Here is a 70,741-nt window from a genome sequence, read left to right as displayed (position 1 = left end):
CCTAGGGTTAGGGTTATGCTGAGGGCTAGGGTCAGAGAGACGGTTAGGGTTAGGATTAGACCTAGGGTTAGGGTTAGGTTGTGGGCTAGGGTTAGAGAGACCGTTAGGGTTAGGATTTGTCCTAGGGTTATGGTTATGTTGAGGGCTAGAGTTAGAGAGAGGGATAGGGTTAGGATTGGACCTAGGGTTAGGGTTATGTTGAGGGCTAGGGTTAGAGAGACAGTTAGGGTTAGGATTGGACCTAGGGTTAGGGTTATGTTGAGGGCTAGCGTTAGAGAGACGGTTAGGGTTAGGATTGGACCTAGGGTTAGGGATATGTTGAGGGCTAGGGTTAGAGAGACAGTTAGGGTTAGGATTGGACCTAGAGTTAGGGTTATGTTGAAGGCTAGGGTTGGAGAGACGGTTAGGGTGAGGATTGGACCTAGGGTTAGGGTTATGTTGAGGGCTAGGGTTAGAGAGACGGTTAGGGTTAGGATTGGACCTAGGGTTAGGGTTATGTTGAGGGCTAGGGTTAGACAGACAGTTAGGGTTAGGATTGGACCTAGGGTTAGGGTTATGCTGAGGGCTAGGGTCAGACAGACGGTTAGGGTTAGGATTGGACCTAGGGTTAGGGTTAGGTTGAGGGCTAGGGTTAGAGAGACGGTTAGGGTTAGGATTGGACTTAGGTTAGGGCTATGTTGAGGGCTAGGATTAGAGAGACGGTTAGGGTTAGGATTGGACATAGGGTTCGGGTTATGTTGAGGGCATGGGTTAGAGGGACGGTTAGGGTTAGGATTGGACCTAGGGTTGGGGTTATGTTGAGGGCTAGAGTTAGAGAGACGGTTAGGGTTAGAATTGGACCTAGGGTTAGGGTTAGGTTGAGGGCTAGGGTTAGAGAGATGGTTAGGGTTAGGATTGGACATAGGGTTAGGGTTAGGTTGAGGGCTAGGGTTAGAGGGACGGTTAGGGTTAGGATTGGACCTAGGGTTAGGGTTATGTTGAGGGCTAGGGTTAGAGAGACGGTTAGGGTTAGGATTGGACCTAGGGTTAGGGTTATGTTTAGGGCTAGGTTGAGAGAGACGTTTAGCGTTAGGATTGGACCTAGGGTTAGGGTTATGTTGAGGGCAAGGGTTCGCGAGATGGTTAGGGTTAGGATTGGACCTAGGGTTATGGTTATGTTGAGGCCTAGGGTTAGAGCGGCGGTTAGGGTTAGGATTGGACCTAGGGTTCGGGTTATGTTGAGGGCTAGGGTTAGAGACGGTTAGGGTTAGGATTGGACCTAGTGTTAGGGTTATGTTGAGGGCTAGGGTTAGAGAGACGGTTAGTGTTAGGATTGGACCTGGGGTTAGGGTTATGTTTAGGGCTAGGGTTGGAGAGACGGTTAGGGTGAGAATTGGACCTAGGGTTAGGGTTATGTTGAGGGCTAGGGTTAGAGACACGGTTAGGGTTAGGATTGGACCTAGGGTTAGGGCTACGCTGATGGCTAGGGTTAGAGAGACGGTTAGGGTTAGGATTGGACTTAGGTTAGGGCTATGTTGAGGGCTAGGGTTAGAGAGACGGTTAGGGTGAGGATTGGACCTAGGGTTAGGGTTATGTTGAGGGCTAGGGTTAGGGAGACGGTTAGGGTGAGCATTGGACCTAGGGTTAGGGTTATGTTGAGGGCTAGGATTAGAGAGAAGGTTAGTGTTAGGATTGGACCTAAGGTAAGGTTTATGTTGAGGGCTAGGGTTAGAGAGACGGTTAGGGTGAGGATTGGACCTAGGGTTAGGGTTATGTTGAGGGCTAGGGTTAGACTGACAGTTAGGGTTAGGATTGGACCTAGGGTTAGGGTTATGCTGAGGGCTAGGGTCAGAGAGACGGTTAGGGTTAGGATTGGACCTAGGGTTAGGGTTAGGTTGAGGGCGAGGGTTAGAGAGAAGGTTAGGGTTAGGATTGGTCCTAGGGTTATGGTTATGTTGATGGCTAGAGTTAGAGAGAGGGATAGGGTTAGGATTTGACCTAGGGTTTAGGGTTATATTAAGGGCTAGGGTTAGAGAGACGGTTAGTGTTAGGATTGGACCTAGGGTTATGGTTATGTTGAGGGCTAGGGTTAGAGAGACGGTTAGGGTTAGGATTGGACCTAGTGTTAGGGTTATGTTGAGGGCTAGGGTCAGAGAGACGGTTAGGGTTAGGATTGGACCTAGGGTTAGGGTTATGTTGAGGGCTAGGGTTAGAGCGACGGTTAGGGTTAGGATTGGTCCTAGGGTTAGGCTAATGTTGAGGGCTAGAGTTAGAGAGACGGATAGGGTTAGGATTGGACCTAGGGTTAGGCTTATGTTGAGGGCTAGGGTTAGAGAGACGGTTACTGTTAGGATTGGACCTAGGGTTAGGCTTATGTTGAGGGCTAGGGTTAGAGAGACGGTTAGGGTGAGGACTGGACCTAGGGTTAGGGTTATGTTGAGGTCTAGGGTTAGAGAGACGGTTAGGGTTAAGATTGGACCTAGGGTTAGGGATATGTTGAGGGCTAGGGTTAGAGAGACGGTTAGTGTTAGGATTGGACCTGGGGTTAGGGTTATGTTTAGGGCTAGGGTTGGAGAGACGGTTAGGGTGAGAATTGGACCTAGGGTTAGGGTTATGTTGAGGGCTAGGGTTAGAGACACGGTTAGGGTTAGGATTGGAACTAGGGTTAGGGCTACGTTGATGGCTAGGGTTAGAGAGACGGTTAGGGTTAGGATTGGACTTAGGTTAGGGCTATGTTGAGGGCTAGGGTTAGAGAGACGGTTAGGGTGAGGATTGGACCTAGGGTTAGGGTTATGTTGAGGGCTAGGGTTAGGGAGACGGTTAGGGTGAGGATTGGACCTAGGGTTAGGGTTATGTTGAGGGCTAGGGTTAGAGAGACGGTTAGGGTTAGGATTGGACCTAGGGTTAGGGTTATGTTTAGGGCTAGGGTTAGAGAGACGGTTAGGGTTAGGATTGGACCTAGGGCTACGCTTATGTTGAGGGCTAGGGTTAGGGAGACGGTTAGGGTTAGGATTGGACCTAGGGTTAGGGTTATGTTGAGGGCTAGGGTTAGAGACGAGGTTAGGGTTAGGATTGGACCTAGGTTTAGGGTTAATTTGAGGGCTAGGGTTAGAGAGACGGTTAGGGTTCGGATTGGTCCTAGGGTTAGGGTTATGTTGATGGCTAGAGTTAGAGAGACGTATAGGATTAGGATTGGACCTAGGGTTTGGGTTATGTTGAGGGCTAGGGTTAGAGAGACGGTTAGGGTTAGGATTGGACCTAGGGTTAGGGTTATGTTGAGGGCGAGGGTTAGACAGACCGTTATGGTTAGGATTGGACCTAGGGTTAGGGTTATGCTGAGGGCTAGGGTCAGAGAGACGGTTAGGGTTAGGATTGGACCTAGGGTTAGGGTTATGTTGAGGGCTAGGGTTAGAGCGACTGTTAGGGTTAGGATTGGTCCTAGGGTTAGGGTTATGTTGAGGGCTAGAGTTAGAGAGAAGGATAGGGTTAGGATTGGACCTAGGGTTATGGTTATGTTGAGGGCTAGAGTTAGAGAGAGGGATAGGGTTAGGATTTGACCTAGGGTTTAGGGTTATATTGAGGGCTAGGGTTAGAGAGACGGTTAGGGTTAGGATTGGACCTAGGGTTAGGGTTATGTTGAGGGCTAGGGTTAGAGAGACGGTTAGAGTTAGGATTGGACCTAGTGTTAGGGTTATGTTGAGGGCTAGGGTCAGAGAGACGGTTAGGGTTAGGATTGGACCTAGGGTTAGGGTTATGTTGAGGGCTAGGGTTAGAGCGACGGTTAGGGTTAGGATTGGTCCTAGGGTTAGGCTAATGTTGAGGGCTAGAGTTAGAGAGACGGATAGGGTTAGGATTGGACCTAGGGTTAGGCTTATGTTGAGGGCTAGGGTTAGAGAGACGGTTACTGTTAGGATTGGACCTAGGGTTAGGCTTATGTTGAGGGCTAGGGTTAGAGAGACGGTTAGGGTGAGGATTGGACCTAGGGTTAGGGTTATGTTGAGGTCTAGGGTTAGAGAGACGGTTGGGGTTAAGATTGGACCTAGGGTTAGGGATATGTTGAGGGCTAGGGTTAGAGAGACGGTTAGTGTTAGGATTGGACCTGGGGTTAGGGTTATGTTTAGGGCTAGGGTTGGAGAGACGGTTAGGGTGAGAATTGGACCTAGGGTTAGGGTTATGTTGAGGGCTAGGGTTAGAGAGATGGTTAGGGTTAGGATTCGACCTAGGGTTAGGGTTATGTTGAGGGCTAGGGTTAGACTGACAGTTAGGGTTAGGATTGGACCTAGGGTTAGGGTTATGCGGAGGGCTAGGGTCAGAGAGACGGTTAGGGTTAGGATTAGACCTAGGGTTAGGGTTAGGTTGTGGGCTAGGTTTAGAGAGACGGTTAGGGTTAGGATTTGTCCTAGGGTTATGGTTATGTTGAGGGCTAGAGTTAGAGAGAGGGATAGGGTAAGGTTTGGACCTAGGGTTAGGGTTATGTTGAGGGCTAGGTTTAGAGAGACAGTTAGGGTTAGGATTGGACCTGGGGTTAGGGTTATGTTGAGGGCTAGGATTAGAGAGACGGTTGGGGTTAGGATTGGACCTAGGCTTAGGCTTATGTTGAGGGCTAGGGTTAGAGAGACAGTTAGGGTTAGGATTGGACCTAGGGTTAGGGTTATGTTGAGGGTTAGGGTTAGAGAGACGATTAGGGTTAGGATTGGAGCTAGGGTTAGGGTTATGTTGAGGGCTAGGGTTAGGTAGATGATTAAGGTTAGGATTGGATCTAGGGTTAGGGTTATGTTGAGGGCTAGGGTTAGAGAGAAGGTTCGGGTTAGGAATGGACCTAGGGTTAGTGTCATGTTGAGGGCTAGGGTTAGAGAGACAGTTCGGGTTAGGATTGCACCGAGGGTTAGGGTTATGTTGAGAGCTAGGGTTAGGAAGACGGATTTGGTTTGGATTGGACCTAGGTAAGGTTATATTGAGGGCTAGGATTAGAGAGACGATAGGGTTAGGATTGGAGCCAAGGTTAGGGTTATGTTGAGGGCTAAGGTTAGAGGGACGATTAGGGTTAGGATTGGTGCTAGGGTTAGTTTTATGTTTAGGGCTAGGTTTAGATAGACGATTATTGTTATGATTGTACCTAAGGTTAGGGTTATGTTGAGGGATAGGGTTAGAGAGACGGTTCGTGTTAGGATTGGACCTATGTTTAGGGTTATGTTGAGGGCTATGGTTAGAGGGTCGATTAGGGTTACGATTGGACCTAGGGTTATGGTTGTGTTGAGGGCTAAGGTTAGGTAGACGATTAGGGTTAGGATTGGAGCTAGGGGTAGGGTTACTTTGAGGGCCAGGGTTAGATAGACGAGTAGGTTTAGGATTGGACCTAGGGTTAGGGTTATGTTGAGGGCTAGGGTTACGTCTACAATTAGGGTTAGGATTGGACCTAGGGTTAGGGTTATGTTGAGGGCTAAGGTTAGAGAGACGGTTCGGGTTAGGATTGTACCTAGGGTTAGTGTTATGTTTAGGGCTAGTTTTAGATAAACGATTAGGGATAGGATTGGACCTAGGTTTAGGGCCCTTCTTTTATGCTTTCTTGAATGTTCTCAATGCATTAGGTGAAACATAATCCGCGTTTTTCCACATTGTGTAAGAAAGAACATGAGGCTTGCAAGAGATTGAAACAATTCATCCCAAAATGTATTCCAGCAGTGAAAACACACGTTTCTACAAAGACTTTGAAGGAGCAAGCAAAAGAATAGTGGCTGAGTGTTGTTTCAGAGAGAAACACACGCATTTCTTCTTTGTGGAGTGAGTCTCCAGCCAGGAATTCATATGCATTTTGTACTGTGCGGAATGTAACTACCTGCTCGGGAGTTGTGTCATTGAAGCACCTTTCCTGCAGGGGCTTATTGCAACATTCATTGATTGGCTAAGTCCTTTAGGATTGGTTTTGGAAGGTCTTTCAACTTTGGCCAAATCCCGCTTCCTACGAAATTTTTTCACAGCGCTGCTTCCAAGTGTCCACAAAGAGCTGCTGCTTGAAACTGTCCACATGCACATCTCCCACACTGGCATGGTCATTTCACTACCTGGAATTTGGTTTCCTCTTCTTTCTTTGAAATGACAAGCCTTCATTCAGCATGCTACACACATCTTGTAGTAGTTTCTATTTTAAGCATGTTGGTGCTCTAAGAACGCTGTCTAACCTGTGTAGAGTGTGTCACTCTCCAGCACTGAATACACAACTTAGAGCTCCTTTCACCACAGACACGCAAACGCATGTTTTTGTGAAATTCCTACTTCAGGTCACTTGGAAATGTCAGGGTTTCATTGAGAACATGAAGTCAATCATGCTTTTGCACTCTGCAACCGAAATAAATGGCTTTTTGTACATACTAGTGTGAAATTCACTGCAAAAAGTCCTTCTTTTCTGCTTTCTTGAATGTTCTCAATGCATTAGGTGAAAGAGCGTGTTTGAGCAAGAGTGATGCAGGGTGCGTTTTCCTGGATTTCAAGTTATTTGGGAAACATAATCCGCGTTTTTCCACATTGTCTAAGAAACAACATGAGGCTTGCAAGAGACTGAAACAATGCATCCCACAACGTATTCCAACAGTGAAAACACACGTTTCTACAAAGACTTTGAAGGAGAAAGCAAAAGACTAGTGGCTGAGTGTTCTTTCAGAGAGAAACACATGCATTTCATTCTTCTGGAGTGAGTTTTCAGCCAGGAATTCATATGCATTTTGTACTGTGCAGAATGTAGCTACCTGCTCGGGGATTGTGTCATAGAAGCACCTTTCCTGCAGGAGCTTATTGCAAAATTCATTGATTGGCTAAGTTCTTTAGGGCTGGTTTTGGAAGATCTTTCAACTTTGGCCAAATCCCGCTTCGAACGAAATGTTTTTACATTGCTTTTTCCAAGTGTCCAGAAGGAGCTGCTGCTTGAAACTGTCCACATGCACATCTCCCATACTGGTGTGCTCGTTTCAGTACCTGGATTTTGGTTTCCTCTTCTTTCTTTGAAATGACAAGCCTTCTTTCTGCCTGCTACACACATCTTGTAGCAGTTTCAATTTTAAGCATCTTGGTGCTCTAAGAACGCTGTCTAACCTGTGTAGAGTGTGTCACTCCCCAGCACTGAATACACAACTTAGAGTTTCTTTCACCACTGACAAGCAAACACATGTTTTTGTGAAAGTCATACTTCAGGTCACTTGGAAATGTAAGGGTTTCATAGAGAACATGAAGTCAATCATGCTTTTGCACTCTGCAACCGAAATAAATGGCTTTTTGTACACAACAATCTGAAATTCACTGCAAAAGGCCCTTATTTTCTGCTTTCTTGAATGTTCTCAATGCATTAGGTGAAAGAGCGTGTTTGAGCAAGAGTGATGCAGGTTGCGATTTTCTGGATTTCAAGTGATTTGGCAAACATAATCCGCGTTTTTCCACGTTGTGTAAGAAAGAACATGAGGCCTGCAAGAGATTAAAACAATGCATCCCACAACGTATTCCAGCAGTGAAAACACACGTTTCTACAAAGACCTTAAAGGAGCAAGCAAAAGAATAGTGGCTGAGTGTTCTTTCAGAGAGAAACACACGCATTTCTTCCTTCTGGAGTGAGTTTTCAGCCTGGAATTCATATGCATTTTGTACTGTGCAGAATGTAGCTACCTGCTCTGGAGTTGTTTCATTGAAGCACCTTTCCTGCAGGAGCTTATTGCAACATTCATTGTTTTGCTAAGTCCGTTAGGTTTGGTTTTGGAAAGACTTTCAACTTTGGCCAAATCCCGCTTCGTACGAATTTTTTTCACAGCAATGTTTATATGTGTCCACAAAGAGCTGCTGCTGGAAACTGTCCACATGCACATCTCCCATACTGGTGGGCTCGTTTCACTTCCTGGAATTTGGTTTCCTCTTCTTTGTTTGAAATGAGAAGCCTTCATTCAGCATGCTACGCACATCTTGTAGCAGTTTCAATTTTAAGCATGTTGGTTCTCTAAGAACGTTTTTTAACCTATGTAGAGTGTGTCACTCTCCAGCATTGAATACACAACTTAGAGCTCCGTTGCCACAGACACGCAAACATCTTTTTGGGAAAGTCCTAATTGTGGTCACTTGGAAATGTAAGGCTTTCATCGAAAACATGAAGACCATCATGCATTTACACCCTGCAACTGAAAGAAATGGCCTTTTGTACATGCCAGTCTGAATTTCACTACCAAATGCTCTTCCTTTCTGCTTTCTTGAATGTTCTCAACACATTAGGAGAAAGAGCATGTTTAGGCAAGAGTGATGCAGTGTGTGTTTTTCTGGATTGCAAGTGATCTGGGAAACATACTCCTTGTTTTTCCACTTCGTCTAAGAAAGAACATGAGGCTTGCAAGAGATTGAAACAATGCATCCCAAAACGTATTCCACCAGTGAAAACACATGTTTCTACAAAGACTTTGAAGGAGCAAGCAAAAGCCTAGTGGCTGAGTGTTCTTTCAGAGAGAAACACACGCATTCCTTCCTTCTGGAGTGAGTTTCCAGCCAGGAATTCATATGCATTTTGTACTGTGCAGAATGTAGCTACCTGCTCGGGAGTTGTGTCATTGAAGCACCTTTCCTGCAGGAGCTTATTGCAACATTCATTGTTTGGCTAAGTCCTTTAGGGTTGCTTTTGGCAAGTCTTTCAACTTTGGCAAAACCCGCTTCGTACGAAATATTTTCACAGTGCTGTTTCCAAGTGTCCACAAAGAGCTGCTGCTGGAAACTGTCCACATGCACATTTCCCATACTGGTGTGCTCGTTTCACTACCTGGAATTTGGTTTCCTATTCTTTCTTTGAAATGACAAGCCTTCATTCAGCATGCTACACAAATCTTGTGGCAGTTTCTATTTTCAGCATGTTGGTGCTCTAAGGACGCTGTCTAACCTGTGTAGAGTGTGTCACTCTCCAGCACTCAATACACAACTTAGAGTTCCTTTCACCACAGACACGCAAACACATGTTTTTGTGAAATTCCTACTTCAGGTCACTTGGAAATGTAAGGGTTTCATAGAGAACATGAAGTCAATCATGCTTTTGCACTCTGTAACCGAAATAAATGGCTTTTGTACATACCAGTGTGAAATTCACTGCAAAAGGCCCTTCTTTTCTGCTTTCTTGAATGTTCTCAACGCATTAGGTGAAAGAGCGTGTTTGAGCAAGACTGATGCAGGGTGCGTTTTCCTGGATTTCAAGTGATTGGGGAAACATAATCCGCGTTTTTCCACATTGTCTAAGAAACAACATGAGGATTGGAAGAGATTGAAACAATGCATCCAAAAACGTATTCCACCAGTGAAAATACACGTTTCTACAAAGACTTTGAAGGAGCAAGCAAAAGAATAGTGGCTGAGTGTTCTTTCAGAGAGAAACACACGCATTTCTTCCTTCTGGAGTGAGTTTTCAGCCTGGAATTCATATGCATTTGTACTGTGCAGAATGTAGCTACCTGTTTGGGGTTTGTGTCATAGTAGCGCCTTTCCTACAGGAGCTTATTGCAACATTCATTGTTTGGCTAAGTTCTTTAGGGTTGGTGTTGGAAGGTCTTTCAACTTGGCCAAATCCCACTTCGAACGAAATGTTTATACATTGCAGTTTCCAAGTGTCCAGAAGGATGGGCTGCTTGAAACTGTCCACATGCACATCTCCCATACTGGTGTGCTCGTTTCAGTACCTGGATTTTGGTTTCCTCTTCTTTCTTTGAAAGGACAAGCCCTCTTTCTGCATGCTACACACACCTTGTAGCAGTTTCACCTTTGAGCATGTTGGTGCTCTTAAAACGCTGTTAAACCTATGTAGACTGTGTCACTCTCCAGCACTGAATACACAACTTAGAGCTCCTTTCGCTACAGACACTCAAACACAATTTTTGGGTAATGTCCTAATTGAGGTCACTTGGAAATGTAAGGGTTTCATCGAGAACATGAAGACCATCATGCTTTTACACCCTGCAACCGAAAGAAATGGCTTTTTGAACATGCCAGTCTGAATTTCACTGCAAAATGCTCTTCCCTTCTGCTTTCTTGAATGTTCTCAACTCATTAGGAGAAAGAGCATGTTTGGGCAAGAGTGATGCACTGTGCGTTTTTCTGGATTGCTAGTGATTTGGGAAACATACTCCTAGTTTTTCCACATCCTCTAAGAAAGAACATGAGGCTTGCAAGAGATTGAAACAATGCATCCCAAAACATATTCCAGCAGTGTAAACACACGTTTCTACAAAGACTTTGAAGGAGCAAGCAAAAGAATAGTGGCTGAGTGTTGTTTCAGAGAGAAACACACGCATTTCTTCCTTCTGGAGTGAGTTTTCAGCCTGGAGTTCATATGCATTTTGTACTGTGCAGAATGTAGCTACCTGCTCGGGGGTTGTGTCATAGAAGCACCTTTCCTGCAGGAGCTTATTGTAACATTCATTGTTTGGCTAAGTTCTTTAGGGTTGGTGTTGGAAGGTCTTTCAACTTTGGACAAATCCCGCTTCGAACGAAATGTTTTTACATTGCTGTTTCCAAGTGTCCAGAAGGAGCTGCTGCTTGAAACTGTCCACATGCACATCTCCCATACTGGTGTGCTCGTTTCACTACCTGGATTTTGGTTTCCTCTTCCTTCTTTGAAATGACAAGCCTTCTTCCTGCATGCTACGCACACCTTGTAGCAGTTTCAGTTTGAAACATGTTGCTGCTCTCAAAACGCTGTGTAAGCTACGTAGAGTGTGTCACTCTCCAGCACTTAATACTCAACTAAGAGCTACTTTCACCACAAACACGCAAAGACATCTTTTTGTGAAAGTCCTACTTCAGGTCACTTGGAAAAGTAAGGGTGTCATCGAGAACATGACGTCAATCGCGCTTTTGCACTCTGCTACCAATAGCAATGTCCTTTTGAACATACACGTCTGAATTTCAATGCAAAATGCCCTTCTTTTCTGGTTTCTTGAATGTTATCAACACATTAGGAGAAAGAGCGTGCTTTGGCAAGAGTGATGCAGTGTGCGTTTCTCTGGATTACAAGTGATTTGGGAAACATACTCTTTGTTTTTCCACATTGTCTAAGAAACAACATGAGGCTTGCAAGAGACTGAAACAATGCATCCCACAACGTATTCCAACAGTGAAAACACACGTTTCTACAAAGACTTTGAAGGAGAAAGCAAAAGACTAGTGGCTGAGTGTTCTTTCAGAGAGAAACACATGCATTTCATTCTTCTGGAGTGAGTTTTCAGCCAGGAATTCATATGCATTTTGTACTGTGCAGAATGTAGCTACCTGCTCGGGGACTGTGTCATAGAAGCACCTTTCCTGCAGGAGCTTATTGCAAAATTCATTGATTGGCTAAGTTCTTTAGGGCTGGTTTTGGAAGGTCTTTCAACTTTGGACAAATCCTGCTTCACACGAAATTTTTTCACAGCGCTGTTCCCAAGTGTCCACAAAGAGCTGCTGCTTGAAACTGTCCACATGCACATCTCCCATACTTTTGTGCTCGTTTTACTACCTGTATTTTGGTTTCCTCTTCTTTTTTTGAAATGACAAGCCTTCTTTCTGCATGCTACACACACCTTGTAGCAGTTTCAGTTTGAAGCATGTTGCTGCTCTTAAAACGCTGTTAAACCTATGTAGACTGTGTCACTCTCCAGCACTGAATAAACAACTTAGAGCTCCTTTCGCTACAGACACGCAAACACATCTTTTGGGGAATGTCCTAATTGAGGTCACTTGGAAATGTAAGGGTGTCATGGAGAACATGAAGTCAATCGTGCTTTTGCGCACTGCAACCAATAGAAATGTCCTTTTGAACATACCCGTCTGAATTTCACTGCAAAATGCCCTTCTTTTCTGGTTTCTTGAATGTTATCAACACATTAGGAGAAAGAGCGTGCTTTGGCAAGAGTGATGCAGTGTGCGTTTCTCTGGATTACAAGTGATTTGGGAAACATACTCTTTGTTTTTCCACATTGTCTAAGAAACAACATGAGGCTTGCAAGAGACTGAAACAATGCATCCCACAACGTATTCCAACAGTGAAAACACACGTTTCTACAAAGACTTTGAAGGAGAAAGCAAAAGACTAGTGGCTGAGTGTTCTTTCAGAGAGAAACACATGCATTTCATTCTTCTGGAGTGAGTTTTCAGCCAGGAATTCATATGCATTTTGTACTGTGCAGAATGTAGCTACCTGCTCGGGGATTGTGTCATAGAAGCACCTTTCCTGCAGGAGCTTATTGCAAAATTCATTGATTGGCTAAGTTCTTTAGGGCTGGTTTTGGAAGGTCTTTCAACTTTGGACAAATCCTGCTTCATACGAAATTTTTTCACAGCGCTGTTCCCAAGTGTCCACAAAGAGCTGCTGCTTGAAACTGTCCACATGCACATCTCCCATACTTTTGTGCTCGTTTAACTACCTGTATTTTGGTTTCCTCTTCTTTTTTTGAAATGACAAGCCTTCTTTCTGCATGCTACACACACCTTGTAGCAGTTTCAGTTTGAAGCATGTTGCTGCTCTTAAAACGCTGTTAAACATATGTAGACTATGTCACTCTCCAGCACTGAATACACAACTTAGAGCTCCTTTCGCTACAGACACGCAAACACATCTTTTGGGGAATGTCCTAATTGAGGTCACTTGGAAATGTAAGGGTGTCATGGAGAACATGAAGTCAATCGTGCTTTTGCGCACTGCAACCAATAGAAATGTCCTTTTGAACATAGCCGTCTGAATTTCACTGCAAAATGCCCTTCTTTTCTGGTTTCTTGAATGTTATCAACACATTAGGAGAAAGAGCGTGTGTGAGCAAGAGTGATGCAGTGTGCGTTTCTCTGGATTACAAGTGATTTGGGAAACATACTCCTTGTTTTTCCACATTGTCTAAGAAACAACATGAGGCTTGCAAGAGATTGAAACAATGCATCCCACAACGTATTCCAACAGTGAAAACACACGTTTGTACAAAGACTTTAAAGGAGAAAGCAAAAGCCTAGTGGCTAAGTGTTCTTTCAGAGAGAAACACATGCATTTCATTCTTCTGTGGAGAATTTTCAGCCTGGAATTCATTTGCATTTTGTACTGTGCAGAATGTAGCTACCTGCTCGGGGGTTGTGTCATAGAAGCACCTTTCCTGCAGAAGCTTATTGCAACATTCATTGATTGGCTAAGTTCTTTAGGGCTGGTTTTGGAAGGTCTTTCAACTTTGGACAAATCCTGCTTCATACGAAATTTTTTCACAGCGCTGTTCCCAAGTGTCCACAAAGAGCTGCTGCTTGAAACTGTCCACATGCACATCTCCCATACTTTTGTGCTCGTTTAACTACCTGGATTTTGGTTTTGTCTTCTTTCTTTGAAATGACAAGCCTTCTTTCTGCATGCTACACACATTGTAGCAGTTTCAGTTTGAAGCATGTTGTTGCTCTCAAAGTGCTGTGTAACCTACGTAGAGTGTGTCACTCTCCAGCACTGAATACACAACTTAGAGCTCCTTTAACCACAGACCCTCAAACACATCTTTTTGTGAAAGTCCTACTGCAGGTCAGTTGGAAATGTAAGGGTGTCATGGAGAACGTGAAGGCAATCGTGCTTTTGCACTCTGCAACCAATAGAAATGTCATTTTGAACATACCCGTCTGAATTTCACTGCAAAATGCACTTCTCTTCGGGTTTCTTGAATGTTCTCAAAACATTATGAGAAAGAGCGTGTTTCAGCAAGAGTGATGCAGTGTGCCTTTTTCTGGATTACAAGTGATTTGGGAAACATACTCTTTGTTTTTCCATATTCTCTAAAAACAACATGAGGCTTGCAAGAGATTGAAACAATGCATCCCAAAACTTATTCCAGCAGTGAAAACACACGTTGGGTTAGGATTGGTCCTAGGGTTAAGGTTATATTGAGGGCTAGGATTAGAGAGACGATTACGGTTCGGTTGTCGATTAGGGATAGCATTGGAGCTAGTGTTAGAGTTATGTTCAGGGCTAGGGTTAGATAGACGATTAGGGTTAGGATTGGACCTAGGGTTATGGTTATGTTTAGCGCTAGGGTTAGATACACTATTAGGGTTAGGACTGGACCCTAGGGTTAGGGTTTTGTTGAGGGCTAGGGTTAGGTGGACGATTAGGGTTAGGATTGGCCCTAGGGTTAAGTTTATGTTGAGGGTTATGGTTATGTTGAGGGCTAGGGTTAGAGAGAAGGTTCGGGTTAGGATTGGACCGAGGGTTAGGGTTATGTTGAGGGCTAGTGTTGGATACACGATTAGGGTTAGTACTGGACCTAGGGATAGGTTTATGTTGAGGGCTAGGGTTAGAGAGACGGTTCGGGTTAGGATTGGACCTAGTGTTATGGTTATGTTGAGGGCTAGGGTTAGAGAGACGATTAGGGTTAGGATTGGACCTAGGGTTAGGTTTAGGTTGAGGGCTAGGGTTAGAAAGACAGTTCGGGTAAGGATTGGACCTGGGGTTATGGTTATGTTGAGGGCTAGGGTTAGAGAGACGGTTAGGGTTAGGATTGGAGCTAGGGTTAGCGTTATGTTGAGGGCTAGGGCTAGGTAGACAATGAGGGTTTATGAATGGACCTAGGGTTATGGTTATGTTTAGGGCTAGGGTTAGAGAGAAGGTTCGGGTTAGGATTGGACCGAGGGTTAGGGTTATGCTGAGGGCTAGGGTTAGATAGACGATTAGAGTTAGGATTGGACCTAGGGTTAGGGTTATGTTGAGGGCTAGGGTCAGAGAGGAGATTAGGGTGATTATTGGACCTAGGGTTAAAGTTATGTTTAGGGCTAGGGTTAGATAAACGATTAGTGTTTGGATTGTACCTAGGGTTAGGGTTATGTGGAGGGCTAGGGTTAGAGAGACGGTTCTGGTTAGGATTGGACCTAGGGGTAGGGTTATGTTAAGGGTATGGTTAGATAGACGATTAGGGTAGGATTGGACCTAGGGTTAGGCTAATGTTGATGGCTAGGGTTACAGAGACGATTAGGGTTAGGTTTGGAGTTAGGGTTAGGGTTATGTGGAGGGCTAGGGTTAGGTAGACGATTAGGGTTAGGATTGGACGTAGGAATATGGTTATGTTGAGGGCTACGGTTAAAGAGAATGTTCTGGTTAAAATTGGACCTAGGGTTAGGGTTATGTTGAGGGCTAGGTTTAGAGAGACGGTTCAGGTTAGGATTGGACCTAGGGTTAGGGTTATGTTGAGGACTACGGTTAGAGATTCGATTAGGGTTATAATTGGACCTAGCGTTAGGGTACGTTGAGGGCTAGGGTTAGAGGGACAAATAGGTTAGGATTGGAGCTAGGGTTAGGGTTATGTTGAGGGCTAGTGTTAGAGAGACCTTTCGGATTAGGATTGGACGTAGGGTTAGGGTTATGATGAGGGCTAGGGTTAGATACACTATTAGGGTTAGGATTGGGCCTAGGGTTAGGATTATTTTTAGGGCTAGGGTTAGATAGACGATTAGGGTTTGGATTGGAACTAGGGTTAGGGTTATGTTTAGGGCTAGGGTTAGATAGACGATTAGGGTTAGGATTGGACCTAGGGTTAGGGTTATGTTGAGGGCTAGGGGTAGAGAGACGATTAGGGTTAGGATTGGAGCTAGGGTTAGGGTTATGTTGAGGGCTAGGGTTAGGTAGATGATTAAGGTTAGGATTGGATCTAGGGTTAGGGTTATGTTGAGGGCTTGGGTTAGAGAGAAGTTTCAGGTTAGGAATGGACCTAGGGTTACTGTCATGTTGAGGGCTAGGGTTAGAGAGACAGTTCGGGTTAGGATTGCACCGAGGGTTAGGGTTATGTTGAGAGCTAGGGTTAGAGAGACGGATTTGGTTTGGATTGGACCTAGGGTAAGGTTATATTGAGGGCTAGGATTAGAGAGACGATAGGGTTAATATTGGAGCCAAGGTTAGGGTTATGTTGAGGGCTAAGTTTAGAGGGACAATTAGGGTTAGGATTGGTGCTAGGGTTAGGGTTATGTTGAGGCCTAGGGTTAGGTAGACGGTTAGGGATAGGATTGGGCCTAGGGTTAGGGTTATGTTTAGGGCTAGGTTTAGATAGACGATTATTGTTAGGATTGTACCTATGGTTAGGGTTATGTTGAGGGCTAGGGTTAGAGAGATGATTAGGTTTAGGAGTGGACCTAGGCTTAGGGTTATGTTGAGGGCTAGGGTTAGAGAGACGGTTCGTGTTAGGATTGGACCTAGGTTTAGGGTTATGTTGAGGGCTACGGTTAGAGAGTCGATTAGGGTTACGATTGGACCTAGGGTTATGGTTGTGTTGAGGGCTAAGGTTAGGTAGACGATTAGGGTTAGGATTGGAGCTAGGGGTAGGGTTATGTTGAGGGCTTGGGTTACATAGACAATTAGGGTTAGGATTGGACCTAGGGTTAGGGTTATGTTTAGGGCTAGGGTTAGATAGACGAGTAGTTTTAGGATTGGACCTATTGTTAGGGTTATGTTGAGGGCTAGGGTTAGGTAGACGATTAGGCTTAGGATTGGAGCTAGGGTTAGGGTTATGTTGAGGGCTACGGATGGAGAGACGATTATGGTAGGTTTGGAGCTAGGGTTAGGGTTATGTTGACGGCTACGGTTAGGAACACGATTAGGCTTAGGATTGGACCGAGAGTTAGGGTAATGTTGAGGGCTAGGTTTAGGGAGACGGTTCGGTTTAGGATTGGACCAAGGGTTAGGGCCCTTCGTTTCTGCTTTCTTGAATGTTCTCAATGCATTAGGTGAAAGAGCGTGTTTGAGCAAGAGTGATGAAGGGTGCGTTTTCCTGGATTTCAAGTTATTTGGGAAACATACTCCTTGTTTTTCCACATTGTCTAAGAAACAACATGAGGCTTGCAAGAGATTGAAACAATGCATCCCAAAACGTATTCCAACAGTGAAAACACACGTTTCTACAATGACTTTGAAGGAGCAAGCAAAAGAATAGTGGCTGAGTGTTCTTTCAGAGAGAAACACACGCATTTCTCCTTCTGGAGTGAGTTTTCAGCCTGGAATTCGTATGCATTTTGTACTGTGCAGAATGTAGCTACCTGCTGGAGGGGGTTGTGTCATAGAAGTACGTTTCCTACAGGAGCTTATTGCAACATTCATTGTTTGGCTAAGTTCTTTAGGGTTGGTTTTGGAAGGTCGTTCAACTTTGGACAAATCCCGCTTCGAACGAAATGTTTTTACATTGCTGTTTCCAAGTGTCCAGAAGGAGCTGTTGCTGGAAACTGTCCACATGCACATTTCCCATACTGGTGTGCTCGTTTCACTACCTGGAATTTGGTTTCCTCTTCTTTCTTTGAAATGACAAGCCTTCATTCAGCATGCTACACAAATCTTGTAGCAGTTTCTATTTTAAGCATGTTGGTGCTCTAAGGACGCTGTCTAACCTGCGTAGAGTGTGTCACTCTCCAGCACTGAATACACAACTTAGAGTTCCTTTCACCACAGACACGCCAACACATGTTTTTGTGAAATTCCTACTTCAGGTCACTTGGAAATGTAAGGGTTTCATAGAGAACATGAAGTCAATCATGCTTTTGCACTCTGCAACCGAAATAAATGGCTTTTGTACATACCAGTGTGAAATTCACTGCAAAAGGCCCTTCTTTTCTGCTTTCTTGAATGTTCTCAATGCATTAGGTGAAAGAGCGTGTTTCAGCAAGACTGATGCAGGGTGCGTTTTCCTGGATTTCAAGTGATTTGGGAAACATAATCCGCGTTTTTCCACATTGTCTAAGAAACAACATGAGGATTGGAAGAGATTGAAACAATGCATCCCAAAACGTATTCCACCAGTGAAAACATGTTTCTACAAAGACTTTGAAAGAGCAAGCAAAAGAATAGTGGCTGAGTGTTCTTTCAGAGAGAAACACAAGCATTTCTTCCTTCTGGAGTGAGTTTTCAGCCTGGAATTCATATGCATTTGTACTGTGCAGAATGTAGCTACCTGTTTGGGGTTTGTGTCATAGAAACGCCTTTCCTACAGGAGCTTATTGCAACATTCATTGTTTGGCTAAGTTCTTTAGGGTTGGTGTTGGAAGGTCTTACAACTTTGGCCAAATCCCACTTCGAACGAAATGTTTTTACATTGCTGTTTCCAAGTGTCCAGAAGGATGGGCTGCTTGAAACTGTCCACATGCACATCGCCCATACTGGTGTGCTCGTTTCAGTACCTGGATTTTGGTTTCCTCTTCTTTCTTTGAAAGGACAAGCCTTCTTTCTGCATGCTACACACACCTTTAGCAGTTTCACCTTTGAGCATGTTGGTGCTCTTAAAGCGCTGTTAAACCTATGTAGACTGTGTCACTCTCCAGCACTGAATACACAACTTAGAGCTCCTTTCGCTACAGACACGCAAACACAATTTTTGGGGAATGTCCTAATTGAGGTCACTTGGAAATGTAAGGGTTTCATCGAGAACATGAAGACCATCATGCTTTTACACCCTGCAACCGAAAGAAATGGCTTTTTGTACATGCCAGTCTGAATTTCACTGCAAAATGCTCTTCCTTTCTGCTTTCTTGAATGTTCTCAACGCATTAGGAGAAAGAGCATGTTTGGGCAAGAGTGATGCACTGTGTGTTTTTCTGGATTGCTAGTGATTTGGGAAACATACACCTTGTTTTTCCACATCGTCTAAGAAAGAACATGAGGCTTGCAAGAGATTGAAACAATGCATCCCAAAACGTATTCCAGCAGTGTAAACACACGTATCTACAAAGACTTTGAAGGAGCAAGCAAAAGAATAGTGGCTGAGTGTTGTTTCAGAGAGAAACACACGCATTTCTTCCTTCTGGAGTGAGTTTTCAGCCTGGAATTCATATGAATTTTGTACTGTGCAGAATGTAGCTACCTGCTCGGGGGTTGTGTCATAGAAGCACCTTGCCTGCAGGAGCTTATTGCAACATTCATTGATTGGCTAAGTTCTTTAGGGCTGGTTTTGGAAGGTCTTTCAACTTTGGACAAATCTTGCTACGTACGAAATTTTTTCACAGCGCTGTTCCCAAGTGTCCACAAGAGCTGCTGCTTGAAACTGTCCACATGCACATCTCCCATACTTTTGTGCAAGCTTAACTACCTGGATTTTGGTTTCGTCTTCTTTCTTTGAAATGACAAGCCTTCTTTCTGCATGCTACACACATTGTAGCAGTTTCAGTTTGAAGCATGTTGCTGCTCTCAAAATGCTGTGTAACCTACGTAGAGTGTGTCACTCTCCAGCACTGAATACACAACTTAGAGCTCCTTTAACCACAGACCCTCAAACACATCTTTTTGTGAAAGTCCAACTGCAGGTCAGTTGGAAATGTAACGGTGTCATGGAGAACGTGAAGGCAATCGTGCTTTTGCACTCTGCAACCAATAGAAATGTCATTTTGAAAATACCCGTCTGAATTTCACTGCAAAATGCACTTCTCTTGGGGTTTCTTGAATGTTCTCAAAACATTATGAGAAAGAGCGTGTTTCAGGAAGAGTGATGCAGTGTGCCTTTTTCTGGATTACAAGTGATTTGGGAAACATACTCTTTGTTTTTCCATATTCTCTAAAAACAACATGAGGCTTGCAAGAGATTGAAACAATGCATTCCAAAACTTATTCCAGCAGTGAAAACACACGTTGGGTTAGGATTGGTCCTAGGGTTAAGGTTATATTGAGGGCTAGAATTAGAGAGACGATTAGGGTTCGGTTGTCGATTAGGGATAGCATTGGAGCTAGTGTTAGAGTTATGTTCAGGGCTAGGGTTAGATAGACGATTAGGGTTAGGATTGGACCTAGGGTTATGGTTATGTTTAGCGCTAGGGTTAGATACACTATTAGGGTTAGGACTGGACCATAGGGTTACGGTTTTGTTGAGGGCTAGGGTTAGGTGGACGATTAGGGTTAGGATTGGCCCTAGGGTTAAGTTTATGTTGAGGGTTATGGTTATGTTGAGGGCTAGGGTTAGAGAGAAGGTTCGGGTTAGGATTGGACCGAGGGATAGGGTTATGTTGAGGGCTAGTGTTGGATACACGATTAGGGTTAGGACTGGACCTAGGGATAGGTTTATGTTGAGGGCTAGGGTTAGAGAGACGGTTCAGGTTAGGATTGGACCTAGTGTTATGGTTATGTTGAGGGCTAGGGTTAGAGAGACGATTAGGGTTAGGATTGGACCTAGGGTTAGGTTTAGGTTGAGGGCTAGGGTTAGAAAGACAGTTCGGGTAAGGATTGGACCTGGGGTTAGGGTTATGTTGAGGGCTAGGGTTAGAGAGACGGTTAGGGTTAGGATTGGAACTAGGGTTAGGATAGGAACTAGCGTTATGTTGAGGGCTAGGGCTCGGTAGACAATTAGGGTTTATGAATGGACCTAGGGTTATGGTCATGTTTAGGGCTAGGGTTAGAGAGAAGGTTCGGGTTAGGATTGGACCGAGGGTTAGGGTTATGCTGAGGGCTAGGGTTAGATAGACGATTAGAGTTAGGATTGGACCTAGGGTTAGGGTTATGTTGAGGGCTAGGGTCAGAGAGACGATTAGGGTGATTATTGGACCTAGGGTTAAAGTTATGTTTAGGGCTAGGGTTAGATAAACGATTAGTGTTTGGATTGTACCTAGGGTTAGGGTTATGTGGAGGGCTAGGGTTAGAGAGACGGTTTGGGTTAGAATTGGATCTAGGGTTAGGGTTATGCTGAGGGCTATGGTTAGATAGTCGATTAGGGTTAGGATTGGACCTAGGGTTAGAGTTATGTAGAGGGCTACGGTTAGAGAGTGGATTAGGGTTAGGATTGGACCTAGGGGTAGGGTTATGTTAAGGGCTAGGGTTAGAGCGACGATTCGGGTTAGGATTCGACCTAGGGTTAGGCTTATGTTGAGGGCTACGTTAGAGAGTCGATTAGGGTTAGGATTGGACCTAGGGTTAGGGTTATGTTAAGGGCTAGGTTTAGAGCGACAATTAGGGTTAGTATTCAACCTAGGGTTAGGGTTATGTTGAAGGCTAGGTTTAGAGATACTGTTCGCGTTAGGATTGGATCTAGGGTTAGGGTTATGTTGAGGGCTATGTTTAGAGAGACAGATCGGTTTAGGATTGGACCTAGGGTTAGGGTTATGTTTAGGGTTAGGGTTAGATAGACGATTAGTGTTAACATTGTACCTAGGGCTAGGGTTATGTTGAGGGCTAGGATTAGGGAGACGATTAGGGTTAGGATTGGAGCTAGGGTTAGGGTTAATTTGAAGGCTAAGCTTAGGTAGACTATTAATGTTAGGATTGTACCTAGGGTTAGGGTTATGTTGAGGGGTAGGATTAGAGAGACGATTAGGCTTAAGATTGGAGCTAGGGTTAGGGTTATGTTGAGGGCTAGGATTAGAAACACGATTAGGGTTAGGATTGGAGCTAGGGTTAGGGTTATGTTTACGGCTAGGGTAGATAGACAAATAAGGTTAGGATTTTACCTAGGGTTAGGGTTATGTTGAGGGCTCGGGTTAGGTAGACGATTAGGGTTAGGATTGGAGCTAGGGCTAGGGTTATTTTGAGGGCTAGGGTTAGATAGACTATTAGGGTTAGGATGGGACCTAAGTTTAGGGTTATTTTTAGGGCTAAGGTTAAGTAGACGATTAGGGTTAGGTTTGGACCTAGGGTTAGTGTTGTGTTGAGGGTAGGGTTAGAGATACTATTAGGGTTAGGATTGGAGCTAGGGTTAGCATTATGTTGAGGGAAAGGGTTAGGTGTACATTAGGGTTAGCATTGGAGGTAGGGTTAGTGTTATGTTGAGGGCTAGGGTTAGATAGACGATTAGGGTTAGGATCAGGCCTAGGGTTAGGGTAATGGTGAGGGATAGGGTTAGATAGACGATTAGGGATAGGATCAGACCTAGGGTTAGGGTTATACTGAGGGCTAGGGTTAGAGAGATGATTAGGGTTAGGATTGGAGCTAGGGTTACGGTTAGGTTGAAGGCTAGGGTTAGGTAGACGATTAGGGTTAGGATTGGAGCTAGGGTTAGGGTTATGTTGAGGGCTAGGGTTAGAGAGACAGTTCGGGTTAGGAGTGAACCTAGGGTTAGGATTGCGTTGAGGGCCAGGGTTAGAGAGACTATTAGGGTTAGGATTGGATCTAGGGTTAGGGTTATGTTGAGGGCTAGGGTTAGGTAGACGATTAGGGTTAGGATTGGAGCTAGGGTTAGTGTTATGTTGAGGGGTAGGGTTAGGTAGACGATTAGGGTTAGGATTGCATGTAGGGTTAAGTTTATGTTGAGGGCTTGGATTAGCGAGACGGTTCAGGTTAGGATTGGAGCTAGGGTTAGGGTTATGTTGAGGGCTAGGGTTACAAAGACGTTTCGGGTTTGGATTGGACCTAGGGTTAGGGTTATGTTTAGGGCTAGGGTTAGAGAGACGGTTAGTGTTAGGATTGGACCTAAGGTAAGGTTTATGTTGAGGGCTAGGGTTAGAGAGACAGTTAGGGTGAGGATTGGACCTAGGGTTAGATTTTGTTGAGGGTTAGGGTTAGAGAGACGGTTAGGGTTAGGATTGGACCTAGGGTTAGAGTTATGTTGAGGGCTAGGGTTAGACTGACAGTTAGGGTTAGGATTGGACCTAGGGTTAGGGTTATGCTGAGGGCTAGGGTCAGAGAGACGGTTAGGGTTAGGATTGGACCTAGGGTTAGGGTTAGGTTGAGGGCTAGGGTTAGAGAGAGGGATAGGGTTAGGATTGGACCTAGGGTTTAGGGCTATATTGAGGGCTAGGGTTAGAGAGACGGTTAGGGTTAGGATTGGACCTAGTGTTAGGGTTATGTTGAGGGCTAGGGTCAGAGAGACGGTTAGGGTTAGGATTGGACCTAGGGTTAGGGTTATGTTGAGGGCTAGGGTTAGAGCGACGGTTAGGGTTAGGATTGGTCCTAGGGTTAGGCTTATGTTGAGGGCTAGAGTTAGAGAGACGGATAGGGTTAGGATTGGACCTAGGGTTAGGCTTATGTTGAGGGCTAGGGTTAGAGAGACGGTTACTGTTAGGATTGGACCTAGGGTTAGGCTTATGTTGAGGGCTAGGGTTAGAGAGACGGTTAGGGTGATTATTGGACCTAGGGTTAGGTTTATGTTGAGGTCTAAGGTTAGAGAGACGGTTAGGGTTAAGATTGGACCTAGGGTTAGGGATATGTTGAGGGCTAGGGTTAGAGAGACGGTTAGTGTTACGACTGGACCTGGGGTTAGGGTTATGTTTAGGGCTAGGGTTGGAGAGACGGTTAGGGTGAGAATTGGACCTAGGGTTAGGGTTATGTTGAGGGCTAGGGTTAGAGAGATGGTTAGGGTTAGGATTCGACCTAGGGTTAGGGTTATGTTGAGGGCTAGGGTTAGACTGACAGTTAGGGTTAGGATTGGACCTAGGGTTAGGGTTATGCTGAGGGCTAGGGTCAGAGAGACGGTTAGGGTTGGGATTGGACCTAGGGTTAGGGTTAGGTTGTGGGCTAGGTTTAGAGAGACGGTTAGGGTTAGGATTTGTCCTAGGGTTATGGTTATGTTGAGGGCTAGAGTTAGAGAGAGGGATAGGGTTAGGATTGGACCTAGGGTTAGGGTTATGTTGATTGCTAGGGTTAGAGAGACAGGGTTAGGATTGGACCTAGGGTTAGGGTTATGTTGAGGGCTAGGGTTAGAGAGACGGTTAGGGTTAGGATTGGACCTAGGGTTAGGGTTATGTTGAGGGCTAGGGTTAGACAGACAGTTAGGGTTAGGATTGGACCTAGGGTTAGGGTTATGCTGAGGGCTAGGGTCAGACAGACGGTTAGGGTTAGGATTGGACCTAGGGTTAGGTTTAGGTTGAGGGCTAGCGTTAGAGAGACGGTTAGGGTTAGGATTGGACCTAGGGTTAGGGCTACGTTGAAGGCTAGGTTTAGAGAGACGGTTAGGGTTAGGATTGGACTTAGGTTAGGGCTATGTTGAGGGCTAGGGTTAGAGAGACGGTTAGGGTGAGGATTAGACCTAGGGTTAGGGTTATGTTGAGGGCTAGGGTTAGGGAGACGGTTAGGGTGAGGATTGGACCTAGGGTTAGGGTTATGTTGAGGGCTAGGGTTAGACAGACGGTTAGGGCTAGGATTGGACCTAGGGTTAGGGTTATGTTGAGGGCTAGGGTTAGAGAGACGGTTAGTGTTAGGATTGGACCTAGGGTTAGGGTTATGTTGAGGGATATGGTTAGAGAGACGGTTAGGGTTAGGATTGGACCTAGGGTTAGGGTTATGTTGAGGGCTACGATTAGAGAGACGGTTAGGGTTAGGATTGGACATAGGGTTCGGGTTATGTTGAGGGCATGGGTTAGAGGGACGGTTAGGGTTAGGATTGGACCTAGGGTTGGGGTTATGTTGAGGGCTAGAGTTAGAGAGACGGTTAGGGTTAGAATTGGACCTAGGGTTAGGGTTAGGTTGAGGGCTAGGGTTAGAGAGATGGTTAGGGTTAGGATTGGACATAGGGTTAGGGTTAGGTTGAGGGCTAGGGTTAGAGGGACGGTTAGGGTTAGGATTGGACCTAGGGTTAGGGTTATGTTGAGGGCTAGGGTTAGAGAGACGGTTAGGGTTAGGATTGGACCTAGGCTTAGGGTTATGTTTAGGGCTAGGTTGAGAGAGACGTTTAGCGTTAGGATTGGACCTAGGGTTAGGGTTATGTTGAGGGCAAGGGTTAGAGAGATGGTTAGGGTTAGGATTGGACCTAGGGTTATGGTTATGTTGAGGGCTAGGGTTAGAGAGACGGTTAGGGTTAGGATTGGACCTAGGGTTAGGGTTATGTTGAGGGCTAGGGTTAGACAGACAGTTAGGGTTAGGATTGGACCTAGGGTTAGGGTTATGCTGAGGGCTAGGGTCAGACAGACGGTTAGGGTTAGGATTGGACCTAGGGTTAGGTTTAGGTTGAGGGCTAGCGTTAGAGAGACGGTTAGGGTTAGGATTGGACCTAGGGTTAGGGCTACGTTGAAGGCTAGGTTTAGAGAGACGGTTAGGGTTAGGATTGGACTTAGGTTAGGGCTATGTTGAGGGCTAGGGTTAGAGAGACGGTTAGGGTGAGGATTAGACCTAGGGTTAGGGTTTTGTTGAGGGCTAGGGTTAGGGAGACGGTTAGGGTGAGGATTGGACCTAGGGTTAGGGTTATGTTGAGGGCTAGGGTTAGACAGACGGTTAGGGCTAGGATTGGACCTAGGGTTAGGGTTATGTTGAGGGCTAGGGTTAGAGAGACGGTTAGTGTTAGGATTGGACCTAGGGTTAGGGTTATGTTGAGGGATATGGTTAGAGAGACGGTTAGGGTTAGGATTGGACCTAGGGTTAGGGTTATGTTGAGGGCTACGATTAGAGAGACGGTTAGGGTTAGGATTGGACATAGGGTTCGGGTTATGTTGAGGGCATGGGTTAGAGGGACGGTTAGGGTTAGGATTGGACCTAGGGTTGGGGTTATGTTGAGGGCTAGAGTTAGAGAGACGGTTAGGGTTAGAATTGGACCTAGGGTTAGGGTTAGGTTGAGGGCTAGGGTTAGAGAGATGGTTAGGGTTAGGATTGGACATAGGGTTAGGGTTAGGTTGAGGGCTAGGGTTAGAGGGACGGTTAGGGTTAGGATTGGACCTAGGGTTAGGGTTATGTTGAGGGCTAGGGTTAGAGAGACGGTTAGGGTTAGGATTGGACCTAGGCTTAGGGTTATGTTTAGGGCTAGGTTGAGAGAGACGTTTAGCGTTAGGATTGGACCTAGGGTTAGGGTTATGTTGAGGGCAAGGGTTAGAGAGATGGTTAGGGTTAGGATTGGACCTAGGGTTATGGTTATGTTGAGGGCTAGGGTTAGAGCGGCGGTTAGGGTTAGGATTGGACCTAGGGTTCGGGTTATGTTGAGGGCTAGGGTTAGAGAGACGGTTAGGGTTAGGATTGGACGTAGGGTTAGGGTTAGGTTGAGGGCTAGTTTAGAGAGACGGTTAGGGTTAGGACTGGACCTAGGGTAAGGGTGATGCTGACGGTTAGGGTTAGAGAGACGGTTAGGGTTAGGATTGGACCTATGGTTAGGGTTATGTTGAGGGCTAGGGTTAGAGACGGTTAGGGTTAGGATTGGACCTAGTGTTAGGGTTATGTTGAGGGCTAGGGTTAGAGAAACTGTTAGGGTTAGGATTGGAACTAGGGTTAGAGTTATGTTGAGGGCTAGGGTTAGAGAGACGGTTAGGGTTAGGACTGGAACTAGGGTTAGGGTTATGCTGAGTGCTAGGGTCAGAGAGAGGGTTAGAGTTAGGATTGGACCTAGGGTTAGGGTTATGTTGAGGGCTAGGGTTAGACAGACAGTTAGGGTTAGGATTGCACCTAGGGTTAGGGTTATGCTGAGGGCTAGGGTCAGAGAGACGGTTGGGGTTAGGATTGGACCTAGGGTTAGGGTTAGGTTGAGGGCTAGGGTTAGAGAGACGGTTAGGGTTAGGATTGGACCTAGGGTTAGGGTTAGGTTGAGGGCTAGGGTTAGAGAGACGGTTAGGGTTAGGATTGGACCTAGGGTTAGGGCTATGTTGAGGGCTAGGGTTAGAGAGACGGTTAGGGTGAGGATTGGACCTAGGGTTAGGGTTATGTTGAGGGCTAGGGTTAGAGAGACGGTTAGGGTGAGGATTGGACCTAGGGTTAGGGTTAGGTTGAGGGCTAGGGTTAGAGAGACGGTTAGGGTTAGGATTGGACCTAGGGTTAGGCTTATGTTGAGGGCTAGGGTTAGAGAGACAGTTAGGGTTAGGATTGGACCTAGGGTTAGGGTTATGTTGAGGGCTAAGTTTAGAGAGACGGTTAGGGTTAGGATTGGACCTAGGGTTAGGGATATGTTGAGGGCTAGGGTTAGAGAGACGGTTAGTGTTAGGATTGGACCTAGAGTTAGGGTTATGTTGAAGGCTAGGGTTGGAGAGGCGGTTAGGGTGAGGATTGGACCTAGCGTTAGGGTTATGTTGAGGGCTAGGGTTAGAGAGACGGTTAGGGTTAGGATTGGACCTAGGGTTAGGGTTATGTTGAGGGCTAGGGTTAGACAGACAGTTAGGGTTAGGTTTGGACCTAGGGTGAGGGTTATGCTGAGGGTTAGGTTCAGAGAGACGGTTAGGTTTAAGATTGGACCTAGGGTTAGGGTTAGGTTGAGGGCTAGCGTTAGAGAGACGGTTAGGGTTAGGATTGGACCTAGGGTTAGGGCTACGTTGAGGGCTAGGGTTAGAGAGACGGTTAGGGTTAGGATTGGACTTAGGTTAGGGCTATGTTGAGGGCTAGGGTTAGAGAGACGGTTAGGGTGAGGATTGGACCTAGGGTTAGGGTTAGGTTGAGGGCTAGGGTTAGGGAGACGGTTAGGGTGAGGATTGGACCTAGGGTTAGGGTTATGTTGAGGGCTAGGGTTAGAGAGACGGTTAGGGTTAGGATTGGACCTAGGGTTACGGTAATGTTTAGGGCTAGGGTTAGAGAGACGGTTAGGGTTAGGATTGGACCTAGGGTTACGCTTATGTTGAGGGCTAGGGTTAGAGAGATATTTAGGGTTAGGATTGGACCTAGGGTTAGGGTTATGTTGAGGGCTAGGGTTAGACAGACAGTTAGGGTTAGGATTGGACCTAGGGTTAGGCTTATGCTGAGGGCTAGGGTCAGAGAGACGGTTAGGGTTAGGATTGGACCTAGGGTTAGGCTTAGGTTGAGGGCTAGCGTTAGAGAGACGGTTAGGGTTAGGAATGGACCTAGGGTTAGGGCTACGTTGAGGGCTAGGGTTAGAGAGACGGTTAGGGTTAGGATTGGACTTAGGTTAGGGCTATGTTGAGGGCTAGGGTTAGAGAGACGGTTAGGGTGAGGATTGGACCTAGGGTTAGGGTTATGTTGAGGGCTAGGGTTAGAGAGACGGTTAGGGTTAGGATTGGACCTAGGGTTAGGGTTATGTTTAGGGCTAGGGTTAGAGAGACGGTTAGGGTTAGGATTGGACCTAGGGTTACGCTTATGTTGAGGGCTAGGGTTAGGGAGACGGTTAGGGTTAGGATTGGACCTAGGGTTAGGGTTATGTTGAGGGCTAGGGTTAGAGACACGGTTAGGGTTAGGATTGGACCTAAGGTTAGGGTTAAGTTGAGGGCTAGGGTTAGAGAGACGGTTAGGGTTAGGATTGGTCCTAGGGTTAGGGTTATGTTGATGGCTAGAGTTAGAGAGACGGATAGGATTAGGATTGGACCTAGGGTTAGGGTTATGTTGAGGGCTAGGGTTAGAGCGACGGTTAGGGTTAGGATTGGTCCTAGGGTTAGGGTTATGTTGAGGGCTAGAGTTAGAGAGACGGATAGGGTTAGGATTGGACCTAGGGTTAGGGTTATGTTGAGGGCTAGGGATAGAGAGACGGTTAGGGTGAGGATTGGACCTAGGATTAGGGTTATGTTGAGGGCTAGGGTTAGAGAGAAGGTTAGGGTTAGGATTGGACCTAGGGTTAGGGTTATGTTGAGGGCTAGGGTTAGAGAGACGGTTAGTGTTAGGATTGGACCTAAGGTAAGGTTTATGTTGAGGGCTATGGTTAGAGAGACGGTTAGGGTGAGGATTGGACCTAGGGTTAGGGTTATGTTGAGGGCTAGGGTTAGAGAGACGGTTAGGGTTAGGATTGGACCTAGGGTTAGGGTTATGTTGAGGGCTAGGGTTAGACTGACATTTAGGGTTAGGTTTGGACCTAGGGTTAGGGTTATGCTGAGGGCTAGGGTCAGAGAGACGGTTAGGGTTAGGATTGGACCTAGGGTTAGGGTTATGTTTAGGGCTAGGGTTAGAGAGACGGTTAGGGTTAGGATTGGACCTAGGGTTACGCTTATGTTGAGGGCTAGGGTTAGGGAGACGGTTAGGGTTAGGATTGGACCTAGGGTTAGGGTTATGTTGAGGGCTAGGGTTAGAGACACGGTTAGGGTTAGGATAGGACCTAGGGTTAGGGTTAAGTTGAGGGCTAGGGTTAGAGAGACGGTTAGGGTTAGGATTGGTCCTAGGGTTAGGGTTATGTTGATGGCTAGAGTTAGAGAGACGGATAGGATTAGGATTGGACCTAGGGTTAGGATTATGTTGAGGGCTAGGGTTAGAGCGACGGTTAGGGTTAGGATTGGTCCTAGGGTTAGGGTTATGTTGAGAGCTAGAGTTAGAGAGACGGATAGGGTTAGGATTGGACCTAGGGTTAGGGTTATGTTGAGGGCTAGGGATAGAGAGACGGTTAGGGTGAGGATTGGACCTAGGATTAGGGTTATGTTGAGGGCTAGGGTTAGAGAGACGGTTAGGGTTAGGATTGGACCTAGGGTTAGGGTTATGTTGAGGGCTAGGGTTAGAGAGACGGTTAGTGTTAGGATTGGACCTAAGGTAAGGTTTATGTTGAGGGCTAGGGTTAGAGAGACGGTTAGGGTGAGGATTGGACCTAGGGTTAGGGTTATGTTGAGGGCTAGGGTTAGAGAGACGGTTAGGGTTAGGATTGGACCTAGGGTTAGGGTTATGTTGAGGGCTAGGGTTAGACTGACATTTAGGGTTAGGATTGGACCTAGGGTTAGGGTTATGCTGAGGGCTAGGGTCAGAGAGACGGTTAGGGTTAGGATTGGACCTAGGGTTAGGGTTAGGTTGAGGGCTAGGGTTAGAGAGAAGGTTAGGGTTAGGATTGGTCCTAGGGTTATGGTTATGTTGAGGGCTAGAGTTAGAGAGAGGGATAGGGTTAGGATTGGACCTAGGGTTTAGGGTTATATTGAGGGCTAGGGTTAGAGAGACGGTTAGTGTTAGGATTGGACCTAGGGTTAGGGTTATGTTGAGGGCTAGGGTCAGAGAGACGGTTAGGGTTAGGATTGGACCTAGGGTTAGGGTTATGTTGAGGGCTACGGTTAGAGCGACGGTTAGGGTTAGGATTGGTCCTAGGGTTAGGCTAATGTTGAGGGCTAGAGTTAGAGAGACGGATAGGGTTAGGATTGGACCTAGGGTTAGGCTTATGTTGAGGGCTAGGGTTAGAGAGACGGTTACAGTTAGGATTGGACCTAGGGTTAGGCTTATGTTGAGGGCTAGGGTTAGAGAGACGGTTAGGGTGAGGATTGGACCTAGGGTTAGGGTTATGTTGAGGTCTAGGGTTAGAGAGACGGTTAGGGTTTAGATTGGACCTAGGGTTAGGGATATGTTGAGGGCTAGGGTTAGAGAGACGGTTAGTGTTAGGATTGGACCTGGGGTTAGGGTTATGTTTTGGGGCTAGGGTTGGAGAGACGGTTAGGGTGAGAATTGGACCTAGGGTTATTGTTATATTGAGGGCTAGGGTTACAGAGATGGTTAGGGTTACGATTCGACCTAGGGTTAGGGTTATGCTGAGGGCTAGGGTCAGAGAGACGGTTAGGGTTAGGATTGGACCTAGGGTTAGGGTTAGGTTGTGGGCTAGGGTTAGAGAGACGGTTAGGGTTAGGATTTGTCCTAGGGTTATGGTTATGTTGAGGGCTAGAGTTAGAGAGAAGGATAGGGTTAGGATTGGACCTAGGGTTAGGGTTATGTTGAGGGCTAGGGTTAGAGAGACAGTTAGGGTTAGGATTGGACCTGGGGTTAGGGTTATGTTGAGGGCTAGGGTTAGAGAGACGGTTAGGGTTAGGATTGGACCTAGGGTTAGGCTTATGTTGAGGGCTAGGGTTAGAGAGACAGTTAGGGTTAGGATTGGACCAAGTGTTAGGGTTATGTTGAGGGCTAGGGTTAGAGAGACGGTTAGGGTTAGGATTGGACCTAGGGTTAGGGATATGTTGAGGGCTAGGGTTAGAGAGACAGTTAGGGTTAGGATTGGACCTAGAGTTAATGTTATGTTGAAGGCTAGGGTTGGAGAGACGGTTAGGGTGAGGATTGGACCTAGGGTTAGGGTTATGTTGAGGGCTAGGGTTAGAGGGACGGTTAGGGTTAGGATTGGACCTAGGGTTAGGGTTATGTTGAGGGCTAGGGTTAGACAGACAGTTAGGGTTAGGATTGGACCTAGGGTTAGGGTTATGCTGAGGGCTAGGGTCAGACAGACGGTTAGGGTTAGGATTGGACCTAGGGTTAGGGTTAGGTTGAGGGCTAGCGTTAGAGAGACGGTTAGGGTTAGGATTGGACCTAGGGTTAGGGCTACGTTGAGGGCTAGGGTTAGAGAGACGGTTAGGGTTAGGATTGGACTTAGGTTAGGGCTATGTTGAGGGCTAGGGTTAGAGAGACGGTTAGGGTGAGGATTGGACCTAGGGTTAGGGTTATGTTGAGGGCTAGGGTTAGGGAGACGGTTAGGGTGAGGATTGGACCTAGGGTTAGGGTTATGTTGAGGGCTAGTGTTAGAGAGATGGTTAGGGATAGGATTGTACCTAGGGTTAGGGTTATGTTGAGGGCTAGGGTTAGAGAGACGGTTAGTGTTAGGATTGGACCTAGGGTTAGGTTTATGTTGAGGGCTAGGGTTAGAGAGACGGTTAGGGTGAGGATTGGACCTAGGGTTAGGGTTATGTTGAGGGCGAGGGTTAGAGAGACGGTTAAGGTTAGGGTTGGACTTAGGTTAGGGCTATGTTGAGGGCTAGGGTTAGAGAGACGGTTAGGGTGAGGATTGGACCTAGGGTTAGGGTTATGTTGAGGGCTAGGGTTAGAGAGACGGTTAGGGTGAGGATTGGACCTAGGGTTAGGGTTATGTTGAGGGCTAGGGTTAGGGAGACGGTTAGGGTGAGAATTGGACCTAGGGTTAGGGTTATGTTGAGGGCTAGGGTTAGAGAGACGGTTAGGGCTCGGATTGGACCTAGGGTTAGGGTTATGTTGAGGGCTAGGGTTAGAGAGACGGTTAGTGTTAGGATTGGACCTAGGGATAGGGTTATGTTGAGGGATATGGTTAGAGAGACGGTTAGGGTTAGGATTGGACCTAGGGTTAGGGTTATGTTGAGGGCTAGGATTAGAGAGACGGTTAGGGTTAGGATTGGACATAGGGTTCGGGTTATGTTGAGGGCATGGGTTAGAGCTACGGTTAGGGTTAGGATTAGACCTAGGGTTGGGGTTATGTTGAGGGCTAGAGTTAGAGAGACGGTTAGGGTTAGAATTGGACCTAGGGTTAGGGTTAGGTTGAGGGCTAGGGTTAGAGAGATGGTTAGGGTTAGGATTGGACATAGGGTTAGGGTTAGGTTGAGGGCTAGGGTTAGAGGGACGGTTAGGGTTAGGATTGGACCTAGGGTTAGGGTTATGTTGAGGGCTAGGGTTAGAGAGACGGTTAGGGTTAGGATTGGACCTAGGGTTAGGGTTATGTTTAGGGCTAGGTTGAGAGAGACGTTTAGCGTTAGGATTGTACCTAGGGTTAGGGTTATGTTGAGGGCAAGGGTTTGAGAGATGGTTAGGGTTAGGATTGGACCTAGGGTTATGGTTATGTTGAGGGCTAGGGTTAGAGCGGCGGTTAGGGTTAGGATTGGACCTAGGGTTCGGGTTATGTTGAGGGCTAGGGTTAGAGACGGTTAGGGTTAGGATTGGACCTAGTGTTAGGGTTATGTTGAGGGCTAGGGTTAGAGAAACTGTTAGGGTTAGGATTGGAACTAGGGTTAGAGTTATGTTGAGGGCTAGGGTTAGAGAGACGGTTAGGGTTAGGACTGGACCTAGGGTTAGGGTTATGTTGAGGGCTAGGGTTAGACAGACAGTTAGGGTTAGGATTGGACCTAGGGTTAGGGTTATGCTGAGGGCTAGGGTCAGAGAGACGGTTAGGGTTAGGATTGTACCTAGGGTTAGGTTTAGGTTGAGGGCTAGGGTTAGAGAGACGGTTAGGGTTAGGATTGGACCTAGGGTTAGGGTTAGGTTGAGGGCTAGGGTTAGAGAGACGGTTAGGGTGAGGATTGGACCTAGGGTTAGGGTTAGGTTGAGGGCTAGGGTTAGAGAGACGGTTAGGGTTAGGATTGGACCTAAGGTTAGGCTTATGTTGAGGGCTAGGGTTAGAGAGACAGTTAGGGTTAGTATTGGACCTAGGGTTAGGGTTATGTTGAGGGCTAGGGTTAGAGAGACGGTTAGGGTTAGGATTGGACCTAGGGTTAGGGATATGTTGAGGGCTAGGGTTAGAGAGACGGTTAGGGTTAGGATTGGACCTAGGGTTAGGCTTATGTTGAGGGCTAGGGTTAGAGAGATGGTTAGGGATAGGATTGTACCTAGGGTTAGGGTTATGTTGAGGGCTAGGGTTAGAGAGACGGTTAGTGTTAGGATTGGACCTAGGGTTAGGTTTATGTTGAGGGCTAGGGTTAGAGAGACGGTTAGGGTGAGGATTGGACCTAGGGTTAGGGTTATGTTGAGGGCTAGGGTTAGAGAGACGGTTAGGGTTAGGATTGGACTTAGGTTAGGGCTATGTTGAGGGCTAGGGTTAGAGAGACGGTTAGGGTGAGGATTGGACCTAGGGTTAGGGTTATGTTGAGGGCTAGGGTTAGGGAGACGGATAGGGTGAGAATTGGACCTAGGGTTAGGGTTATGTTGAGGGCTAGGGTTAGAGAGACGGTTAGGGCTAGGATTGGACCTAGGGTTAGGGTTATGTTGAGGGCTACGGTTAGAGAGACGGTTAGTGCTAGGATTGGACCTAGGGTTAGGGTTATGTTGAGGGATATGGTTAGAGAGACGGTTAGGGTTAGGATTGGACCTAGGGTTAGGGTTATGTTGAGGGCTAGGATTAGAGAGACGGTTAGGGTTAGGATTGGACATAGGGTTCGGGTTATGTTGAGGGCATGGGTTAGAGGGACGGTTAGGGTTAGGATTGGACCTAGGGTTGGGGTTATGTTGAGGGCTAGAGTTAGAGAGACGGTTAGGGTTAGAATTGGACCTAGGGTTAGGGTTAGGTTGAGGGCTAGGTTGAGAGAGACGTTTAGCGTTAGGATTGGACCTAGGGTTAGGGTTATGTTGAGGGCAAGGGTTTGAGAGATGGTTAGGGTTAGGATTGGACCTAGGGTTATGGTTATGTTGAGGGCTAGGGTTAGAGCGGCGGTTAGGGTTAGGATTGGACCTAGGGTTCGGGTTATGTTGAGGGCTAGGGTTAGAGACGGTTAGGGTTAGGATTGGACCTAGTGTTAGGGTTATGTTGAGGGCTAGGGTTAGAGAAACTGTTAGGGTTAGGACTGGACCTAGGGTTAGGGTTATGTTGAGGGCTAGGGTTAGACAGACAGTTAGGGTTAGGATTGGACCTAGGGTTAGGGTTATGCTGAGGGCTAGGGTCAGAGAGACGGTTAGGGTTAGGATTGTACCTAGGGTTAGGGTTAGGTTGAGGGCTAGGGTTAGAGAGACGGTCAGGGTTAGGATTGGACCTAGGGTTAGGGTTAGGTTGAGGGCAAGGGTTAGAGAGACGGTTAGGGTGAGGATTGGACCTAGGGTTAGGGTTAGGTTGAGGGCTAGGGTTAGAGAGACGGTTAGGGTTAGGATTGGACCTAGGGTTAGGCTTATGTTGAGGGCTAGGGTTAGATTGACAGTTAGGGTTAGGATTGGACCTAGGGTTAGGGTTATGTTGAGGGCTAGGGTTAGAGAGACGGTTAGGGTTAGGATTGGACCTAGGGTTAGGGATATGTTGAGGGCTAGGTTAGAGAGACGGTTAGTGTTAGGATTGGACCTAGAGTTAGGGTTATGTTGAAGGCTAGGGTTGGAGAGACGGTTAGGGTGAGGATTGGACCTAGGGTTAGGGTTATGTTGAGGGCTAGGGTTAGAGAGACGGTTAGGGTTAGGATTGGATCTAGGATTAGGGTTATGTTGAGGGCTAGGGTTAGACAGACAGTTAGGGTTAGGATTGGACCTAGGGTGAGGGTTATGCTGAGGGTTAGGTTCAGAGAGACGGTTAGGGTTAGGATTGGACCTAGGGTTAGGGTTAGGTTGAGGGCTAGCGTTAGAGAGACGGTTAGGGTTAGGATTGGACCTAGGGTTAGGGTTAGGTTGAGGGCTAGCGTTAGAGAGACGGTTAGGGTTAGGATTGGTCCTAGGGTTAGGGCTACGTTGAGGGCTAGGGTTAGAGAGACGGTTAGGGTTAGGATTGGACTTAGGTTAGGGCTATGTTGAGGGCTAGGGTTAGAGAGACGGTTAGGGTGAGGATTGGACCTAGGGTTAGGGTTATGTTGAGGGCTAGGGTTAGAGAGACGGTTAGGGTTAGGATTGGTCCTAGGGTTAGGGTTATGTTGATGGCTAGAGTTAGAGAGACGGATAGGATTAGGATTGGACCTAGGGTTAGGGTTATGTTGAGGGCTAGGGTTAGAGAGACGGTTAGGATTAGGATTGGACCTAGGGTTATGGTTATGTTGAGGGTGAGGGTTAGACAGACCGTTAGGGTTAGGATTGGACCTAGGGTTAGGGTTATGCTGAGGGCTAGGGTCAGAGAGCAGGTTAGCGTTAGGATTGGACCTAGGGTTAGGGTTATGTTGAGGGCTAGGGTTAGAGCGACGGTTAGGGTTAGGATTGGTCCTAGGGTTAGGGTTATGTTGAGGGCTAGAGTTAGAGAGAGGGATAGGGTTACGATTGGACCTAGGGTTAGGGTTATGTTGAGGGCTAGGGTTAGAGAGACAGTTAGGGTTAGGATTGGACCTGGGGTTAGGGTTATGTTGAGGGCTAGGGTTAGAGAGACGGTTAGGGTTAGGTTTGGACCTAGGGTTAGGGCTATGTTGAGGGCTAGGGTTAGAGAGACGGTTAGAGTGAGGATTGGACCTAAGGTTAGGGTTATGTTGAGGGCTAGGGTTAGAGAGACGGTTAGGGTGAGTATTGGACCTAGGGTTAGGGTTATGTTGAGGGCTAGGGTTAGAGAGACGGTTAGTGTTAGGATTGGACCTAGAGTTAGGGTTATGTTGAAGGCTAGGGTTGGAGAGACGGTTACGGTGAGGATTGGACCTAGGGTTAGGGTTATGTTGAGGGCTAGGGTTAGAGAGACGGTTAGGGTTAGGATTGGACCTAGGGTTAGGGTTATGTTCAGGGCTAGGGTTAGACAGACAGTTAGGGTTAGGATTGGACCTAGGGTGAGGGTTATGCTGAGGGTTAGGTTCAGAGAGACGGTTAGGGTTAGGATTGGACCTAGGGTTAGGGTTAGGTTGAGGGCTAGCGTTAGAGAGACGGTTAGGGTTAGGATTGGACCTAGGGTTAGGGTTACGTTGAGGGCTAGGGTTAGAGAGACGGTTAGGGTTAGGATTGGACTTAGGTTAGGGCTATGTTGAGGGCTAGGGTTAGAGAGACGGTTAGGGTAAGGATTGGACCTAGGGTTAGGGTTAGGTTGAGGGCTAGGGTTAGGGAGACGGTTAGGGTGAGGATTGGACCTAGGGTTAGGGTTATATTGAGGGCTAGGGTTAGAGAGACGGTTAGGGTTAGGATTGGACCTAGGGTTAGGGTTATGCTGAGGGCTACGGTCAGAGAGACGGTTAGGGTTAGGATTGGACCTAGGGTTACGCTTATGTTGAGGGCTAGGGTTAGAGAGATAGTTAGGGTTAGGATTGGACCTAGGGTTAGGGTTATGTTGAGGGCTAGGGTTAGAGAGACGGTTAGGGTTAGGATTGGACCTAGGGTTAGGGTTATGTTGAGGGCTAGGGTTAGACAGACAGTTAGGGTTAGGATTGGACCTAGGGTTAGGGTTAGGTTGAGGGCTAGCGTTAGAGAGACGGTTAGGGTTAGGATTGGACCTAGGGTTAGGGCTACGTTGAGGGCTAGGGTTAGAGAGACGGTTAGGGTTAGGATTGGACTTAGGTTAGGGCTATGTTGAGGGCTAGGGTTAGAGAGACGGTTAGGGTGAGGATTGGACCTAGGGTTAGGGTTATGTTGAGGGCTAGGGTTAGGGAGACGGTTAGGGTGAGGATTGGACCTAGGGTTAGGGTTATGTTGAGGGCTAGGGTTAGAGAGACGGTTAGGGTTAGGATTGGACCTAGGGTTAGGGTTATGTTTAGGACTAGGGTTAGAGAGACGGTTAGGGTTAGGATTGGACCTAGGGTTACGCTTATGTTCAGGGCTAGGGTTAGGGAGACGGTTAGGGTTAGGATTGGACCTAGGGTTAGGGTTATGTTGAGGGCTAGGGTTAGAGACACGGTTAGGGTTAGGATTGGACCTAGGGTTAGGGTTAATTTGAGGGCTAGGGAGAGAGACGGTTAGGGTTACGATTGGTCCTAGGGTTAGGGTTATGTTGATGGCTAGAGTTAGAGAGACGGATAGGATTAGGATTGGACCTAGGGTTAGGGTTATGTTGAGGGCTAGGGTTAGAGAGACGGTTAGGGTTAGGATTGGACCTAGGGTTAGGGTTATGTTGAGGGCGAAGGTTAGACAGACCGTTAGGGTTAGGATTGGACCTAGGGTTAGGGTTATGCTGAGGGCTAGGGTCAGAGAGACGGTTAGGGTTAGGATTGGACCTAGGGTTAGGGTTATGTTGAGGCCTAGGGTTAGTGCGACGGTTAGGGTTAGGATTGGTCTTAGGGTTAGGGTTATGTTGAGGGCTAGAGTTAGAGAGACGGATAGGGTTAGGATTGGACCTAGGGTTAGGGTTATGTTGAGGGCTAGGGATAGAGAGACGGTTAGGGTGAGGATTGGACCCAGGATTAGGGTTATGTTGAGGGCTAGGGTTAGAGAGACGGTTAGGGTTAGGATTGGACCTAGGGTTACGCTTATGTTGAGGGCTAGGGTTAGAGAGATAGTTAGGGTTAAGATTGGACCTAGGGTTAGGGTTATGTTGAGGGCTAGGGTTAGAGAGACGGTTAGGGTTAGGATTGGACCTAGGGTTAGGGTTATGTTGAGGGCTAGGGTTAGACAGACGGTTAGGGTTAGGATTGGACCTAGGGTTAGGCTTATGCTGAGGGCTAGGGTCAGAGTGACGGTTAGGGTTAGGATTGGACCTAGGGTTAGGGTTAGGTTGAGGGCTAGCGTTAGAGAGACGGTTAGGGTTAGGATTGGACCTAGGGTTAGGGCTACGTTGAGGGCTAGGGTTAGAGAGACGGTTAGGGTTAGGATTGGACTTAGGTTAGGGCTATGTTGAGGGCTAGGGTTAGGGAGACGGTTAGGGTGAGGATTGGACCTAGGGTTAGGGTTATGTTGAGGGCTAGGGTTAGGGAGACGGTTAGGGTGAGGATTGGACCTAGGGTTATGGTTATGTTGAGGGCTAGGGTTAGAGAGACGGTTAGGGTTAGGATTGGACCTAGGGTTAGGGTTATGTTTAGGACTAGGGTTAGAGAGACGGTTAGGGTTAGTATTGGACCTAGGGTTACGCTTATGTTGAGGGCTAGGGTTAGGGAGACGGTTAGGGTTAGGATTGGACCTAGGGTTAGGGTTATGTTGAGGGCTAGGGTTAGAGACACGGTTAGGGTTAGGATTGGACCTAGGGTTAGGGTTAATTTGAGGGCTAGGGAGAGAGACGGTTAGGGTTACGATTGGTCCTAGGGTTAGGGTTATGTTGATGGCTAGAGTTAGAGAGACGGATAGGATTAGGATTGGACCTAGGGTTAGGGTTATGTTGAGGGCTAGGGTTAGAGAGACGGTTAGGGTTAGGATTGGACCTAGGGTTAGGCTTATGTTGAGGGCTAGGGTTAGATTGACAGTTAGGGTTAGGATTGGACCTAGGGTTAGGGTTATGTTGAGGGCTAGGGTTAGAGAGACGGTTAGGGTTAGGATTGGACCTAGGGTTAGGGATATGTTGAGGGCTAGGTTAGAGAGACGGTTAGTGTTAGGATTGGACCTAGAGTTAGGGTTATGTTGAAGGCTAGGGTTGGAGAGACGGTTAGGGTGAGGATTGGACCTAGGGTTAGGGTTATGTTGAGGGCTAGGGTTAGAGAGACGGTTAGGGTTAGGATTGGATCTAGGATTAGGGTTATGTTGAGGGCTAGGGTTAGACAGACAGTTAGGGTTAGGATTGGACCTAGGGTGAGGGTTATGCTGAGGGTTAGGTTCAGAGAGACGGTTAGGGTTAGGATTGGACCTAGGGTTAGGGTTAGGTTGAGGGCTAGCGTTAGAGAGACGGTTAGGGTTAGGATTGGACCTAGGGTTAGGGTTAGGTTGAGGGCTAGCGTTAGAGAGACGGTTAGGGTTAGGATTGGACCTAGGGTTAGGGCTACGTTGAGGGCTAGGGTTAGAGAGACGGTTAGGGTTAGGATTGGACTTAGGTTAGGGCTATGTTGAGGGCTAGGGTTAGAGAGACGGTTAGGGTGAGGATTGGACCTAGGGTTAGGGTTATGTTGAGGGCTAGGGTTAGAGAGACGGTTAGGGTTAGGATTGGTCCTAGGGTTAGGGTTATGTTGATGGCTAGAGTTAGAGAGACGGATAGGATTAGGATTGGACCTAGGGTTAGGGTTATGTTGAGGGCTAGGGTTAGAGAGACGGTTAGGATTAGGATTGGACCTAGGGTTATGGTTATGTTGAGGGTGAGGGTTAGACAGACCGTTAGGGTTAGGATTGGACCTAGGGTTAGGGTTATGCTGAGGGCTAGGGTCAGAGAGCAGGTTAGCGTTAGGATTGGACCTAGGGTTAGGGTTATGTTGAGGGCTAGGGTTAGAGCGACGGTTAGGGTTAGGATTGGTCCTAGGGTTAGGGTTATGTTGAGGGCTAGAGTTAGAGAGAGGGATAGGGTTACGATTGGACCTAGGGTTAGGGTTATGTTGAGGGCTAGGGTTAGAGAGACAGTTAGGGTTAGGATTGGACCTGGGGTTAGGGTTATGTTGAGGGCTAGGGTTAGAGAGACGGTTAGGGTTAGGATTGGACCTAGGGTTAGGGCTATGTTGAGGGCTAGGGTTAGAGAGACGGTTAGAGTGAGGATTGGACCTAAGGTTAGGGTTATGTTGAGGGCTAGGGTTAGAGAGACGGTTAGGGTGAGTATTGGACCTAGGGTTAGGGTTATGTTGAGGGCTAGGGTTAGAGAGACGGTTAGTGTTAGGATTGGACCTAGAGTTAGGGTTATGTTGAAGGCTAGGGTTGGAGAGACGGTTACGGTGAGGATTGGACCTAGGGTTAGGGTTATGTTGAGGGCTAGGGTTAGAGAGACGGTTAGGGTTAGGATTGGACCTAGGGTTAGGGTTATGTTCAGGGCTAGGGTTAGACAGACAGTTAGGGTTAGGATTGGACCTAGGGTGAGGGTTATGCTGAGGGTTAGGTTCAGAGAGACGGTTAGGGTTAGGATTGGACCTAGGGTTAGGGTTAGGTTGAGGGCTAGCGTTAGAGAGACGGTTAGGGTTAGGATTGGACCTAGGGTTAGGGTTACGTTGAGGGCTAGGGTTAGAGAGACGGTTAGGGTTAGGATTGGACTTAGGTTAGGGCTATGTTGAGGGCTAGGGTTAGAGAGACGGTTAGGGTAAGGATTGGACCTAGGGTTAGGGTTAGGTTGAGGGCTAGGGTTAGGGAGACGGTTAGGGTGAGGATTGGACCTAGGGTTAGGGTTATATTGAGGGCTAGGGTTAGAGAGACGGTTAGGGTTAGGATTGGACCTAGGGTTAGGGTTATGCTGAGGGCTACGGTCAGAGAGACGGTTAGGGTTAGGATTGGACCTAGGGTTACGCTTATGTTGAGGGCTAGGGTTAGAGAGATAGTTAGGGTTAGGATTGGACCTAGGGTTAGGGTTATGTTGAGGGCTAGGGTTAGAGAGACGGTTAGGGTTAGGATTGGACCTAGGGTTAGGGTTATGTTGAGGGCTAGGGTTAGACAGACAGTTAGGGTTAGGATTGGACCTAGGGTTAGGCTTATGCTGAGGGCTAGGGTCAGAGTGACTGTTAGGGTTAGGATTGGACCTAGGGTTAGGGTTAGGTTGAGGGCTAGCGTTAGAGAGACGGTTAGGGTTAGGATTGGACCTAGGGTTAGGGCTACGTTGAGGGCTAGGGTTAGAGAGACGGTTAGGGTTAGGATTGGACTTAGGTTAGGGCTATGTTGAGGGCTAGGGTTAGAGAGACGGTTAGGGTGAGGATTGGACCTAGGGTTAGGGTTATGTTGAGGGCTAGGGTTAGGGAGACGGTTAGGGTGAGGATTGGACCTAGGGTTAGGGTTATGTTGAGGGCTAGGGTTAGAGAGACGGTTAGGGTTAGGATTGGACCTAGGGTTAGGGTTATGTTTAGGACTAGGGTTAGAGAGACGGTTAGGGTTAGGATTGGACCTAGGGTTACGCTTATGTTCAGGGCTAGGGTTAGGGAGACGGTTAGGGTTAGGATTGGACCTAGGGTTAGGGTTATGTTGAGGGCTAGGGTTAGAGACACGGTTAGGGTTAGGATTGGACCTAGGGTTAGGGTTAATTTGAGGGCTAGGGAGAGAGACGGTTAGGGTTACGATTGGTCCTAGGGTTAGGGTTATGTTGATGGCTAGAGTTAGAGAGACGGATAGGATTAGGATTGGACCTAGGGTTAGGGTTATGTTGAGGGCTAGGGTTAGAGAGACGGTTAGGGTTAGGATTGGACCTAGGGTTAGGGTTATGTTGAGGGCGAAGGTTAGACAGACCGTTAGGGTTAGGATTGGACCTAGGGTTAGGGTTATGCTGAGGGCTAGGGTCAGAGAGACGGTTAGGGTTAGGATTGGACCTAGGGTTAGGGTTATGTTGAGGCCTAGGGTTAGTGCGACGGTTAGGGTTAGGATTGGTCTTAGGGTTAGGGTTATGTTGAGGGCTAGAGTTAGAGAGACGGATAGGGTTAGGATTGGACCTAGGGTTAGGGTTATGTTGAGGGCTAGGGATAGAGAGACGGTTAGGGTGAGGATTGGACCCAGGATTAGGGTTATGTTGAGGGCTAGGGTTAGAGAGACGGTTAGGGTTAGGATTGGACCTAGGGTTACGCTTATGTTGAGGGCTAGGGTTAGAGAGATAGTTAGGGTTAAGATTGGACCTAGGGTTAGGGTTATGTTGAGGGCTAGGGTTAGAGAGACGGTTAGGGTTAGGATTGGACCTAGGGTTAGGGTTATGTTGAGGGCTAGGGTTAGACAGACGGTTAGGGTTAGGATTGGACCTAGGGTTAGGCTTATGCTGAGGGCTAGGGTCAGAGTGACGGTTAGGGTTAGGATTGGACCTAGGGTTAGGGTTAGGTTGAGGGCTAGCGTTAGAGAGACGGTTAGGGTTAGGATTGGACCTAGGGTTAGGGCTACGTTGAGGGCTAGGGTTAGAGAGACGGTTAGGGTTAGGATTGGACTTAGGTTAGGGCTATGTTGAGGGCTAGGGTTAGGGAGACGGTTAGGGTGAGGATTGGACCTAGGGTTAGGGTTATGTTGAGGGCTAGGGTTAGGGAGACGGTTAGGGTGAGGATTGGACCTAGGGTTATGGTTATGTTGAGGGCTAGGGTTAGAGAGACGGTTAGGGTTAGGATTGGACCTAGGGTTAGGGTTATGTTTAGGACTAGGGTTAGAGAGACGGTTAGGGTTAGTATTGGACCTAGGGTTACGCTTATGTTGAGGGCTAGGGTTAGGGAGACGGTTAGGGTTAGGATTGGACCTAGGGTTAGGGTTATGTTGAGGGCTAGGGTTAGAGACACGGTTAGGGTTAGGATTGGACCTAGGGTTAGGGTTAATTTGAGGGCTAGGGAGAGAGACGGTTAGGGTTACGATTGGTCCTAGGGTTAGGGTTATGTTGATGGCTAGAGTTAGAGAGACGGATAGGATTAGGATTGGACCTAGGGTTAGGGTTATGTTGAGGGCTAGGGTTAGAGAGACGGTTAGGGTTAGGATTGGACCTAGGGTTAGGGTTATGTTGAGGGCGAAGGTTAGACAGACCGTTAGGGTTAGGATTGGACCTAGGGTTAGGGTTATGCTGAGGGCTAGGGTCAGAGAGACGGTTAGGGTTAGGATTGGACCTAGGGTTAGGGTTATGTTGAGGCCTAGGGTTAGTGCGACGGTTAGGGTTAGGATTGGTCTTAGGGTTAGGGTTATGTTGAGGGCTAGAGTTAGAGAGACGGATAGGGTTAGGATTGGACCTAGGGTTAGGGTTATGTTGAGGGCTAGGGTTAGAGAGACGGTTAGTGTTAGGATTGGACCTAAGGTAAGGTTTATGTTGAGGGCTAGGGTTAGAGAGACGGTTAGGGTGAGGATTGGACCTAGGGTTAGGGTTAGGTTGAGGGCTAGGGTTAGACAGACAGTTAGGGTTAGGATTGGACCTAGGGTTATGCTTATGCTGAGGGCTAGGGTCAGAGTGACGGTTAGGGTTAGGATTGAAACTAGGGTTAGGGTTAGGTTTAGGGCTAGCGTTAGAGAGACGGTTAGGGTTAGGATTGGACCTCGGGTTAGGGCTACGTTGAGGGCTAGGGTTAGAGAGACGGTTAGGGTTAGGATTGGACTTAGGTTAGGGCTATGTTGAGGGCTAGGGTTAGGGAGACGGTTAGGGTGAGGATTGGACCTAGGGTTAGGGTTATGTTGAGGGCTAGGGTTAGAGAGACGGTTAGGGTTAGGATTGGACCTAGGGTTAGGGTTATGTTTAGGACTAGGGTTAGAGAGACGGTTAGGGTTAGGATTGGACCTAGGGTTACGCTTATGTTGAGGGCTAGGGTTAGGGAGACGGTTAGGGTTAGGATTGGACCTAGGGTTAGGGTTATGTTGAGGGCTAGGTTTAGAGACACGGTTAGGGTTAGGATTGGACCTAGGGTTAGGGTTAATTTGAGGGCTAGGGAGAGAGACGGTTAGGGTTACGATTGGTCCTAGGGTTAGGGTTATGTTGATGGCTAGAGTTAGAGAGACGGATAGGATTAGGATTGGACCTAGGGTTAGGGTTATGTTGAGGGCTAGGGTTAGAGAGACGGTTAGGGTTAGGATTGGACCTAGGGTTAGGGTTATGTTGAGGGCGAAGGTTAGACAGACCGTTAGGGTTAGGATTGGACCTAGGGTTAGGGTTATGCTGAGGGCTAGGGTCAGAGAGACGGTTAGGGTTAGGATTGGACCTAGGGTTAGGGTTATGTTGAGGCCTAGGGTTAGTGCGATGGTTAGGGTTAGGATTGGTCTTAGGGTTAGGGTTATGTTGAGGGCTAGAGTTAGAGAGACGGATAGGGTTAGGATTGGACCTAGGGTTAGGGTTATGTTGAGGGCTAGGGATAGAGAGACGGTTAGGGTGAGGATTGGACCTAGGATTAGGGTTATGTTGAGGGCTAGGGTTAGAGAGACGGTTAGGGTTAGGATTGGACCTAGGGTTAGGGTTATGTTGAGGGCTAGGGTTAGAGAGACGGTTAGTGTTAGGATTGGACCTAAGGTAAGGTTTATGTTGAGGGCTAGGGTTAGAGAGAGGGTTAGGGTGAGGATTGGACCTAGGGTTAGGGTTATGTTGAGGGCTAGGGTTAGAGAGACGGTTAGGGTTAGGATTGGACCTAGGGTTAGGGTTATGTTGAGGGCTAGGGTTAGACTGACAGTTAGGGTTAGGATTGGACCTAGGGTTAGGGTTATGCTGAGGGCTAGGGTCAGAGAGACGGTTAGGGTTAGGATTGGACCTCGGGTTAGGGTTAGTTTGAGGGCTAGGGTTAGAGAGAAGGTTAGGGTTAGGATTGGTCCTAGGGTTATGGTTATGTTGAGGGCTAGAGTTAGAGAGAGGGATAGGGTTAGGATTGGACCTAGGGTTAGGCTTATGTTGAGGGCTAGGGTTAGAGAGACGGTTAGGGTTAGGATTGGACCTAGTGTTAGGGTTATGTTGAGGGCTAGGGTTAGAGCGACGGTTAGGGTTAGGATTGGTCCTAGGGTTAGGCTAATGTTGAGGGCTAGAGTTAGAGAGACGGATAGGGTTAGGATTGGACCTAGGGTTAGGCTTATGTTGAGGGCTAGGGTTAGAGAGACGGTTACTGTTAGGATTGGACCTAGGGTTAGGCTTATGTTGAGGGCTAGGGTTAGAGAGACGGTTAGGGTTAAGATTGGACCTAGGGTTAGGGATATGTTGAGGGCTAGGGTTAGAGAGACGGATAGGGTTAGGATTGGACCTAGGGTTTAGGGTTATATTGAGGGCTAGGGTTAGAGAGACGGTTAGTGTTAGGATTGGACCTAGGGTTAGGGTTATGTTGAGGGCTAGGGTTAGAGAGACGGTTAGGGTTAGGATTGGACCTAGTGTTAGGGTTATGTTGAGGGCTAGGGTCAGAGAGACGGTTAGGGTTAGGATTGGAACTAGGGTTAGGGTTATGTTGAGGGCTAGGGTTAGAGAGACGGTTAGGGTTAGGATTGGTCCTAGGGTTAGGCTAATGTTGAGGGCTAGAGTTAGAGAGACGGATAGGGTTAGGATTGGACCTAGGGTTAGGCTTATGTTGAGGGCTAGGGTTAGAGAGACGGTTACTGTTAGGATTGGACCTAGGGTTAGGCTTATGTTGAGGGCTAGGGTTAGAGAGACGGTTAGGGTGAGGATTGGACCTACGGTTAGGGTTATGTTGAGGTCTAGGGTTAGAGAGACGGTTAGGGTTAAGATTGGACCTAGGGTTAGGGATATGTTGAGGGCTAGGGTTAGAGAGACGGTTAGTATTAGGATTGGACCTGGGGTTAGGGTTATGTTTAGGGCTAGGGTTGGAGAGACGGTTAGGGTGAGAATTGGACCTAGGGTTAGGGTTATGTTGAGGGATAGGGTTAGAGAGATGGTTAGAGTTAGGATTCGACCTAGGGTTAGGGTTATGTTGAGGGCTAGGGTTAGACTGACAGTTAGGGTCAGGATAGGACCTAGGGTTAGGGTTATGCTGAGGGCTATTGTCAGAGAGACGGTTAGGGTTAGGATTGGACCTAGGGTTAGGGTTAGGTTGTGGGCTAGGGTTAGAGAGACGGTTAGGGTTAGGATTTGTCCTAGGGTTATGGTTATGTTGAGGGCTAGAGTTAGAGAGAAGGATAGGGTTAGGATTAGACCTAGGGTTAGGGTTATGTTGAGGGCTAGGGTTAGAGAGACAGTTAGGGTTAGGATTGGACCTGGGGTTAGGGTTATGTTGAGGGCTAGGGTTAGAGAAACGGTTAGGGTTAGGATTGGACCTAGGGTTAGGCTTATGTTGAGGGCTAGGGTGAGAGAGACAGTTAGGGTTAGGATTGGACCTAGGGTTAGGGTTATGTTGAGGGCTAGCGTTAGAGAGACGGTTAGGGTTAGGATTGGACCTAGGGTTAGGGATATGTTGAGGGCTAGGGTTAGAGAGACAGTTAGGGTTAGGATTGGACCTAGAGTTAGGGTTATGTTGAAGGCTAGGGTTGGAGAGACGGTTAGGGTGAGGATTGGACCTAGGGTTAGGGTTATGTTGAGGGCTAGGGTTAGAGAGACGGTTAGGGTTAGGATTGGACCTAGGGTTAGGGTTATGTTGAGGGCTAGGGTTAGACAGACAGTTAGGGTTAGGATTGGACCTAGGGTTAGGGTTATGCTGAGGGCTAGGGTCAGACAGACGGTTAGGGTTAGGATTGGACCTAGGGTTAGGGTTAGGTTGAGGGCTAGGGTTAGAGAGACGGTTAGGGTTAGGATTGGACTTAGGTTAGGGCTATGTTGAGGGCTAGGATTAGAGAGACGGTTAGGGTTAGGATTGGACATAGGGTTCGGGTTATGTTGAGGGCATGGGTTAGAGGGACGGTTAGGGTTAGGATTGGACCTAGGGTTGGGGTTATGTTGAGGGCTAGAGTTAGAGAGACGGTTAGGGTTAGAATTGGACCTAGGGTTAGGGTTAGGTTGAGGGCTAGGGTTAGAGAGATGGTTAGGGTTAGGATTGGACATAGGGTTAGGGTTAGGTTGAGGGCTAGGGTTAGAGGGACGGTTAGGGTTAGGATTGGACCTAGGGTTAGGGTTATGTTGAGGGCTAGGGTTAGAGAGACGGTTAGGGTTAGGATTGGACCTAGGGTTAGGGTTATGTTTAGGGCTAGGTTGAGAGAGACGTTTAGCGTTAGGATTGGACCTAGGGTTAGGGTTATGTTGAGGGCAAGGGTTCGCGAGATGGTTAGGGTTAGGATTGGACCTAGGGTTATGGTTATGTTGAGGCCTAGGGTTAGAGCGGCGGTTAGGGTTAGGATTGGACCTAGGGTTCGGGTTATGTTGAGGGCTAGGGTTAGAGACGGTTAGGGTTAGGATTGGACCTAGTGTTAGGGTTATGTTGAGGGCTAGGGTTAGAGAGACGGTTAGTGTTAGGATTGGACCTGGGGTTAGGGTTATGTTTAGGGCTAGGGTTGGAGAGACGGTTAGGGTGAGAATTGGACCTAGGGTTAGGGTTATGTTGAGGGCTAGGGTTAGAGACACGGTTAGGGTTAGGATTGGACCTAGGGTTAGGGCTACGCTGATGGCTAGGGTTAGAGAGACGGTTAGGGTTAGGATTGGACTTAGGTTAGGGCTATGTTGAGGGCTAGGGTTAGAGAGACGGTTAGGGTGAGGATTGGACCTAGGGTTAGGGTTATGTTGAGGGCTAGGGTTAGGGAGACGGTTAGGGTGAGCATTGGACCTAGGGTTAGGGTTATGTTGAGGGCTAGGGTTAGAGAGACGGTTAGGGTTAGGATTGGACCTAGGGTTAGGGTTATGTTTAGGGCTAGGGTTAGAGAGACGGTTAGGGTTAGGATTGGACCTAGGGTTACGCTTATGTTGAGGGCTAGGGTTAGGGAGACGGTTAGGGTTAGGATTGGACCTAGGGTTAGGGTTATGTTGAGGGCTAGGGTTAGAGACACGGTTAGGGTTAGGATTGGACCTAGGGTTAGGGTTAATTTGAGGGCTAGGATTAGAGAGACGGTTAGGGTTCGGATTGGTCCTAGGGTTAGGGTTATGTTGATGGCTAGAGTTAGAGAGACGTATAGGATTAGGATTGGACCTAGGGTTAGGGTTATGTTGAGGGCTAGGGTTAGAGAGACGGTTAGGGTTAGGATTGGACCTAGGGTTAGGGTTATGTTGAGGGCGAGGGTTAGACAGACCGTTAGGGTTAGGATTGGACCTAGGGTTAGGGTTATGCTGAGGGCTAGGGTCAGAGAGACGGTTAGGGTTAGGATTGGACCTAGGGTTAGGGTTATGTTGAGGGCTAGGGTTAGAGCGACTGTTAGGGTTAGGATTGGTCCTAGGGTTAGGGTTATGTTGAGGGCTAGAGTTAGAGAGAAGGATAGCGTTAGGATTGGACCTAGGGTTAGGGTTATGTTGAGGGTTAGGGATAGAGAGACGGTTAGGGTGAGGATTGGACCTAGGATTAGGGTTATGTTGAGGGCTAGGGTTAGAGAGACGGTTAGGGTTAGGATTGGACCTAGGGTTAGGGTTATGGTGAGGGCTAGGGTTAGAGAGACGGTTAGTGTTAGGATTGGACCTAAGGTAAGGTTTATGTTGAGGGCTAGGATTAGGGAGACGGTTAGGGTGAGGATTGGACCTAGGGTTAGGGTTATGTTGAGGGCTAGGGTTAGAGAGACGGTTAGGGTTAGGATTGGACCTAGGGTTAGGGTTATGTTGAGGGCTAGGGTTAGAGAGACGGTTAGTGTTAGGATTGGACCTGGGGTTAGGGTTATGTATAGGGCTAGGGTTGGAGAGACGGTTAGGGTGAGAATTGGACCTAGGGTTAGGGTTATGTTGAGGGCTAGGGTTAGAGAGATGGTTAGGGTTAGGATTCGACCTAGGGTTAGGGTTATGTTGAGGGCTAGGGTTAGACTGACAGTTAGGGTTAGGATTGGACCTAGGGTTAGGGTTATGCTGAGGGCTAGGGTCAGAGAGACGGTTAGGGTTAGGATTAGACCTAGGGTTACGGTTATGTTGAGGGCTAGGGTTAGACTGACAGTTAGGGTTAGGATTGGACCTAGGGTTAGGGTTATGCTGAGGGCTAGGGTCAGAGAGACGGTTAGGGTTAGGATTAGACCTAGGGTTAGGGTTAGGTTGTGGGCTAGGGTTAGAGAGACCGTTAGGGTTAGGATTTGTCCTAGGGTTATGGTTATGTTGAGGGCTAGAGTTAGAGAGAGGGATAGGGTTAGGATTGGACCTAGGGTTAGGGTTATGTTGAGGGCTAGGGTTAGAGAGACAGTTAGGGTTAGGATTGGACCTAGGGTTAGGGTTATGTTGAGGGCTAGCGTTAGAGAGACGGTTAGGGTTAGGATTGGACCTAGGGTTAGGGATATGTTGAGGGCTAGGGTTAGAGAGACAGTTAGGGTTAGGATTGGACCTAGAGTTAGGGTTATGTTGAAGGCTAGGGTTGGAGAGACGGTTAGGGTGAGGATTGGACCTAGGGTTAGGGTTATGTTGAGGGCTAGGGTTAGAGAGACGGTTAGGGTTAGGATTGGACCTAGGGTTAGGGTTATGTTGAGGGCTAGGGTTAGACAGACAGTTAGGGTTAGGATTGGACCTAGGGTTAGGGTTATGCTGAGGGCTAGGGTCAGACAGACGGTTAGGGTTAGGATTGGACCTAGGGTTAGGGTTAGGTTGAGGGCTAGGGTTAGAGAGACGGTTAGGGTTAGGATTGGACTTAGGTTAGGGCTATGTTGAGGGCTAGGATTAGAGAGACGGTTAGGGTTAGGATTGGACATAGGGTTCGGGTTATGTTGAGGGCATGGGTTAGAGGGACGGTTAGGGTTAGGATTGGACCTAGGGTTGGGGTTATGTTGAGGGCTAGAGTTAGAGAGACGGTTAGGGTTAGAATTGGACCTAGGGTTAGGGTTAGGTTGAGGGCTAGGGTTAGAGAGATGGTTAGGGTTAGGATTGGACATAGGGTTAGGGTTAGGTTGAGGGCTAGGGTTAGAGGGACGGTTAGGGTTAGGATTGGACCTAGGGTTAGGGTTATGTTGAGGGCTAGGGTTAGAGAGACGGTTAGGGTTAGGATTGGACCTAGGGTTAGGGTTATGTTTAGGGCTAGGTTGAGAGAGACGTTTAGCGTTAGGATTGGACCTAGGGTTAGGGTTATGTTGAGGGCAAGGGTTCGCGAGATGGTTAGGGTTAGGATTGGACCTAGGGTTATGGTTATGTTGAGGCCTAGGGTTAGAGCGGCGGTTAGGGTTAGGATTGGACCTAGGGTTCGGGTTATGTTGAGGGCTAGGGTTAGAGACGGTTAGGGTTAGGATTGGACCTAGTGTTAGGGTTATGTTGAGGGCTAGGGTTAGAGAGACGGTTAGTGTTAGGATTGGACCTGGGGTTAGGGTTATGTTTAGGGCTAGGGTTGGAGAGACGGTTAGGGTGAGAATTGGACCTAGGGTTAGGGTTATGTTGAGGGCTAGGGTTAGAGACACGGTTAGGGTTAGGATTGGACCTAGGGTTAGGGCTACGCTGATGGCTAGGGTTAGAGAGACGGTTAGGGTTAGGATTGGACTTAGGTTAGGGCTATGTTGAGGGCTAGGGTTAGAGAGACGGTTAGGGTGAGGATTGGACCTAGGGTTAGGGTTATGTTGAGGGCTAGGGTTAGGGAGACGGTTAGGGTGAGCATTGGACCTAGGGTTAGGGTTATGTTGAGGGCTAGGATTAGAGAGAAGGTTAGTGTTAGGATTGGACCTAAGGTAAGGTTTATGTTGAGGGCTAGGGTTAGAGAGACGGTTAGGGTGAGGATTGGACCTAGGGTTAGGGTTATGTTGAGGGCTAGGGTTAGACTGACAGTTAGGGTTAGGATTGGACCTAGGGTTAGGGTTATGCTGAGGGCTAGGGTCAGAGAGACGGTTAGGGTTAGGATTGGACCTAGGGTTAGGGTTAGGTTGAGGGCGAGGGTTAGAGAGAAGGTTAGGGTTAGGATTGGTCCTAGGGTTATGGTTATGTTGATGGCTAGAGTTAGAGAGAGGGATAGGGTTAGGATTTGACCTAGGGTTTAGGGTTATATTAAGGGCTAGGGTTAGAGAGACGGTTAGTGTTAGGATTGGACCTAGGGTTATGGTTATGTTGAGGGCTAGGGTTAGAGAGACGGTTAGGGTTAGGATTGGACCTAGTGTTAGGGTTATGTTGAGGGCTAGGGTCAGAGAGACGGTTAGGGTTAGGATTGGACCTAGGGTTAGGGTTATGTTGAGGGCTAGGGTTAGAGCGACGGTTAGGGTTAGGATTGGTCCTAGGGTTAGGCTAATGTTGAGGGCTAGAGTTAGAGAGACGGATAGGGTTAGGATTGGACCTAGGGTTAGGCTTATGTTGAGGGCTAGGGTTAGAGAGACGGTTACTGTTAGGATTGGACCTAGGGTTAGGCTTATGTTGAGGGCTAGGGTTAGAGAGACGGTTAGGGTGAGGACTGGACCTAGGGTTAGGGTTATGTTGAGGTCTAGGGTTAGAGAGACGGTTAGGGTTAAGATTGGACCTAGGGTTAGGGATATGTTGAGGGCTAGGGTTAGAGAGACGGTTAGTGTTAGGATTGGACCTGGGGTTAGGGTTATGTTTAGGGCTAGGGTTGGAGAGACGGTTAGGGTGAGAATTGGACCTAGGGTTAGGGTTATGTTGAGGGCTAGGGTTAGAGACACGGTTAGGGTTAGGATTGGAACTAGGGTTAGGGCTACGTTGATGGCTAGGGTTAGAGAGACGGTTAGGGTTAGGATTGGACTTAGGTTAGGGCTATGTTGAGGGCTAGGGTTAGAGAGACGGTTAGGGTGAGGATTGGACCTAGGGTTAGGGTTATGTTGAGGGCTAGGGTTAGGGAGACGGTTAGGGTGAGGATTGGACCTAGGGTTAGGGTTATGTTGAGGGCTAGGGTTAGAGAGACGGTTAGGGTTAGGATTGGACCTAGGGTTAGGGTTATGTTTAGGGCTAGGGTTAGAGAGACGGTTAGGGTTAGGATTGGACCTAGGGCTACGCTTATGTTGAGGGCTAGGGTTAGGGAGACGGTTAGGGTTAGGATTGGACCTAGGGTTAGGGTTATGTTGAGGGCTAGGGTTAGAGACGAGGTTAGGGTTAGGATTGGACCTAGGTTTAGGGTTAATTTGAGGGCTAGGGTTAGAGAGACGGTTAGGGTTCGGATTGGTCCTAGGGTTAGGGTTATGTTGATGGCTAGAGTTAGAGAGACGTATAGGATTAGGATTGGACCTAGGGTTTGGGTTATGTTGAGGGCTAGGGTTAGAGAGACGGTTAGGGTTAGGATTGGACCTAGGGTTAGGGTTATGTTGAGGGCGAGGGTTAGACAGACCGTTATGGTTAGGATTGGACCTAGGGTTAGGGTTATGCTGAGGGCTAGGGTCAGAGAGACGGTTAGGGTTAGGATTGGACCTAGGGTTAGGGTTATGTTGAGGGCTAGGGTTAGAGCGACTGTTAGGGTTAGGATTGGTCCTAGGGTTAGGGTTATGTTGAGGGCTAGAGTTAGAGAGAAGGATAGGGTTAGGATTGGACCTAGGGTTATGGTTATGTTGAGGGCTAGAGTTAGAGAGAGGGATAGGGTTAGGATTTGACCTAGGGTTTAGGGTTATATTGAGGGCTAGGGTTAGAGAGACGGTTAGGGTTAGGATTGGACCTAGGGTTAGGGTTATGTTGAGGGCTAGGGTTAGAGAGACGGTTAGAGTTAGGATTGGACCTAGTGTTAGGGTTATGTTGAGGGCTAGGGTCAGAGAGACGGTTAGGGTTAGGATTGGACCTAGGGTTAGGGTTATGTTGAGGGCTAGGGTTAGAGCGACGGTTAGGGTTAGGATTGGTCCTAGGGTTAGGCTAATGTTGAGGGCTAGAGTTAGAGAGACGGATAGGGTTAGGATTGGACCTAGGGTTAGGCTTATGTTGAGGGCTAGGGTTAGAGAGACGGTTACTGTTAGGATTGGACCTAGGGTTAGGCTTATGTTGAGGGCTAGGGTTAGAGAGACGGTTAGGGTGAGGATTGGACCTAGGGTTAGGGTTATGTTGAGGTCTAGGGTTAGAGAGACGGTTGGGGTTAAGATTGGACCTAGGGTTAGGGATATGTTGAGGGCTAGGGTTAGAGAGACGGTTAGTGTTAGGATTGGACCTGGGGTTAGGGTTATGTTTAGGGCTAGGGTTGGAGAGACGGTTAGGGTGAGAATTGGACCTAGGGTTAGGGTTATGTTGAGGGCTAGGGTTAGAGAGATGGTTAGGGTTAGGATTCGACCTAGGGTTAGGGTTATGTTGAGGGCTAGGGTTAGACTGACAGTTAGGGTTAGGATTGGACCTAGGGTTAGGGTTATGCGGAGGGCTAGGGTCAGAGAGACGGTTAGGGTTAGGATTAGACCTAGGGTTAGGGTTAGGTTGTGGGCTAGGTTTAGAGAGACGGTTAGGGTTAGGATTTGTCCTAGGGTTATGGTTATGTTGAGGGCTAGAGTTAGAGAGAGGGATAGGGTAAGGATTGGACCTAGGGTTAGGGTTATGTTGAGGGCTAGGTTTAGAGAGACAGTTAGGGTTAGGATTGGACCTGGGGTTAGGGTTATGTTGAGGGCTAGGATTAGAGAGACGGTTGGGGTTAGGATTGGACCTAGGCTTAGGCTTATGTTGAGGGCTAGGGTTAGAGAGACAGTTAGGGTTAGGATTGGACCTAGGGTTAGGGTTATGTTGAGGGTTAGGGTTAGAGAGACGATTAGGGTTAGGATTGGAGCTAGGGTTAGGGTTATGTTGAGGGCTAGGGTTAGGTAGATGATTAAGGTTAGGATTGGATCTAGGGTTAGGGTTATGTTGAGGGCTAGGGTTAGAGAGAAGGTTCGGGTTAGGAATGGACCTAGGGTTAGTGTCATGTTGAGGGCTAGGGTTAGAGAGACAGTTCGGGTTAGGATTGCACCGAGGGTTAGGGTTATGTTGAGAGCTAGGGTTAGGAAGACGGATTTGGTTTGGATTGGACCTAGGTAAGGTTATATTGAGGGCTAGGATTAGAGAGACGATAGGGTTAGGATTGGAGCCAAGGTTAGGGTTATGTTGAGGGCTAAGGTTAGAGGGACGATTAGGGTTAGGATTGGTGCTAGGGTTAGTTTTATGTTTAGGGCTAGGTTTAGATAGACGATTATTGTTATGATTGTACCTAAGGTTAGGGTTATGTTGAGGGATAGGGTTAGAGAGACGGTTCGTGTTAGGATTGGACCTATGTTTAGGGTTATGTTGAGGGCTATGGTTAGAGGGTCGATTAGGGTTACGATTGGACCTAGGGTTATGGTTGTGTTGAGGGCTAAGGTTAGGTAGACGATTAGGGTTAGGATTGGAGCTAGGGGTAGGGTTACTTTGAGGGCCAGGGTTAGATAGACGAGTAGGTTTAGGATTGGACCTAGGGTTAGGGTTATGTTGAGGGCTAGGGTTACGTCTACAATTAGGGTTAGGATTGGACCTAGGGTTAGGGTTATGTTGAGGGCTAAGGTTAGAGAGACGGTTCGGGTTAGGATTGTACCTAGGGTTAGTGTTATGTTTAGGGCTAGTTTTAGATAAACGATTAGGGATAGGATTGGACCTAGGTTTAGGGCCCTTCTTTTATGCTTTCTTGAATGTTCTCAATGCATTAGGTGAAACATAATCCGCGTTTTTCCACATTGTGTAAGAAAGAACATGAGGCTTGCAAGAGATTGAAACAATTCATCCCAAAATGTATTCCAGCAGTGAAAACACACGTTTCTACAAAGACTTTGAAGGAGCAAGCAAAAGAATAGTGGCTGAGTGTTGTTTCAGAGAGAAACACACGCATTTCTTCTTTGTGGAGTGAGTCTCCAGCCAGGAATTCATATGCATTTTGTACTGTGCGGAATGTAACTACCTGCTCGGGAGTTGTGTCATTGAAGCACCTTTCCTGCAGGGGCTTATTGCAACATTCATTGATTGGCTAAGTCCTTTAGGATTGGTTTTGGAAGGTCTTTCAACTTTGGCCAAATCCCGCTTCCTACGAAATTTTTTCACAGCGCTGCTTCCAAGTGTCCACAAAGAGCTGCTGCTTGAAACTGTCCACATGCACATCTCCCACACTGGCATGGTCATTTCACTACCTGGAATTTGGTTTCCTCTTCTTTCTTTGAAATGACAAGCCTTCATTCAGCATGCTACACACATCTTGTAGTAGTTTCTATTTTAAGCATGTTGGTGCTCTAAGAACGCTGTCTAACCTGTGTAGAGTGTGTCACTCTCCAGCACTGAATACACAACTTAGAGCTCCTTTCACCACAGACACGCAAACGCATGTTTTTGTGAAATTCCTACTTCAGGTCACTTGGAAATGTCAGGGTTTCATTGAGAACATGAAGTCAATCATGCTTTTGCACTCTGCAACCGAAATAAATGGCTTTTTGTACATACTAGTGTGAAATTCACTGCAAAAAGTCCTTCTTTTCTGCTTTCTTGAATGTTCTCAATGCATTAGGTGAAAGAGCGTGTTTGAGCAAGAGTGATGCAGGGTGCGTTTTCCTGGATTTCAAGTTATTTGGGAAACATAATCCGCGTTTTTCCACATTGTCTAAGAAACAACATGAGGCTTGCAAGAGACTGAAACAATGCATCCCACAACGTATTCCAACAGTGAAAACACACGTTTCTACAAAGACTTTGAAGGAGAAAGCAAAAGACTAGTGGCTGAGTGTTCTTTCAGAGAGAAACACATGCATTTCATTCTTCTGGAGTGAGTTTTCAGCCAGGAATTCATATGCATTTTGTACTGTGCAGAATGTAGCTACCTGCTCGGGGATTGTGTCATAGAAGCACCTTTCCTGCAGGAGCTTATTGCAAAATTCATTGATTGGCTAAGTTCTTTAGGGCTGGTTTTGGAAGATCTTTCAACTTTGGCCAAATCCCGCTTCGAACGAAATGTTTTTACATTGCTTTTTCCAAGTGTCCAGAAGGAGCTGCTGCTTGAAACTGTCCACATGCACATCTCCCATACTGGTGTGCTCGTTTCAGTACCTGGATTTTGGTTTCCTCTTCTTTCTTTGAAATGACAAGCCTTCTTTCTGCCTGCTACACACATCTTGTAGCAGTTTCAATTTTAAGCATCTTGGTGCTCTAAGAACGCTGTCTAACCTGTGTAGAGTGTGTCACTCCCCAGCACTGAATACACAACTTAGAGTTTCTTTCACCACTGACAAGCAAACACATGTTTTTGTGAAAGTCATACTTCAGGTCACTTGGAAATGTAAGGGTTTCATAGAGAACATGAAGTCAATCATGCTTTTGCACTCTGCAACCGAAATAAATGGCTTTTTGTACACAACAATCTGAAATTCACTGCAAAAGGCCCTTATTTTCTGCTTTCTTGAATGTTCTCAATGCATTAGGTGAAAGAGCGTGTTTGAGCAAGAGTGATGCAGGTTGCGATTTTCTGGATTTCAAGTGATTTGGCAAACATAATCCGCGTTTTTCCACGTTGTGTAAGAAAGAACATGAGGCCTGCAAGAGATTAAAACAATGCATCCCACAACGTATTCCAGCAGTGAAAACACACGTTTCTACAAAGACCTTAAAGGAGCAAGCAAAAGAATAGTGGCTGAGTGTTCTTTCAGAGAGAAACACACGCATTTCTTCCTTCTGGAGTGAGTTTTCAGCCTGGAATTCATATGCATTTTGTACTGTGCAGAATGTAGCTACCTGCTCTGGAGTTGTTTCATTGAAGCACCTTTCCTGCAGGAGCTTATTGCAACATTCATTGTTTTGCTAAGTCCGTTAGGTTTGGTTTTGGAAAGACTTTCAACTTTGGCCAAATCCCGCTTCGTACGAATTTTTTTCACAGCAATGTTTATATGTGTCCACAAAGAGCTGCTGCTGGAAACTGTCCACATGCACATCTCCCATACTGGTGGGCTCGTTTCACTTCCTGGAATTTGGTTTCCTCTTCTTTGTTTGAAATGAGAAGCCTTCATTCAGCATGCTACGCACATCTTGTAGCAGTTTCAATTTTAAGCATGTTGGTTCTCTAAGAACGTTTTTTAACCTATGTAGAGTGTGTCACTCTCCAGCATTGAATACACAACTTAGAGCTCCGTTGCCACAGACACGCAAACATCTTTTTGGGAAAGTCCTAATTGTGGTCACTTGGAAATGTAAGGCTTTCATCGAAAACATGAAGACCATCATGCATTTACACCCTGCAACTGAAAGAAATGGCCTTTTGTACATGCCAGTCTGAATTTCACTACCAAATGCTCTTCCTTTCTGCTTTCTTGAATGTTCTCAACACATTAGGAGAAAGAGCATGTTTAGGCAAGAGTGATGCAGTGTGTGTTTTTCTGGATTGCAAGTGATCTGGGAAACATACTCCTTGTTTTTCCACTTCGTCTAAGAAAGAACATGAGGCTTGCAAGAGATTGAAACAATGCATCCCAAAACGTATTCCACCAGTGAAAACACATGTTTCTACAAAGACTTTGAAGGAGCAAGCAAAAGCCTAGTGGCTGAGTGTTCTTTCAGAGAGAAACACACGCATTCCTTCCTTCTGGAGTGAGTTTCCAGCCAGGAATTCATATGCATTTTGTACTGTGCAGAATGTAGCTACCTGCTCGGGAGTTGTGTCATTGAAGCACCTTTCCTGCAGGAGCTTATTGCAACATTCATTGTTTGGCTAAGTCCTTTAGGGTTGCTTTTGGCAAGTCTTTCAACTTTGGCAAAACCCGCTTCGTACGAAATATTTTCACAGTGCTGTTTCCAAGTGTCCACAAAGAGCTGCTGCTGGAAACTGTCCACATGCACATTTCCCATACTGGTGTGCTCGTTTCACTACCTGGAATTTGGTTTCCTATTCTTTCTTTGAAATGACAAGCCTTCATTCAGCATGCTACACAAATCTTGTGGCAGTTTCTATTTTCAGCATGTTGGTGCTCTAAGGACGCTGTCTAACCTGTGTAGAGTGTGTCACTCTCCAGCACTCAATACACAACTTAGAGTTCCTTTCACCACAGACACGCAAACACATGTTTTTGTGAAATTCCTACTTCAGGTCACTTGGAAATGTAAGGGTTTCATAGAGAACATGAAGTCAATCATGCTTTTGCACTCTGTAACCGAAATAAATGGCTTTTGTACATACCAGTGTGAAATTCACTGCAAAAGGCCCTTCTTTTCTGCTTTCTTGAATGTTCTCAACGCATTAGGTGAAAGAGCGTGTTTGAGCAAGACTGATGCAGGGTGCGTTTTCCTGGATTTCAAGTGATTGGGGAAACATAATCCGCGTTTTTCCACATTGTCTAAGAAACAACATGAGGATTGGAAGAGATTGAAACAATGCATCCAAAAACGTATTCCACCAGTGAAAATACACGTTTCTACAAAGACTTTGAAGGAGCAAGCAAAAGAATAGTGGCTGAGTGTTCTTTCAGAGAGAAACACACGCATTTCTTCCTTCTGGAGTGAGTTTTCAGCCTGGAATTCATATGCATTTGTACTGTGCAGAATGTAGCTACCTGTTTGGGGTTTGTGTCATAGTAGCGCCTTTCCTACAGGAGCTTATTGCAACATTCATTGTTTGGCTAAGTTCTTTAGGGTTGGTGTTGGAAGGTCTTTCAACTTGGCCAAATCCCACTTCGAACGAAATGTTTATACATTGCAGTTTCCAAGTGTCCAGAAGGATGGGCTGCTTGAAACTGTCCACATGCACATCTCCCATACTGGTGTGCTCGTTTCAGTACCTGGATTTTGGTTTCCTCTTCTTTCTTTGAAAGGACAAGCCCTCTTTCTGCATGCTACACACACCTTGTAGCAGTTTCACCTTTGAGCATGTTGGTGCTCTTAAAACGCTGTTAAACCTATGTAGACTGTGTCACTCTCCAGCACTGAATACACAACTTAGAGCTCCTTTCGCTACAGACACTCAAACACAATTTTTGGGTAATGTCCTAATTGAGGTCACTTGGAAATGTAAGGGTTTCATCGAGAACATGAAGACCATCATGCTTTTACACCCTGCAACCGAAAGAAATGGCTTTTTGAACATGCCAGTCTGAATTTCACTGCAAAATGCTCTTCCCTTCTGCTTTCTTGAATGTTCTCAACTCATTAGGAGAAAGAGCATGTTTGGGCAAGAGTGATGCACTGTGCGTTTTTCTGGATTGCTAGTGATTTGGGAAACATACTCCTAGTTTTTCCACATCCTCTAAGAAAGAACATGAGGCTTGCAAGAGATTGAAACAATGCATCCCAAAACATATTCCAGCAGTGTAAACACACGTTTCTACAAAGACTTTGAAGGAGCAAGCAAAAGAATAGTGGCTGAGTGTTGTTTCAGAGAGAAACACACGCATTTCTTCCTTCTGGAGTGAGTTTTCAGCCTGGAGTTCATATGCATTTTGTACTGTGCAGAATGTAGCTACCTGCTCGGGGGTTGTGTCATAGAAGCACCTTTCCTGCAGGAGCTTATTGTAACATTCATTGTTTGGCTAAGTTCTTTAGGGTTGGTGTTGGAAGGTCTTTCAACTTTGGACAAATCCCGCTTCGAACGAAATGTTTTTACATTGCTGTTTCCAAGTGTCCAGAAGGAGCTGCTGCTTGAAACTGTCCACATGCACATCTCCCATACTGGTGTGCTCGTTTCACTACCTGGATTTTGGTTTCCTCTTCCTTCTTTGAAATGACAAGCCTTCTTCCTGCATGCTACGCACACCTTGTAGCAGTTTCAGTTTGAAACATGTTGCTGCTCTCAAAACGCTGTGTAAGCTACGTAGAGTGTGTCACTCTCCAGCACTTAATACTCAACTAAGAGCTACTTTCACCACAAACACGCAAAGACATCTTTTTGTGAAAGTCCTACTTCAGGTCACTTGGAAAAGTAAGGGTGTCATCGAGAACATGACGTCAATCGCGCTTTTGCACTCTGCTACCAATAGCAATGTCCTTTTGAACATACACGTCTGAATTTCAATGCAAAATGCCCTTCTTTTCTGGTTTCTTGAATGTTATCAACACATTAGGAGAAAGAGCGTGCTTTGGCAAGAGTGATGCAGTGTGCGTTTCTCTGGATTACAAGTGATTTGGGAAACATACTCTTTGTTTTTCCACATTGTCTAAGAAACAACATGAGGCTTGCAAGAGACTGAAACAATGCATCCCACAACGTATTCCAACAGTGAAAACACACGTTTCTACAAAGACTTTGAAGGAGAAAGCAAAAGACTAGTGGCTGAGTGTTCTTTCAGAGAGAAACACATGCATTTCATTCTTCTGGAGTGAGTTTTCAGCCAGGAATTCATATGCATTTTGTACTGTGCAGAATGTAGCTACCTGCTCGGGGACTGTGTCATAGAAGCACCTTTCCTGCAGGAGCTTATTGCAAAATTCATTGATTGGCTAAGTTCTTTAGGGCTGGTTTTGGAAGGTCTTTCAACTTTGGACAAATCCTGCTTCACACGAAATTTTTTCACAGCGCTGTTCCCAAGTGTCCACAAAGAGCTGCTGCTTGAAACTGTCCACATGCACATCTCCCATACTTTTGTGCTCGTTTTACTACCTGTATTTTGGTTTCCTCTTCTTTTTTTGAAATGACAAGCCTTCTTTCTGCATGCTACACACACCTTGTAGCAGTTTCAGTTTGAAGCATGTTGCTGCTCTTAAAACGCTGTTAAACCTATGTAGACTGTGTCACTCTCCAGCACTGAATAAACAACTTAGAGCTCCTTTCGCTACAGACACGCAAACACATCTTTTGGGGAATGTCCTAATTGAGGTCACTTGGAAATGTAAGGGTGTCATGGAGAACATGAAGTCAATCGTGCTTTTGCGCACTGCAACCAATAGAAATGTCCTTTTGAACATACCCGTCTGAATTTCACTGCAAAATGCCCTTCTTTTCTGGTTTCTTGAATGTTATCAACACATTAGGAGAAAGAGCGTGCTTTGGCAAGAGTGATGCAGTGTGCGTTTCTCTGGATTACAAGTGATTTGGGAAACATACTCTTTGTTTTTCCACATTGTCTAAGAAACAACATGAGGCTTGCAAGAGACTGAAACAATGCATCCCACAACGTATTCCAACAGTGAAAACACACGTTTCTACAAAGACTTTGAAGGAGAAAGCAAAAGACTAGTGGCTGAGTGTTCTTTCAGAGAGAAACACATGCATTTCATTCTTCTGGAGTGAGTTTTCAGCCAGGAATTCATATGCATTTTGTACTGTGCAGAATGTAGCTACCTGCTCGGGGATTGTGTCATAGAAGCACCTTTCCTGCAGGAGCTTATTGCAAAATTCATTGATTGGCTAAGTTCTTTAGGGCTGGTTTTGGAAGGTCTTTCAACTTTGGACAAATCCTGCTTCATACGAAATTTTTTCACAGCGCTGTTCCCAAGTGTCCACAAAGAGCTGCTGCTTGAAACTGTCCACATGCACATCTCCCATACTTTTGTGCTCGTTTAACTACCTGTATTTTGGTTTCCTCTTCTTTTTTTGAAATGACAAGCCTTCTTTCTGCATGCTACACACACCTTGTAGCAGTTTCAGTTTGAAGCATGTTGCTGCTCTTAAAACGCTGTTAAACATATGTAGACTATGTCACTCTCCAGCACTGAATACACAACTTAGAGCTCCTTTCGCTACAGACACGCAAACACATCTTTTGGGGAATGTCCTAATTGAGGTCACTTGGAAATGTAAGGGTGTCATGGAGAACATGAAGTCAATCGTGCTTTTGCGCACTGCAACCAATAGAAATGTCCTTTTGAACATAGCCGTCTGAATTTCACTGCAAAATGCCCTTCTTTTCTGGTTTCTTGAATGTTATCAACACATTAGGAGAAAGAGCGTGTGTGAGCAAGAGTGATGCAGTGTGCGTTTCTCTGGATTACAAGTGATTTGGGAAACATACTCCTTGTTTTTCCACATTGTCTAAGAAACAACATGAGGCTTGCAAGAGATTGAAACAATGCATCCCACAACGTATTCCAACAGTGAAAACACACGTTTGTACAAAGACTTTAAAGGAGAAAGCAAAAGCCTAGTGGCTAAGTGTTCTTTCAGAGAGAAACACATGCATTTCATTCTTCTGTGGAGAATTTTCAGCCTGGAATTCATTTGCATTTTGTACTGTGCAGAATGTAGCTACCTGCTCGGGGGTTGTGTCATAGAAGCACCTTTCCTGCAGAAGCTTATTGCAACATTCATTGATTGGCTAAGTTCTTTAGGGCTGGTTTTGGAAGGTCTTTCAACTTTGGACAAATCCTGCTTCATACGAAATTTTTTCACAGCGCTGTTCCCAAGTGTCCACAAAGAGCTGCTGCTTGAAACTGTCCACATGCACATCTCCCATACTTTTGTGCTCGTTTAACTACCTGGATTTTGGTTTTGTCTTCTTTCTTTGAAATGACAAGCCTTCTTTCTGCATGCTACACACATTGTAGCAGTTTCAGTTTGAAGCATGTTGTTGCTCTCAAAGTGCTGTGTAACCTACGTAGAGTGTGTCACTCTCCAGCACTGAATACACAACTTAGAGCTCCTTTAACCACAGACCCTCAAACACATCTTTTTGTGAAAGTCCTACTGCAGGTCAGTTGGAAATGTAAGGGTGTCATGGAGAACGTGAAGGCAATCGTGCTTTTGCACTCTGCAACCAATAGAAATGTCATTTTGAACATACCCGTCTGAATTTCACTGCAAAATGCACTTCTCTTCGGGTTTCTTGAATGTTCTCAAAACATTATGAGAAAGAGCGTGTTTCAGCAAGAGTGATGCAGTGTGCCTTTTTCTGGATTACAAGTGATTTGGGAAACATACTCTTTGTTTTTCCATATTCTCTAAAAACAACATGAGGCTTGCAAGAGATTGAAACAATGCATCCCAAAACTTATTCCAGCAGTGAAAACACACGTTGGGTTAGGATTGGTCCTAGGGTTAAGGTTATATTGAGGGCTAGGATTAGAGAGACGATTACGGTTCGGTTGTCGATTAGGGATAGCATTGGAGCTAGTGTTAGAGTTATGTTCAGGGCTAGGGTTAGATAGACGATTAGGGTTAGGATTGGACCTAGGGTTATGGTTATGTTTAGCGCTAGGGTTAGATACACTATTAGGGTTAGGACTGGACCCTAGGGTTAGGGTTTTGTTGAGGGCTAGGGTTAGGTGGACGATTAGGGTTAGGATTGGCCCTAGGGTTAAGTTTATGTTGAGGGTTATGGTTATGTTGAGGGCTAGGGTTAGAGAGAAGGTTCGGGTTAGGATTGGACCGAGGGTTAGGGTTATGTTGAGGGCTAGTGTTGGATACACGATTAGGGTTAGTACTGGACCTAGGGATAGGTTTATGTTGAGGGCTAGGGTTAGAGAGACGGTTCGGGTTAGGATTGGACCTAGTGTTATGGTTATGTTGAGGGCTAGGGTTAGAGAGACGATTAGGGTTAGGATTGGACCTAGGGTTAGGTTTAGGTTGAGGGCTAGGGTTAGAAAGACAGTTCGGGTAAGGATTGGACCTGGGGTTATGGTTATGTTGAGGGCTAGGGTTAGAGAGACGGTTAGGGTTAGGATTGGAGCTAGGGTTAGCGTTATGTTGAGGGCTAGGGCTAGGTAGACAATGAGGGTTTATGAATGGACCTAGGGTTATGGTTATGTTTAGGGCTAGGGTTAGAGAGAAGGTTCGGGTTAGGATTGGACCGAGGGTTAGGGTTATGCTGAGGGCTAGGGTTAGATAGACGATTAGAGTTAGGATTGGACCTAGGGTTAGGGTTATGTTGAGGGCTAGGGTCAGAGAGGAGATTAGGGTGATTATTGGACCTAGGGTTAAAGTTATGTTTAGGGCTAGGGTTAGATAAACGATTAGTGTTTGGATTGTACCTAGGGTTAGGGTTATGTGGAGGGCTAGGGTTAGAGAGACGGTTCTGGTTAGGATTGGACCTAGGGGTAGGGTTATGTTAAGGGTATGGTTAGATAGACGATTAGGGTAGGATTGGACCTAGGGTTAGGCTAATGTTGATGGCTAGGGTTACAGAGACGATTAGGGTTAGGTTTGGAGTTAGGGTTAGGGTTATGTGGAGGGCTAGGGTTAGGTAGACGATTAGGGTTAGGATTGGACGTAGGAATATGGTTATGTTGAGGGCTACGGTTAAAGAGAATGTTCTGGTTAAAATTGGACCTAGGGTTAGGGTTATGTTGAGGGCTAGGTTTAGAGAGACGGTTCAGGTTAGGATTGGACCTAGGGTTAGGGTTATGTTGAGGACTACGGTTAGAGATTCGATTAGGGTTATAATTGGACCTAGCGTTAGGGTACGTTGAGGGCTAGGGTTAGAGGGACAAATAGGTTAGGATTGGAGCTAGGGTTAGGGTTATGTTGAGGGCTAGTGTTAGAGAGACCTTTCGGATTAGGATTGGACGTAGGGTTAGGGTTATGATGAGGGCTAGGGTTAGATACACTATTAGGGTTAGGATTGGGCCTAGGGTTAGGATTATTTTTAGGGCTAGGGTTAGATAGACGATTAGGGTTTGGATTGGAACTAGGGTTAGGGTTATGTTTAGGGCTAGGGTTAGATAGACGATTAGGGTTAGGATTGGACCTAGGGTTAGGGTTATGTTGAGGGCTAGGGGTAGAGAGACGATTAGGGTTAGGATTGGAGCTAGGGTTAGGGTTATGTTGAGGGCTAGGGTTAGGTAGATGATTAAGGTTAGGATTGGATCTAGGGTTAGGGTTATGTTGAGGGCTTGGGTTAGAGAGAAGTTTCAGGTTAGGAATGGACCTAGGGTTACTGTCATGTTGAGGGCTAGGGTTAGAGAGACAGTTCGGGTTAGGATTGCACCGAGGGTTAGGGTTATGTTGAGAGCTAGGGTTAGAGAGACGGATTTGGTTTGGATTGGACCTAGGGTAAGGTTATATTGAGGGCTAGGATTACAGAGACGATAGGGTTAATATTGGAGCCAAGGTTAGGGTTATGTTGAGGGCTAAGTTTAGAGGGACAATTAGGGTTAGGATTGGTGCTAGGGTTAGGGTTATGTTGAGGCCTAGGGTTAGGTAGACGGTTAGGGATAGGATTGGGCCTAGGGTTAGGGTTATGTTTAGGGCTAGGTTTAGATAGACGATTATTGTTAGGATTGTACCTATGGTTAGGGTTATGTTGAGGGCTAGGGTTAGAGAGATGATTAGGTTTAGGAGTGGACCTAGGCTTAGGGTTATGTTGAGGGCTAGGGTTAGAGAGACGGTTCGTGTTAGGATTGGACCTAGGTTTAGGGTTATGTTGAGGGCTACGGTTAGAGAGTCGATTAGGGTTACGATTGGACCTAGGGTTATGGTTGTGTTGAGGGCTAAGGTTAGGTAGACGATTAGGGTTAGGATTGGAGCTAGGGGTAGGGTTATGTTGAGGGCTTGGGTTACATAGACAATTAGGGTTAGGATTGGACCTAGGGTTAGGGTTATGTTTAGGGCTAGGGTTAGATAGACGAGTAGTTTTAGGATTGGACCTATTGTTAGGGTTATGTTGAGGGCTAGGGTTAGGTAGACGATTAGGCTTAGGATTGGAGCTAGGGTTAGGGTTATGTTGAGGGCTACGGATGGAGAGACGATTATGGTAGGTTTGGAGCTAGGGTTAGGGTTATGTTGACGGCTACGGTTAGGAACACGATTAGGCTTAGGATTGGACCGAGAGTTAGGGTAATGTTGAGGGCTAGGTTTAGGGAGACGGTTCGGTTTAGGATTGGACCAAGGGTTAGGGCCCTTCGTTTCTGCTTTCTTGAATGTTCTCAATGCATTAGGTGAAAGAGCGTGTTTGAGCAAGAGTGATGAAGGGTGCGTTTTCCTGGATTTCAAGTTATTTGGGAAACATACTCCTTGTTTTTCCACATTGTCTAAGAAACAACATGAGGCTTGCAAGAGATTGAAACAATGCATCCCAAAACGTATTCCAACAGTGAAAACACACGTTTCTACAATGACTTTGAAGGAGCAAGCAAAAGAATAGTGGCTGAGTGTTCTTTCAGAGAGAAACACACGCATTTCTCCTTCTGGAGTGAGTTTTCAGCCTGGAATTCGTATGCATTTTGTACTGTGCAGAATGTAGCTACCTGCTGGAGGGGGTTGTGTCATAGAAGTACGTTTCCTACAGGAGCTTATTGCAACATTCATTGTTTGGCTAAGTTCTTTAGGGTTGGTTTTGGAAGGTCGTTCAACTTTGGACAAATCCCGCTTCGAACGAAATGTTTTTACATTGCTGTTTCCAAGTGTCCAGAAGGAGCTGTTGCTGGAAACTGTCCACATGCACATTTCCCATACTGGTGTGCTCGTTTCACTACCTGGAATTTGGTTTCCTCTTCTTTCTTTGAAATGACAAGCCTTCATTCAGCATGCTACACAAATCTTGTAGCAGTTTCTATTTTAAGCATGTTGGTGCTCTAAGGACGCTGTCTAACCTGCGTAGAGTGTGTCACTCTCCAGCACTGAATACACAACTTAGAGTTCCTTTCACCACAGACACGCCAACACATGTTTTTGTGAAATTCCTACTTCAGGTCACTTGGAAATGTAAGGGTTTCATAGAGAACATGAAGTCAATCATGCTTTTGCACTCTGCAACCGAAATAAATGGCTTTTGTACATACCAGTGTGAAATTCACTGCAAAAGGCCCTTCTTTTCTGCTTTCTTGAATGTTCTCAATGCATTAGGTGAAAGAGCGTGTTTCAGCAAGACTGATGCAGGGTGCGTTTTCCTGGATTTCAAGTGATTTGGGAAACATAATCCGCGTTTTTCCACATTGTCTAAGAAACAACATGAGGATTGGAAGAGATTGAAACAATGCATCCCAAAACGTATTCCACCAGTGAAAACATGTTTCTACAAAGACTTTGAAAGAGCAAGCAAAAGAATAGTGGCTGAGTGTTCTTTCAGAGAGAAACACAAGCATTTCTTCCTTCTGGAGTGAGTTTTCAGCCTGGAATTCATATGCATTTGTACTGTGCAGAATGTAGCTACCTGTTTGGGGTTTGTGTCATAGAAACGCCTTTCCTACAGGAGCTTATTGCAACATTCATTGTTTGGCTAAGTTCTTTAGGGTTGGTGTTGGAAGGTCTTACAACTTTGGCCAAATCCCACTTCGAACGAAATGTTTTTACATTGCTGTTTCCAAGTGTCCAGAAGGATGGGCTGCTTGAAACTGTCCACATGCACATCGCCCATACTGGTGTGCTCGTTTCAGTACCTGGATTTTGGTTTCCTCTTCTTTCTTTGAAAGGACAAGCCTTCTTTCTGCATGCTACACACACCTTTAGCAGTTTCACCTTTGAGCATGTTGGTGCTCTTAAAGCGCTGTTAAACCTATGTAGACTGTGTCACTCTCCAGCACTGAATACACAACTTAGAGCTCCTTTCGCTACAGACACGCAAACACAATTTTTGGGGAATGTCCTAATTGAGGTCACTTGGAAATGTAAGGGTTTCATCGAGAACATGAAGACCATCATGCTTTTACACCCTGCAACCGAAAGAAATGGCTTTTTGTACATGCCAGTCTGAATTTCACTGCAAAATGCTCTTCCTTTCTGCTTTCTTGAATGTTCTCAACGCATTAGGAGAAAGAGCATGTTTGGGCAAGAGTGATGCACTGTGTGTTTTTCTGGATTGCTAGTGATTTGGGAAACATACACCTTGTTTTTCCACATCGTCTAAGAAAGAACATGAGGCTTGCAAGAGATTGAAACAATGCATCCCAAAACGTATTCCAGCAGTGTAAACACACGTATCTACAAAGACTTTGAAGGAGCAAGCAAAAGAATAGTGGCTGAGTGTTGTTTCAGAGAGAAACACACGCATTTCTTCCTTCTGGAGTGAGTTTTCAGCCTGGAATTCATATGAATTTTGTACTGTGCAGAATGTAGCTACCTGCTCGGGGGTTGTGTCATAGAAGCACCTTGCCTGCAGGAGCTTATTGCAACATTCATTGATTGGCTAAGTTCTTTAGGGCTGGTTTTGGAAGGTCTTTCAACTTTGGACAAATCTTGCTACGTACGAAATTTTTTCACAGCGCTGTTCCCAAGTGTCCACAAGAGCTGCTGCTTGAAACTGTCCACATGCACATCTCCCATACTTTTGTGCAAGCTTAACTACCTGGATTTTGGTTTCGTCTTCTTTCTTTGAAATGACAAGCCTTCTTTCTGCATGCTACACACATTGTAGCAGTTTCAGTTTGAAGCATGTTGCTGCTCTCAAAATGCTGTGTAACCTACGTAGAGTGTGTCACTCTCCAGCACTGAATACACAACTTAGAGCTCCTTTAACCACAGACCCTCAAACACATCTTTTTGTGAAAGTCCAACTGCAGGTCAGTTGGAAATGTAACGGTGTCATGGAGAACGTGAAGGCAATCGTGCTTTTGCACTCTGCAACCAATAGAAATGTCATTTTGAAAATACCCGTCTGAATTTCACTGCAAAATGCACTTCTCTTGGGGTTTCTTGAATGTTCTCAAAACATTATGAGAAAGAGCGTGTTTCAGGAAGAGTGATGCAGTGTGCCTTTTTCTGGATTACAAGTGATTTGGGAAACATACTCTTTGTTTTTCCATATTCTCTAAAAACAACATGAGGCTTGCAAGAGATTGAAACAATGCATTCCAAAACTTATTCCAGCAGTGAAAACACACGTTGGGTTAGGATTGGTCCTAGGGTTAAGGTTATATTGAGGGCTAGAATTAGAGAGACGATTAGGGTTCGGTTGTCGATTAGGGATAGCATTGGAGCTAGTGTTAGAGTTATGTTCAGGGCTAGGGTTAGATAGACGATTAGGGTTAGGATTGGACCTAGGGTTATGGTTATGTTTAGCGCTAGGGTTAGATACACTATTAGGGTTAGGACTGGACCATAGGGTTACGGTTTTGTTGAGGGCTAGGGTTAGGTGGACGATTAGGGTTAGGATTGGCCCTAGGGTTAAGTTTATGTTGAGGGTTATGGTTATGTTGAGGGCTAGGGTTAGAGAGAAGGTTCGGGTTAGGATTGGACCGAGGGATAGGGTTATGTTGAGGGCTAGTGTTGGATACACGATTAGGGTTAGGACTGGACCTAGGGATAGGTTTATGTTGAGGGCTAGGGTTAGAGAGACGGTTCAGGTTAGGATTGGACCTAGTGTTATGGTTATGTTGAGGGCTAGGGTTAGAGAGACGATTAGGGTTAGGATTGGACCTAGGGTTAGGTTTAGGTTGAGGGCTAGGGTTAGAAAGACAGTTCGGGTAAGGATTGGACCTGGGGTTAGGGTTATGTTGAGGGCTAGGGTTAGAGAGACGGTTAGGGTTAGGATTGGAACTAGGGTTAGGATAGGAACTAGCGTTATGTTGAGGGCTAGGGCTCGGTAGACAATTAGGGTTTATGAATGGACCTAGGGTTATGGTCATGTTTAGGGCTAGGGTTAGAGAGAAGGTTCGGGTTAGGATTGGACCGAGGGTTAGGGTTATGCTGAGGGCTAGGGTTAGATAGACGATTAGAGTTAGGATTGGACCTAGGGTTAGGGTTATGTTGAGGGCTAGGGTCAGAGAGACGATTAGGGTGATTATTGGACCTAGGGTTAAAGTTATGTTTAGGGCTAGGGTTAGATAAACGATTAGTGTTTGGATTGTACCTAGGGTTAGGGTTATGTGGAGGGCTAGGGTTAGAGAGACGGTTTGGGTTAGAATTGGATCTAGGGTTAGGGTTATGCTGAGGGCTATGGTTAGATAGTCGATTAGGGTTAGGATTGGACCTAGGGTTAGAGTTATGTAGAGGGCTACGGTTAGAGAGTGGATTAGGGTTAGGATTGGACCTAGGGGTAGGGTTATGTTAAGGGCTAGGGTTAGAGCGACGATTCGGGTTAGGATTCGACCTAGGGTTAGGCTTATGTTGAGGGCTACGTTAGAGAGTCGATTAGGGTTAGGATTGGACCTAGGGTTAGGGTTATGTTAAGGGCTAGGTTTAGAGCGACAATTAGGGTTAGTATTCAACCTAGGGTTAGGGTTATGTTGAAGGCTAGGTTTAGAGATACTGTTCGCGTTAGGATTGGATCTAGGGTTAGGGTTATGTTGAGGGCTATGTTTAGAGAGACAGATCGGTTTAGGATTGGACCTAGGGTTAGGGTTATGTTTAGGGTTAGGGTTAGATAGACGATTAGTGTTAACATTGTACCTAGGGCTAGGGTTATGTTGAGGGCTAGGATTAGGGAGACGATTAGGGTTAGGATTGGAGCTAGGGTTAGGGTTAATTTGAAGGCTAAGCTTAGGTAGACTATTAATGTTAGGATTGTACCTAGGGTTAGGGTTATGTTGAGGGGTAGGATTAGAGAGACGATTAGGCTTAAGATTGGAGCTAGGGTTAGGGTTATGTTGAGGGCTAGGATTAGAAACACGATTAGGGTTAGGATTGGAGCTAGGGTTAGGGTTATGTTTACGGCTAGGGTAGATAGACAAATAAGGTTAGGATTTTACCTAGGGTTAGGGTTATGTTGAGGGCTCGGGTTAGGTAGACGATTAGGGTTAGGATTGGAGCTAGGGCTAGGGTTATTTTGAGGGCTAGGGTTAGATAGACTATTAGGGTTAGGATGGGACCTAAGTTTAGGGTTATTTTTAGGGCTAAGGTTAAGTAGACGATTAGGGTTAGGTTTGGACCTAGGGTTAGTGTTGTGTTGAGGGTAGGGTTAGAGATACTATTAGGGTTAGGATTGGAGCTAGGGTTAGCATTATGTTGAGGGAAAGGGTTAGGTGTACATTAGGGTTAGCATTGGAGGTAGGGTTAGTGTTATGTTGAGGGCTAGGGTTAGATAGACGATTAGGGTTAGGATCAGGCCTAGGGTTAGGGTAATGGTGAGGGATAGGGTTAGATAGACGATTAGGGATAGGATCAGACCTAGGGTTAGGGTTATACTGAGGGCTAGGGTTAGAGAGATGATTAGGGTTAGGATTGGAGCTAGGGTTACGGTTAGGTTGAAGGCTAGGGTTAGGTAGACGATTAGGGTTAGGATTGGAGCTAGGGTTAGGGTTATGTTGAGGGCTAGGGTTAGAGAGACAGTTCGGGTTAGGAGTGAACCTAGGGTTAGGATTGCGTTGAGGGCCAGGGTTAGAGAGACTATTAGGGTTAGGATTGGATCTAGGGTTAGGGTTATGTTGAGGGCTAGGGTTAGGTAGACGATTAGGGTTAGGATTGGAGCTAGGGTTAGGGTTATGTTGAGGGCTAGGGTTAGGAAGATGATTAGGGTTAGGATTGGACCTAGGGTTAGGGTTATGTTGATGGCTAGGGTTAGATAGATGATTAAGTTTAGGATTGGACCTAGGGTTAGGGTTATGTTGAGGGCTAGGGTTAGATAGACGATTAGGGTTAACATTGTACCTAGGATTAGGGTTATGTTGAG

This window comes from Miniopterus schreibersii (assembly GCF_964146895.1).
Source record: "Miniopterus schreibersii genome assembly, chromosome: 4".
NCBI lineage: Eukaryota > Metazoa > Chordata > Mammalia > Chiroptera > Miniopteridae > Miniopterus > Miniopterus schreibersii.
The sequence above is the reverse complement of the archived record's forward strand: the minus strand, read 5'-3'. Positions refer to the sequence as shown.